Raw genomic sequence first — 72,089 nt, forward strand, 5'->3', positions numbered from 1 at the left:
CTTGATCTCATCTGATTATTAAAAGAGAACAGAAAAAGAAAAAGAAAAAGGAGAGAGAGAAAGAGAATGTAAACCCCACCACGTTTCGCTAACACTAAAAAGAGAAATGGAAAATAGGAAAACACCTGGCCTTGAGCTTGCTAGATGTTTGCTGTGGAAACACTCTGTTCGTATTTAACGAGAAATGACATCATAAAGCATTTGCTCCATCACTTTTGGCCGGTTGCTCTCAAGCGTCGTGCTTTCTCATCTGAATGAATAAAACTTTAGGATTCAAGAAGGAAAAATTTCTCTGCAAAGGACAATCGAACATATGGAAATAAAAATGGCCCTTGGGGTAGGGCTCATGGCGATCGTATCCAACCATCTCGTCACCGCGCCAAGCTTCCATCTTCACTAAACATGCCCTTCTTGCCAAAGGGCCAAGGTGCTGTAAAATACTTTAAAAACACTATATTTTAACAATGCCGAGCAGCAAAACGGTTTGCTTTTAATGGCCATCTGTACAAAGTCTCTTTTTATTTAGGAAAATCTATTTTAAATTAAATATCATAAGCCCACAAGCCATAGCAAACAATATTTTTGACCATATGCTCTGAATTAATATGCCAAACGTGGCAACCTCGATTTTCTTCGTAGAAAGCTGCCCCACCCTGGTGTGAGTATGGTGAGCCCGAGGGCAGGAGGGTGGGGACTTTCAGTAGGGCCACCAAGGATAGGATGGTGGCACGGAAACAAAGAGGGAAGTTTCTCTCGAGCTCTCTCTCTTCTGCATCATTTCAATGCAGATGCATTTCCCGTTTACGAAATTCCCTTTGATCTACTTTTCTTCCTTGCCTAGAAACTTCCTATGCAAGATTGCTGGCAATGCTGGCCACACTGTAGATGACTTTGGAAAGCTGCCGTAATTCCTTTCACCTGTTATTGGCCACATTCGTGGGCGCTACGGTTTGAAAACAAGTTCCTTTCATCAGTTGCTGGGTTGAAATGGAAACTTGGTGTTGATGGCCGAGTGTGGGCCACTCTGGTCCCTGCCCCTGGCTGGCATCCTTCCATTTTCCCGCCCAATTCCTTCTGCAGCTCCCTCTCTAATGAATGTCCCAGAGTTGGCATGGGTACCCTAGCAGACTGAGCCCCAAGGTGACCAAGAATTTCAGTGAGCTGAGTTCGGTGGCACCTGAGGAGGTTAGGGGACTGAGAAGATTCACTTAGGGGTGGTCTGGCTGCTGTTGCCTTTGCAAAGGGAGCAGGGGATGGTTTGGGAGCTGGTTTCATGGAAGTTTCAGATGTTCCTCACCTCTGAGCCCGAACATCTGATCATTTGCAAGATCACAGGACTCGACTTCACGTGGCTGGCACCTCTCGCGCAGGGGCGGTGGCAGCAGGAGCTGCTTCAGGCTGCAGAATAGCTCTCTGCAAGGAGACCTGAAAATCATTCAGCGTGAGACACGATTTTCTTTGTTCTTGCCTCTCCTGTAATTTCTTCTTTCTTTTGTTCTTTTCTCGCATTTTATCTTGTTTCCTGTCATTCTTTACTTGCTCTTTCCCCTTACATTTTGGAGTCTCTACGCAATCTTAGGTGTTACAACAATTATTTTTAATAGGCAGGATTATTTGTGATATTTTAATATCTACTACCTGCTATCCGGTTTACAATATCATCTTCTCTCTTTGAGGTTGTGTAATGTGACTTCCCAGAGTCACCCCTTCTAGCATCACACAGAAGGGGACAGGTCAGATCCAAACAGCCTGTGCCCATGCCCCTGCGTAACCCTCTGTTGAATGTCACTTCCTCCAGGAGCCTTCTCTGGAACCCAATGTCACTTTGGCGTCATGACTATTTTCCTTCACTATAATTTTTTTCCCACCATACCTACTTAAGTTTAAAATTGTTTTTATTTAATATCTCTCTCCCTGACCAGTCCAACATCTCCGTGGGCAGAGATCATGTTTCTTATTCTCTCTTACTGGATATTGTTTAGTTACCATTTCAAAATCCTCCCAGCCCTACTTGTGCTCTAGTTGGGGTGACTGGCTCCACACAGGCCTTGGAGGGCTCACAGCAGCAGCAGGTGGGCAGGTGGACATTGCCTGTCCCTGGGCCCTGAGAGAAGGGACCAGCTGTTTGCAGAGTAAGTTTTCCAGGCTCTCTTGACAACTGCTTTCTGCCTCTTCTTGCCAGTAGGAGACACTGGCGGGAGATTGAAGGGCAGGAAAAAGGAAACAGGCTTATTTCCTCCTTTTATCTCTCTGCCTCTGGTGGCAACGATGGCAGTGGCTGGGCAGAAGAATCTGTGGTTACAGCTGTCCCCCTGCTGTCCTTCCCTCCCAGGTCCCAGATGCCACTAGACAGAATCAGCCAACATGGTGGCCCAGCCTGGATGGCCTTAGCTTCTCACTGAGAACTTATCTGTTGTGGGTTGAATCAGAATGATATCTTCAAGTCCTAAGCCCTCCGTACCTGTGAATGTGACCTTATTTGGAAATAGGGTCTTTGTAGATGCAATTAGTTAAGATGACATCATAACGGGGCAGGGTGGCCCTGATCCATCATGACCAGAGTCACTAGAGGAGGAGAAGACAGAGACTCAGAAGGAGAAGGCCATGAGAAGACGAGGCAGAGACTGAAGTAATGCCAAGGATTTCTGGCCACATCCAGAACCAGGAGAGAGGCATGGACTTCCGAAGGCACCAGCCCTGCTGACACCTTGATTTTGGACTTCTAGCCTCCAGCACTGTGGAAGAATAAATTTCTGTTGCTTTAAACCACCAGTTTGTTGTCATTTGTTAAAGAAAACCCAAGGAAACTAATATAACCTCCTTTTACTCTGTCCTGAAGCTTCTTGCTAGTTGCTAATCTCTAGGCTGTTTCACTTTTCCCCTGTGCTTTTTTCCCAGACCTTACATTACCTGTAAAGCCAATCCCTTGTATTAAATTCCCACTGTTTGAAATAGCTGGAGCGGTTTCAGTTTTCTTGACAGGGCCCTGAGTGATACTATAATGTAATATCTAACATTTATAATGGGTTTATTATATGCTAGGCATGGTATTAAGTATTTTAACAGGATTGTTACATTTAATCCTCGTGTCAATCCTGTGACAGAAGCGCTGTGTTCACATGCACTGAACAGATGGAGAGAATGAGGACAAGTGTGGCCGTTTAATTAGCGACAAATGGGGGACTCACACCCAGGGCTGCTGACTGTACAACACACGCTCTTGAACCCTGTTCTGTTTTCCCTAAGCTGGCTCCAAAGTCAGCAGTTTGGGCATGTGGCATCCATGTGGCATCCTATGGCCCTGTCCCTGCCCTGCGCTCCCTGCAGCAGTGCCTCAGTCAGATCAGCACACGCCCTGCTTTGGTGGCCTCGCACGGGGGTTGGGTCTAATCTCGCACGCCTTAGAGTCCTTCTTTAACATCACCCAGGGAGTTTTGCTTCCAGCCTTCCAGCCATTTCTCACTGCAGTTCAAGAATGAAAAGTGATTCCTAATTCAAGAGTACATCTTAGGCCAGGTGTGGTGGCTCAGGGATGTAATCCTAGCACTTTGGGAGGCCCAGGTGAGAGGATTGCTTAAGTTCAGGAGTTTGAGACCAGCCTGAGCAAGAGCGAGACCCCATCTCTATAAAAAATAGAAAAATTTACCTGGAATGCTGGTGCACACCTGTAATGCCAGCTACTCAGAAGTCGAGGTAGGAAGATCATTTGAGCCCAGGAGTTTGAGGCTGCAGTGAGCTATGATGATGCCACTGAACTATAGCCTGGGCAACAGAGTGAGACTCTGTCTAAAAAAAAGAAGAAAAAAAAGAAAGTGCATCTTTGCTCCAAGTTGTCTTACAATAGAAATTATTTACCAAAAAAAAAAAAGAAAGAAAGAAAGAATCATATGGCAAACACCTATTTATCCACACACATTTTGGTCAAATTTAAACTACTTTTTTAAAATATTTGCTTCAGATATTTCTTTTGTAAGGAAATGAAATGTTACAGATCCTGAAACCCCCATGTATCCCTCCCAAGGCCACTCAGCTCTCCTTCTCTGGACCTCACCATCATGCTGAGTCTGTATGTATCATTTCCATGCGTGTTTTCATGTTTTTAGCATCTGTAAAGGATCCCATAAGCAGCATGAAATATAATTTTGCATTTTAAAAATCTTTATTGTAAATAGTATAATACTGTTTCCTTCTATAAGGATTTATCAATCTTGATACATGTAGCCCTAATTTGTTTAACTACCATATAATATCTCATTATATGAATACACAACAACATATTCATCCATTGTTCCATTAATTGACATTTAGGTTGTTTCCACAAACAATGCTGGAGCAAATACGCTTATCTCCTTGTGCATATAAATAGGGTATATATACATCCTCCAATTTCTAAATTTTGTCGATTTTCCCTCCAAAATGTTTACACAGATTGAGCATCCTAAATCTGAAAATCCAAAATACCAAATGCCTCAGAATCCAAAACTTTTGGAGCACCCACATGACAGTCAAAGGAAATGCTCATAGGAGCATTTCAGATTGTGGATTTTTGGGTTTGGGATGCCCAAAAGTTAAGTTTAATCTAAATATTCCAACATCCAAAATAATCGAATATCTGAAATACTTCTGGTCCCAAACATTTTGGATAAGGGTTACTCACCCTGTTTCAGTTTATATCTTGTGATATAATAAAAAAAGAAATACTTGGTCTTTGTCCCCCATTCCTGGCACACAGTTCTTAAAACTCTTGGAAGAGATACGAGTGTCTTGTGCTTTGTGTAACTCGTTTTAAGAAATTCGTCTTCTGAATCACTCTGTTTAAACACCTTCAGAGACTCCAACACTCAACCACTTTACTTCTTAACTAGGTTCTTTCCTGACCACATTCTGGAGAAATATCTAGGCTTCCAGGGGACCGTCTTATGCATGGCTGATACTATGTTCACTCCCTCTTTGGTGTCTAGAACTTTTGATCTTTTCTCAGATCTAACCTCAAAGTCTCACCTAGTATTTACAGAAGTGTATTTCTCAGGACTTAGATTCATAGACCATAGACTTAGATTCTCGCAAAAAAAGAGACCTGTGGTCAGTCAACTTTAGGGAAAATCGCATGCTATACAGCGAATATTTAGTATGTTAAAGACTCTGAAAGATCCTGCAGAAGAGAAACCAGTTTAACTTTTGTTTAATCCATTGTTTCTCGTTTCACCACAGCATACTCTTTGGGGAAACGTCTACCAGCATCTTGTAGAACTAATATATTTTTTTTTAATAAATGCTCCCTGGATTCTTGTAGGCCTTTGATTATTTTCCAGAGTTCTGAAGAAGTTGATTTTGACAGTTAGGCCAGTTATGGAGGAGCAGATTTTTGGATTTCCACCATTCTGGAAGTCTTGCTTCCTAGAAATAATTTCTTTTTTGTTTCCTCTTTTTGAGACAGGATCTCACTCTGTCACCCCAGCTAGAGTACAGTGGCATCATCACAGCTCACGGCAACCTCAAACTCCTGGGCTCAAGCAATCCTCCTGCCTCAGCCTCCCGAGTAGCTGGGACTACAGGCATATGCCACCACACCTAGCTAATTTTTCTATTTTTTATAGAGATGGGGTCTCACTCTTGCTGAGGTTGGTCTTGGACTCCTGGCCTCAAGCGATCCTCCTGCCTCAGCCTCCCAGAGTGCTAGGATTACAGGCATGAGCCACTGTGCCCAGCCTAGAAATAATATTTTAAGACACACTTTGACTAATGCTGTGAAAACATCCATCAAAGCTACATTTTTCACTTCTTCCTTCTTCAGATCTCTTTGTATTCAGGGTCTTTCTTGAATCATCTTGGACTCCCAAGAAACTCCCTGGTATCCACACATACAACAGTGCTGTGGAAAGGATTGACATGTTTTGTTCTTTTCTAATTATATCATACAGTTAACTCTTTTACTCTTTTTTTTTTTTTTTTTTTTTGGTATAAGCCAGCTTATTCCCTGGTTTTATGTTCCAAGAAGTGTTTGTGTTGTTAATAAGTGAATTATTGGACCTCAGGACACATTTTCCTGTGGAAACAATGTTCTGCAACAGAGCTTATCAATCTTTAATGGGCACACCAATCACCTGGAGGACCTTGTTAAAATGCAGATTCTGATCCGATAGGTCTGGGGCGGGGGCTGTGGTTCTGCTCGGCCAAGCTCCCGTGTCCCACTCGTGCTTAGGCTGCACAGCCCACGGTGTGGCCGTGAGGGCCCACAGGGCTCCACACCATGTAGAGTGCTGCCTTTATGGGAACATGCGTAGGTTTTAATCTGGGGACAACGTGGTCTTGAAACACCAGCTATAAGACAATACATGGTGAAAAGGCTTCGGATTTCCATTAAAACTGCAGGTCACCCCCAATACCAATTCAGAAAGCTTTCATGGGCTGCTGTGTGAGCCAACAGCCAGGTATTGTCATAAGCCAGGGACTGCCAGATGTGTAGCTGACATTCACATTCAGGTAAGCACTGCTTCCTTTGTGAGTCATGCCACCTAGCAAGACCCAGCTCCTCAACGAAATAGGTGTCACCTGTGTGCGTGAGCTATACTCAGTACTTTTGGTTCTCAGAGTACCTGGTGTAGGGCTAGGAGGGGCTAAATATGGGCTGCTTGTTTAATTTCTAGATTACAGCACCAGATAGCCTGACTGCCTAATAGCTTAATAGTACCCACACTGTTGGCTTAACAGTGTAGCGGGTTCTCCAGAGACCTTAGAATAAAATCCAAACCCTTTCTCATGGTCTGACCCCAGCTCATCTCTTTGAGCTTATCCTCTGCCACCTCATCCACTGCTCATGGCTCTTCAGCCACCTGGGCCTTCTTTCTTTCCCTCTAATATCCTAAACTGGTCACCCTGTGAAAAAACCTACCCACAGGTCATTTGCATCTCAGACGGATCTCAGTTCAGATGTCATCTCTTCAGAGAAGCATTTCATGATGTATCCACCTACTGTAGATGGCCCTCCTTTATTTTTTTCATGGCATTATTCCTAACTTAAAATACTATATGTGTTTATGCACACAGTAGAAGCTACGTGCCCTGACCCCCTTGCCTGGCCAATGTAAGTTTGAGGGATAAAGGATCACATCTGCACCCTTTGCCCAAGTATTACTCTTGGTCAGTAGGTGCCGCCTTAGCAAGGGATGCTTAGGAGACCATGTTGGTAGATAGCTCTCCCATGAGGCAGCTCGTGACCAATGACTGAGTGATTAGTGAGCACAAAAGTCCAGCCCTAGTGCAGTGTCCCAAGGTGGGTCGGTTCAGTAGGGCCATTCATATTCCAGAGCTCCCACTGGGACCGGACTGAGGCTAGATTCAGCTTCACTTGGCTTCTTCCCCTGTCTTGTTCTGCTGTCCACGTCAATATACAGGTCCCCTGTAAGACTCACTTATTGAATCTTCAGATCACCTGTACAAGGACCCTCATCTCAGACCCTGCTCTTAGAAAACCCAGCTTCAGCAATGTGCTAGTTTGCTTATTTAAGATCTGTCCTCCTGGCTAGAGTCTAAGCTCCATGGAAACAGAGATTTTGTTTACTTTTTTTCCACCACCATTTTCTCAGTACAGTACCTATTACATAGTAGATGCTCATTAAAGATGTATTGCATGAATGTTGAATGGATAAATCTGAGTTCATATAATCAGCTTCGGAGTAAAGGCAGCTCAGTACTATCAGAGTTGCAATCCACCGATCTACCCAACCCCCAAAATAGACATATCGTGCCGTGTTAGAAACAAGTGTAAATCCCTTTCCGTGCAGTGAACGGCAAGTTTGCCTCCCTGATTTTTATCCTTATGAAATGCAAAACCATAAAAAGCTGGGGGTGGGGTGGGATGTCAAATTCCACCCCACAATACGCCTCCTTCAAGTATCTGATTACACAGAGTCCTCAAAGAATATGATTAATGTAACTAAGCCATATTCACACTCTGACATTCTTCCCAGCCAAACACAGATTTTAGCCTCACCCAGTCCCTTTCAACAAATAAGCTGTTTTGAAAATGATTTCCAGGGCGATGTCTGTTGCCATAGGAATGACATTAAATGAAAAGGACAGAAAATATAGAGGGTGATAAACTGCATGCTTGGATGACACACTTGACTTGGAAGCCTGTGTTCAAATGAGGCATACATGCCAAGATTTTTATGAAAGACAAAATTAAAATGTATCACTATCAAGCTGTAACTGACAAGGTATTGTGTGGAGGCTGTTAACATACTGCTCCATATATTTATTGTTTGTCATTTTACTGGCCCTGACAAAGGTCTCTCAGTGCTGTAAATCACACCATTAAATCTGCCACGAGCAACAGAGGCTGTTGGAAGGAAGAGAAAGAAAGCGTGGTGTTGAATCTCAGTTTCTGATACATGCTGGGAGAGCTATCATGTCGTCCAAGGAGCCTTCCTGCTTTGGGCTGACACTTTTACAAGTGTCAGATTGTTGGCTTTTGACCCCTTGAAAAGAGAGGAAAAAAATAACAAAAGCATGCACCCTTCCCCCACCCTGTTTCCAATTGCTCCTGATTTTGCTATTGGGAAAGATGCCCAGAAATTGCCCCCAACCTCAGCCCTCGTTATATTCCTTTTGAGCATGAAACCTCAGATGCACTGTGGTGCCCTATGGATGAAGCCCTGCCTGAGGTGGCTTTTGTCATTTTCTTGAAGGTGTGCTTGGGTGACCACAAGCCTCTTTACTATGCCAGCCAAGACTTGTTTGTTCTTAAACTGGTAGATTTGGAAAGTGTTTACACCTGCAGCTGCAGACCAAAGTGGGGGTAAGACAACATCAAGCTGCCGGGAGCTGCCTCTCTGTCTAGCTAAGTCTCAGAAGACTTGACCTCTCAACCTCCTTCATCCCTTCTTTTCCAGATGGCGGTGTTATGAAGTCTCTGCCTTGAAGCTGGGCAGTTAGAGTGCTACTGTGGGAAGAATGAAAAAGCAAGTTAAGAGCTGAGTTGGAATCTTGGCTTCACTGCAATGAGCTATGTGATTTGGGCAAGTTTTTAAATCTCTGTGGACCATACTTTCCTCATCTGTTTGGACAAAAGGGGGGAAAGGGGCATTAGATCTCAATTCCTTCTGAGATTCTTCTAGCTCCAATTTTAAATAAAATTAAGGGACTATGAGTGGCTATCTAGGGCACTCTACTGCCTCTGGGAAGAACTTGCCTGTATTATCCAGAATACATCTCAATCAGAGGCGAGTCTCAATGAGCAGTAAGGTGAGGTGTTGTCCTTGCAGCAGAGAAAAAGAAAAAGTCAGAGAAAAAACACCACCTCCAGCATCTAAACTCGGGAGTGCGAAGACAAGAATTCAGCCACTGGTTTGGAGAGGGGACAGTGTTTTCGGGATTCACTGAATATGGGAGAGTTTGCTGCCAGTGCTCCTCTGTAATGTCTGCATTTATTTTTGTAATACAAATGGATGTTTTAGGCAACAGAGCTTAAAAGAGAAGACAGCTTTCATCCATGCACTTATGTGCAGTGCCTTTTTCCTGAAATCTCCTCTGCTAAGAACCACCTCTATCATGTTTGAAGATCTCCTTGTGCAAAAATTAAGGTTCTTAAACATTTTGAAGGCATATCTTTTTAATTTTTGGTCAGTTATTGTCAAAATTCTGTGTCTGCATGCTTCAAAATCAGCAACCTTTATGTTGAGGATATAATAATCCTATAATTACAGATTTGAGGGAATGTTAAAATTGCTTATAATTGAGAAAAGGCTGACCAGTGAACCATGCTATACTTTCATCCACTCTCTGTTATAAGCAAGCCCCGCCCAAGCCTTAGAACTGCTTGGAGAAACTCTTTTAAGATGCTCTTGTGATAAGACTAGGCAAAGAGTAAAGTTCCAAGTTTATATCTGGTGTTGGTCCCTAGGCCTTGGTTCTGGTTCTGCAGTTAATAATGACTTGCCACTTTTCCAGTAGGGTTAATCAATGCTGCTTAATTGATCAGGTTCAAGAATCTGCCAGAGTTGAAGTCAGGACTCCACCATCTACTTGCAGTGTGTCTCTGGAGGGGTCATTTCACCTCTCTGAGCTTCACTTTTCTCATCTGCAAAGTATGGTTGTTATAATTCAATGAGATAAGGCATAATCAACCTGCTTTATTGCATAATAGAGGCACAATGAATTTTAAATATTATTGTTATTATTCACCGTGATTCTAGAAAAGTCACACATCTCAAAACTTTGATCTTTTCTATTAAAAAAGTAATAGTATATGTGCTGCTATTATTATAAGACTGATATTAAATAAAATGTGATAATAGGACTAGAAGTAATTTGAGACTTATGAAGTTTAGATAAAGGTCAAGAAATGATTACTATTCTGATTTTTGTCCTGTCTTATGTTTCAGACCAGAAAATCTTTAAGTGAGATAGAATGACAGCTTTTCTTATCATTGGACTGATAACAAAAATTTTAAATATCATTTAAAAGTATGAAGAATGAAAAGTAAATTATATCTGATAGCCATAGCATGAGTCAATTAATGAAAGTGTGAACCTATGGTCTTTTTCCTTGACAATGGTGAACAGTTTTTTTAAATTTAAAAATATTTAATTGCCAAATAAAGACTGCATATATTCAAGGTATACAGCATGATGACTTGATATACATATACATTGTATAATAATTACCACCATCAAGTAAATTACCTCATCTATCACATCAAAATTTAAATGAGATCTTGTATGTTAAAGAGTAAAACTGCTACCTGAGCCCGGGTCCCCTACTTTGGAAGAATACCCAGACAATGACATTTCTAATCCCCATGCAAATTTCAACTACTAATATTACCCCAAGGTCGAAGAAAGCTCTATCGAGGAAGTGCTGTCTAAATTTATTTCAAAGGATTAACCTGCATATTATATTTAGAACTTTGAAAACCAATAAGAGATGAACATTTTAAAAGAAACAAGTGTGCAAAAGAAATGTATGCACAATAAGCCAAAGAAAATACATGCAACCTATACTCACAGCTAATCAAAGAAACAAAAATTAAAACAAGGCTGTGGTATTTTTCTCTGATCACCTTGGCAGAGTAAAGTGATTGAGGCTATATAGGGTCAATGAGGGTTGATGGAAGTGAGTTACCTCCTACTAACAGTGGAGTTGCCTCTGGGTAGTGAGATCACAGATAATCTTGATTTTCTTTTCTCTATCTTTGTGTGTTCTCCAGACATTTAAAAAAGATGCATTCCTTTTATGATAAGAAAAAAAATAAAATTGTTTTCATTTTGAAATAGCACATTAAAATTGTATTTGATAATATTGTGTAAGTAGAATACTGATTTCATAATTTTGTTTGCTAGTTTTCTTTCCCACCCTTTGTGTTGAGTCTTTAGTTGGACTAGAAATATTTGGATGAACATAGATTCATCACATCATTGCATCATTCACTGAAAGTGGCTCTTTAATGTCCTAAAATTATCCACCCCCAAACAGTTGATTTGATATTAGTTTACTTAGGATTTCTTTTTGGAGGAAGTTACTTTTATAAACAGAATTAATTAAATGCCAAGAACAATTGGCCCGGTTTACATTTTAAGAGAAAAAATAGAGTCAAAATTTAGAATATTCCTACAGGGAAAAAGTTGGATCAAATATTGAATTTCAGAATAAAAAAAGGCTTAGAGAAAAAGTTTGGGTGCACTTTAGAGGCCTATGCCATTATTATAACCTCACTGTTTTAGTGGTTTAACACAATCTAAGTTTGGTTTTTACTCATACAAATCCAGCTGGTGTAGGTGTGACAGCAGGAATAGGGGCTGCTCCACGTGGTCATTCAGGGGCCCAGGCTGATGAAAGCTCTGCAGTCTTTACCAAAGCATCCAAAGGAGTTGAATGTGCTGAGCAGCGGCCATTCTCTGCCACAATCTCTAACAGCTATTATGTTTCATTAATCTATTATTTTTAAGACATTTGTGACATTCAGAGTAGTATTCAAATTAGTTTTCCTCCTCCCGGGGCAGGGCGGGGGGGTGGTGGTATTCCAGATGTTTTCTTATAAAGTTTTTAATAAATTCCAACTCTCCTTCCTAATTTGGCACTGGTCCTGTGTCACTGTTCACATTTATGTTATTAATACCTTCCCAAAACCTTCTTTCCCACCCTGCTCCATCACTTTGAATACCTTCTAACTGATCATCGCAGTCCACAGTGAGAGCTACTCCTTGCAGAGTACCTTCAAGTGCTACATTTAGACACATTATATGCCATTTCTTCAGGAAATCAGGGCAAACCTATAAAGTAGGCTTTAACAACATGTTTTATGAATGAGGAGCTAGGCATAGACACAATACATCTAATGACCGGGGCTATGAAATTAATAATGGGCAGAAATGATAAATGAGCCCCCAACTTTCTGGTTCCAAAGAATTTCTCCTCTGCTCTGCTGCCGCCCAGCTTCTACTCTCATTTCTATTTCCTGCAGGTCACCTGGTCTCTCAGCACAGCCCTGACTTCTGTGTAGCTCCCTTTCACCTGCCTTTTGCGAAACAGCTACCTGTAACTTTTCGGTTGAAAAATCCCTGAAGGTAAAGTGTCCCTATGCTTCACAAGATGCATTGTCAATCATTTTCGCTAGCTCTGGCTTCTCTCCTCAGCCAACATAATGTGATTCGATTCTGCAAACGTTTGTAGTGCTCCCTCTGTAACAGTTAATAGCGTTCACTGAGTTCTTACCATGTGCCAGGCACTTTGTGAAATGTTTTCCATGAATTATCTGAATTTTTCCTTAAAACCACTCTGTGGGGGTAACCACTATTATCATCTGCACTTTATAGGGGGAAAAACTGAAGCTTAATTATCTTGCCCAAGGAGACTCAGCTTGTCAGTCACAGCTAATTTTGGAAGCCAAGCCTCCCATCTTCAAAGCTGTTTCTTCCCCTGGTTTTGATGTTCTGCTGGGGGCTAATGTGAGGGTAGAAGGATTATCCACACGGCGTGAGGCATGCCCACTGGTGCTCGCGGGTCTAAACCAAATGCAGTTTCTCTCCCTTGTTTTTCCCCTAAAGTATGTCAAATAAACCCTGATTAGGAGGGATTCAGATGTAGGACCACATGCCCTCTTGTTTTCATATGTGATCGGGTGCTCAAATTTGTTGAAAATTCTTTTTATGGAAAACCGTTTTTTTGAATAGTATAATTTCCGACAGTTTTCAATGAAGTGGGGAAATTGGATCAGCACATCACCTGTGTTTATTTTCTTTTCCCAGGCAATTATGAAAGGAGTGTAAAAGATCTTTTTTTTTTTCTTAATGTTAATCTTAAAAATTCTTCTGGGGCATATAATCCTGAAGTCAGCTTAACTGCAACCAATACTGAGTTTTCATTTTTTCACAAGCAAACAAAACAACCAGCAAAACGATAATTTACCAGTGTAAATCCCTTTCTGCTGATCTCTTTTATATGCAAAAAATTTTTTTTGGATGTGTTGCTTTAGTCATGTGAAAATTTGAGAGCAAAGTTTTGAAGGGATGTGGATTTTCTATACAACATAAGAAGATTATATAGAATGAAATTTGATAGTAGCACCCCATTTATATTATTAGGCTGTAGTGTTATTCTAAGATTGTTGAATTATTAGGGAGTGTGCTTAAATAAGGCATGCCAGCAGGCCACATTTGAAGATATATTTTAATATAAGAGCAAACCTAATTACTTAATTTCTTAAAAAAAAAGACTGAAGCTGTAAAATGAGTACATTAATAAAACAACTTCCAAATTATCACATTTTAAAGGTGCTTGAAAGCTTGACTAACCTCTAGTATAAATATTACATAGATATTTCTCATTAATTTAAATCAGCACATTTGATATGATGCACAATTCTATGAGCTTTAATTTTTGTCTTCTAGAGACTAACAGAGAGAAATTTAATTAGGAGGTCTGTAGTCACGAATCTCTATTACCTGCATTCTTTACAAAATTTGACTTAAAAAGCAAAGAAAAGGCTTGAAAATGTTTCTACTTAACAATTATCAATGGCTATTTTGTTTCAAGATTTAGCCAGAATTTTGACCAAACTATCAAGATTTTTGTTTCTTGTTTTTTTTTTTAATTTTTTAATTTATTAGGTTCTTCATTTGACTAGAATTAGTAAAAGGTAGATAGCTGTTATAAAACATACCAGAGAAAATGAGTGCTGGACAGGTATTTTTGTCAGAAAAATCTCGCAGGTCAAAAGGCAACTCTTGGTGGCACAATCTCTTCCCTGTGCTCACTAATTCTTACAGGAGAAAGCAATTGTCTTTCCCCAGGTAGTTCCTCTCTCAGTTTCCTATGAATTCCTTTCTGTGTTGGCCAGGAGCATTCACGACCATCTGGGAAATTTAGTGGCCAGATCTACAAAGAAAATTAAGAGCCTTGACCTAATAATGGAATGCTTCATGTTTCTGACCTGCTAGAAATTCTTTGGGACTTAAATATTTCATAGGTAACGTTTTAATGAACGGAACAAAACATGGCAGTGAAGCCAGAGGCCAGAAAGACCAAGATGGTATTGCAAATGAAAACACAAGTAAACAGACATCATTACTGCATAGTTGCTAATCCTACATGTTTACTGATTATCATTCTAGACTCTCAAAGTCTGTCTTGATCTAAATAAACGCCATTTTCATTTGTCGCTCTAAATATCATGCTTCTTTTAAACCCTAGATGTTGCCAAAGGATCTATTTTAACTCTGGGATCTTGCCAATGGAAGTCTCCATGGGATGAAATCTGCACTTTAGAGGTAACTAGATAGAAATGAGAATTGGGGAAAAAAGGTGAGATTGCATGATGGTCTGGCCACATGTTTCTGGGTGCCAATGTATCCTACACTAGTAATTTCAGAAGGTGAAAGGAATAGAGCTGAGCTCCGACCTGGAAGGCGGCGCCAGCGTTCTCACCGGGCAGCTCCGCGGGCTGGCGGCCGGTGCTGCGGGCGGAGAACGGCCGATCCCACGGGAAGGGCGTCGGAAATCTTGCCTCCTTTGTCTAATTGCCTGCATCAGAAAACTGCGGGTGCAGAGCTTTAGAGGTTACAGAACAGGAACAGGCTGCAGCTTTACAGAAAGGCAGGTGTGAGGCCATTAAACATTCCCCATATCCCAGCACTTTTAATCCCTCCAACCAATTACCTGGAATGTGACTCGGAGCAAGTAACAGCAAACGAGGTTCCTACTGAGTCCGTGCGCTATGTTTTAAATACATATGTGTAACATATACTATAGTTACATATGTGTAACATATACTATAATTGCCTGTGAAGAGTAGCTTATTTCTGTTCTTTTTCTCCTTTTTTTAAATCTTGTTTAAAAATTCAGAGATGACTATATTTAACATATTAGAAAACGCTTCTTTCAATAACTTAAGAAAGGGTAGTAAGAATTCAAAACTGCATGGAGATTTGTACCAGACAAGGTGTTTTCAAATCTAATGACTCAACGAGACTTTAAATCAAAGATTCACCTGATTATTTCATGAATTAATTGCTGCAAAAGGATCTGTTTTTTCCTTTCTCTCTTTATCTTTAATGCATCTATGAAAGTATACAGAATTTATAAAAGCGCTCATGATAGAAATCCAATTTAACAAGTATTCACTGGGCATCTGCTACATTTTTAGGATTGCTTAGAAAGGAAGAGTTATCATATGGAGAACAGAAGAGGTTTAAGACTTGGTTTCGGTTCTTGAGGCATCTAGACACTCATGTGAGAGACAAGTGTAAGACCACTGACTTGGAAAAGGACATTAGAAAGAAGAAAAAACATGTTGCTAATCACCAATGAGTGTAATAGATGATAAGAGCTCTGAGAAGGGAGAGAGCCATACAGACTAGATTGTTCCGGCAAGCTTTTTTTAGGGAAGGAGGGACTTAAAGGAAGCTGGAAGAGTGGTTTTAGATGGAAAGCATGAGATGAGCAGGAATAAGGACTTCCGTAAGGGGAAATAACTTGAGAAATGGAGCCCGAGCAATTTCCATTTTGTCAGCAAAGGGAGCAGGTTTCTTTTCAAAGGCAAATGTGAAAACAAGCAAGGCACTGTCGCTTTCTCATCGGGGAAAGCAACAAAAATAGAGGTTCATTTTGCTCATCAGCAGGTCTGCCTGGTGTTGTAAATCTTGGTAAAATTTTAGGGCCGGGAAATGTATGATATGGAGACCCGTGAATTTGCTATCAAACAACTCTTGAAAGGACAGAAAAGAGAAGCCCATAGAAACCCCGAGGTGGCTGGGGTTCCCTAGAGGATGTCATATTTGTCCCCTGTGCCCAAACTGGAAACTCAAATGAGTCTGGTTTAGTGTGCCCGGTGGAAATAAGTGGGACCCAGATAAAGCTATACTGCGGGGTACGGATAGGAATCCCACCGGGAGAACTGGGATCTCTGTAACTCGGTGCTCTCAAACAAAGCACCTCCCTTCCCCAGGAGACCACATGATTCATGTCAAAGAAGGGCCAAGAAGGGAGAAAGGACAGGTAGACACGTAGAATACTGTGAGCCTTCCTGGCTTCTCAAAGGAAACCACAGGGCTAGCGGGATTGTGGGAGCAAGCCTGAAAGCTATGGGGATGAGTATAGCAAATTCTATGAGGACTTTTCCTCTGAAAAAATAAATGCCCATCTACAAATACAGGTGTGGAGATGAGAGCTTCCATTCTGCCATGGGAGGACATCCAAGGTCTGGCCCTCTTTACAGCTCCTCCTTCCTGGAGTTCCAGTTTGCCTTGCTCATTAGAAGGGCAGCAGTAGGAGTGCGTCATCAATCACTGGGTCAGAAGGCATGGATTTTGGATTTTTTAAACATGGATCTGAATTGGAAGGGTTTATTGGATTTGGGGGTTTCGTTCGTTTGCTTGGTGTGTTTATTGAATCTGATATCAAAAGGGTAAGAGTAAGAGGCATCAAGTGTTTCTGAAGAAAATGACAAACAAGAATTGGAGTTAGCCAGTCAATGCTCTCCCTAAACTTTGCACAAAATAACCCAGAGCAAATTCAATTAAGATTTGAAATCCCCTACCTAAGGAGATTAGAATGCTCAGCCAGTTGCAGGATAATTCAGTGGTTCAACAATTGCCTAATAACTCCAACGAATTATTTTCAGTTAAAAATAAAGATCATAATTTAAGCATCACTTATCTGACTTCATGTGTACCTATAAAATGTTGTTGAGTTATAACTAATAAGCACCCCAGAGATGATCTAGGATTTAAGATGCGTTTAGAAACTAGAATCTTAACTAGAGATTTGGAGCCTGGGTTTTATTTCTAACTCAAACAAAGCCCAAGAATCAAAAGTTTAAAAAATACAGTCCCAATAAAACTTTGAAAGACATATTTTACACTTAGTTCTATAATTATAGTTTCCATTTCTTGAGTGCCAGGTAGGTACCACTGTAGGAACTGGACTCGAGCAATACATCATTTTCTACTCACAGAAACACCTTAAGGGAGAAACTATAATTATCCCCATTTTAAAGATCAAGATGCTGAGGAAAAGTAGGTGAAGTGAGGTTGTCAGGTCATACCAAATAACCACAGAGGAAAAGGACAACGTAGGTCTGCTCAGCTCTTGGTTTGATGACTCTGTGATATCTGCCCAGCTTCTTGATTCCGGTTTAAGATTGAAAAAATAGCCATTCTAAGGTCAAGCAACAAGGAAGAGTGATTAAAATTCCAGAGGATATGCAGAGGGATAAGGCAGTTGATGCTGAAACAAAGCAAAAACAGGCACAGCAATAATAAACAACAAACACAGCAAAATGAAAACTTAACTCTGGAGAAAAGTTTGATTTTTCCAAATGGTAGTGAAATGCTGATAACACCATGATGTGATTATATAAATAGGCACTTGGATGAGTCCATTTGTGTCAGTTCCATTGCAGATTTGTTTGAAAGGAAATGTGTCTACAATCAATGATAATGACTCCCCCTTGGTTTGGGAATGAGCTGTTGTAGGAAAATGAATTTTCTATATGGTTCATATTGACCCATTTAAATACCAAACCTAATCACTCATGATAGAAATATTTCTAAACTGTACATTATATTATTCGTGCCTTCTACAGAAAGATTACACTGAGTATTATTTATTTTTTCTGGTGATTTGTCATCAGCTCCTGTCCTGGCTATAACATGACCGAGATCCTCTCCGTCAGACCTAAGCTACCCTTACTCTGAAATGGTCTGATGGGTCTATATTGCTATGGTTTTTATTTCTTATGTTTGCTTTTTGGTAGTTTTCTTCTGTTTCCCTTTCCTCCTTTCCCCTGTCTTTCATCATCCTTCTCTTCTCCTGCCTTTTCTATGTCTCCTCTTTTCTCCTCCCTCCCATTCTTTATCATCCAAAAGCATGTGCCGGGAGCCCCCGTGGGCCACAAAGAGCTCAGCAGTGGGCAAGACGCAGCGTTTGCTGTGTTAAGATTTCAGGTGTCACTTGTTCTGGTTTCCCCGTGTGCCTCTAGAGTTGGCACCTCAAGTTCTGGTTCACTGGGTTCGCTGCCCTCCACAGACTTCTAACTCGGATGAGAGTAAGCAGCCTCTCTGGGAAAGCTTGAGAGACTGACGAGGATTTGCTCAGAATTGGTGACTGAAGATGATTTTTAGCATCTGTCACAATTTAATACCGGAACCGTGTCAGATGGTAAAAAGAATGCAGACCTTACTCTGCCGTTTGCTAGCTGCATGACCGTCGCAAAGTCACTTCCCTTTTTCAATCCTCGATATTGTCATCTGCCAGCTGGGAATCTGGAGGGGACTCAATGGTAAAACACACGTTGATTCCCTAACCCAGCACCTGGCATACGAATATTAATAATTTTTACTACTTTTAGAGGGGAAGCATGTTTATTCTTCTTTTTGTAAATGAGATATTTAAATAAATTTTTCTTCTCTTTTTATCTTTTGACTGATGACCTAAGCATGACATGGCTCATTGTGGAAAATTTGGAAACCACAGACTGAAAAAAATGAGTGAAATATTTTCTTTTGACATTTTTCTGTACATATCTGTATTTTTTCACATAGATGAAATGTACTATCTCAACTATGTACTATCTGTACTATGAAATGTCAACTTCATTTTCTAGAGTTTTCATAAGCAAATTTTAAATATATATGCAGGCAAACACATAAATCTTTTCCACTGTCAATGGTGTATTGGTAAACGTCCTCAAAAAAAAAAAAGCCCTGATTTCTAGCATTTGCCAATTAAAGTGGTGTAAATACTCCTTTTCTGGCTAATTTCAAGTTACCAATAGTTCAATAACCCAATATGAAAATTTCTGAATATTTGTGAAAATCATTTTAAGCATAATATCACTGATTGTGAGTACTCTCCTCTCTATATACTAAGTGTGAGATGAGGTCTTAATTTAATTTTTTTTCCTAGTACCTAACTTATTATTTTAGTCCCATGTATGGAAAAATTAATTTTTTTGGTTTGCTTTTGATATGAGATGCTGCTTTAATATACATTGCATGCCATTTAAAGGATCTGTTTCTAGACTCTTCTATTTTTTCATATCTCCCTCTGTTCTTCTGCCAATACCAGACTATCTAAATTACCTTGACCTTATCATCTACTAAGCTTTTTGAGGACTTTGAGGATAGTGATTATAATTATGTGTTTTTTATCAATGCATCCCCTGGGACAACAGAGGTGCCTTATATGTGGTAGGTTCTCAGAAAATATGTGTTCTTGTTGGTATGTTTTACTTCATGGCAAGACAAGTTCTTCAGGAGACCTTGATATTTTAAGAGATGTACCAAGTACTTATTGGACCCAAACATTTAGTAAAAGATCCTCTAGAATTTTGACCCTATAAGAAAGCACTGGGCATCTGTATCAGTTATCTATGGCTGTGTAACAAGCCACCCTAAAACTTAGCAGCTTGAAATAGCAAAGATATATTGTTCCCCGTGATTCTCTGGGTTGCTTGGTTGGGTGTTCTGCTCATTTACCTGGGCTCACTCACACAGCTGCATTAAGCTAGAGGATCAGCTGTCATGGTTGGGCTTCTCTCTCCATGTGATCCTTCATCTTCAGTGAGGCTACACCTGACTGTCTTGTATGGTGACAGCAACATTTGAATAGGGCAACACTTAGTAGTTGCTTACCAAGCCTCTGCTTGCAGCATATTTGCTGGTGTCCCATTGGCTAAGGCATATCATGTGGCCAGGCCCAGAGTTCATGTCAGAGGGGAGGACACAAGGTCGTGGATACCTGGAGATGTGATTCATTGGAGGAAGGAGACATTAGCACATCAATCTACAGCAGTATTTCTCCTTTCCTGATCTCATGTGGTCACGTGGTTTGCCTCCATGTAAATGAAATAATAAATAATGGCTTATCTAGAGCATCCAAAGAAAGAAATAAATGTTGCCTTTTTTTTTTAAGGCAGATCAACACTTCTTATATTTTTGGCATACATGGTTCTGCATACATGTGTTATTTATACACCAATCCAAGAGAACTGGAAGCTGCCCACAATGAAAAGCAGATACACAATTAAGCACTAGAAATACTCAAAAGCCTTGAAGGTTAACTTTGTTGTTTTAATTGAATATTAAATTTAACATCGAGCTTCCTAGGAATCAAGGCAAAGAGGGAGAAACATGATAGGTCACGTGCTGTTTATTACTTACTAAGAGAAAACACGCCGTGTTTAGGAGCGATCATCTTTTTCTTTTTTCACAGGGCATCATAGGGAGCTGTATATTCCACAGAGCCTTACTCAGAGTGGACAGCATTCTTCATGCATCCTGTAATAAAAACCAAAGGCATAGCATTAAAAGGAGACTCACTGGAGTTGTTTTTGCCACCAGATAAGCTATGTGATGAAGGGATGCAGATTTCCGGCACATCAACAGCACAGACAGAGAACTTCGAATGCCTAAAGTTATCAGTGCAAACTCAGACCACAGGGACACCATCAGAGATACTTGGGGCCACTTGTTCTTCAAACGCACCACACACACCCCACCGCAGAGCTCTCGTCCTCACTGTCCCCTGGCTCTAGAATTCTCCCATCCTCATTTGCATGGATTTCCTCTTTCTTACCTCATTCGGGTCTGCACTCAAATGCCCCCCCATCAGAATCCTCCCCTGACCCCACTCAGTCAAAATCAGTGTCTCTCCCAATGCCCCTCCCCATCCGTATCACTCTCTCTTCACTTGTCCTGGTTTTTTGCCTAATGGGAATTTTCACCATTCAGCAACTGCCAGTGCAACGGACTCTTGCCCTACCGCAGACAGCGCAGCAGCGTCGTTCCACGGTGACTGTCCTCTGATTGGAGACTTAACATCGATTTTGTTGGTGCTCCAGTTGATCGCTTTTATGAAGACATTCAAAAATGTAAACCAAAGGTGAAAGTGAGCCTACACTCCTTTTCCGTGCAGTAGCCTCTGCCTGCGTAGACTGAGTCTGCTTTGAGACTAAGTCTATGCAATGAGGCAGGTAGGAGAGGAGCTGCGTTTGTGTTTCAATGACACTTTCATTCCAGTCCCAGCTCTGCTGCTCATGAGCTGTGTGACTTTTGGCAGCTTCCAGCCTCAGTATTCTCAGAAGTGAAATGGGCATCATGATCGTGCCCATGCATAAGACAGTTGTGAAGATTCATTAACATAACACGTAGAAAGTGCACGTTGCGAATTTTCTCTTCCTTGCCGTGTATCTGAAAAAGGCAGGAGTTGACAAAAGAAATCTAGCTGTTTTGTTCTGAAGGAAATTTATTGGGCTACCACAGGGATGTTTATTTTCTTAACCAGAGGTCATGAGACACGAAGACCACTAATGAGTGAAATTGGTGGCTGGGGGAGTTCAGGGCTTTCCTTGCTTCTTCCAAGTTCTTCTCAGACTGAAAAAAAAAAAAAATGGTCCCCTGTAAATTTTATGACTGCAGTGTCAAAAGTCTTCTATCCAAATCGCAGTAAATATTCTAATGAAGTCTGGAAAGAAAGCCATTTGTAATGGCTCGGGGCAGAGTATTAAGATAGCCTGTTTCTAGTTAGTCAGTCATTAGAGAGAGCTAACATGCATGGGAAATGGTTTCCTGTTCTAAGTGCTTTAAAACCAAGTTTTAGGAAACCCCGTTTCCTGCCGGCTCATTTGGGGACAACAATGTGCCAACTGGTCAGAGTTTTCAGATGGTCAAATGGACACCTCGGCTGCAATTTAGTTCAGCTGCAGCAACCTCTACCAGGGAGCGTGGGCTTAGCATCTCAGCGGTCCTGGCAGGGAGTAGACAGCTCCGCAGTGGAAGGACATCTGGACGCACGGGGGCCTGTCCTTTGCCTCTGTTTTAAGTGCGCTGGGATTGAGTGATTCATGATACGAATCAGAACCAGCAGGAGCATCTTCCAGCCCGGAGCCCGGACCCATCGGCCTAGGCTCAGACTGATGGGGCTGGTGACAAAATGGTGGCTAAACTCCCTGGTTTGGGAGGGGTAGGGCAGCTGATGGGAGAGGAAATTCTTTTGACTACCTGATGTGTTGTGCATTAAAATGGGATTTTCCAAAACAAGGAAGTCCCAGAGACTTCAATTAGGATGTAGATGAAAGTATTTGCTAATCAGATCCATTTGTTTCTTTTGGTGTGTGCGATGAGGGTCAATACTGTACTTGGAAGCAGGAAATTGATGGATCCAGGATCACCACACATTTTCTCACCTGCAGAAGACACCCCATTTAAGAGCTGCCCAAATCAAAGAGGGAAATCCCCAGCCCCAAAAGTATCGTTGCTGCCTCAACCAGTAGAGAGGACCAAAGTACGCCCAACTCCAGGCACCCTGAGAGGGCATCATAAGCACTTTCCATATGGTTTTTAAACTAATTGTTAGAGCAAGGCAATGAGATAGCACTTTTATTGTTCTTTACAGTAAATTGCATTTTGGGGCCCAATTCTTCACTCCTCTCTTCATGCACATTTTTGCCATAGCCTCATTTTGGGCAGAGCTTCCTTCCTTATCCCTTGACTTTGGGTTTGGCTGTGTCTTTGTGTTGGCCAATGAGGTATATATAATAGCTGCAAGGGCACAGTGACAGCTCTGAGCCTGTGCCTTCAAAGGCCACATGTGTTTCCTCTTGCCTTCTTGCATCTCTGCCTTCATCTTGGGAGAAACCAGCTAGTCTGCTGGTCCTGGGAGGATGATGAGAGGCACATATAGCAGTCACCCTGCTAACCCACACACTGCAGTGAGAAGTCATGGCTCCACCTCCAACCCTCAGGTACGTGAGAATGAAAAACTGTCATTTTAAGCACCCTGAGTTTTGGGGCAGTTTGTTACAGCACAACAGCTAGCTGATACCTCCCCATTTTATAAATAAAGTATGACTCAAAGATCTTAGCAACGATTTTCCCAAAGCACAGAACTCACAGCTGATTGAATTGAGATTCCAACTTAGAGACATTCAATTCTTAGCTATTTGGCTAAACTGCCCTTACTAGGGACCCTCCTACGGGTGGGTTAGCAATTTCCAGGAAGTTTTTCAGGGTTTGATTTTTCTATTCTTTTAAGACAGACTCCATTATCATCTTTTGGCTTGGGACAATCATGGGGTGGAATTGATTTTCCAGCCAGGTTGTTCCTGCTCACAGGTCAGAGGAGGCAGAGAGAGGAAGCAAGACCTGGAGTGCCCACCTCATCCCCTGGCTTCAGACAGAACTCAAGATCTTGTCACTACACCCCTTATCATCTTATTTCTGCCAAGCTTTGGCCTTACTTCCTACCCCTCTTTCCACCTAAGTTGATTTCTAGTGATGGGAATTTTCATTTTAACAAGGAAAATCATAGTCCAAAGTAACCAATCTTTAATGGTAGAATTTCAGATAAGTTGCCAGGCGGTGGGGGTGAAAGAGTTGGTCTGCCTCGAACACCTCCAACCACAATCCCTGGCTACTTGCTAGGGAGGCCCTTGTGGAATGACAGCTTAAAGGCAGCATCACAGACCAGGAGAGTTTGGGCTGGGGGTCAGGAGACCCACATATAGGCCCATGTGTGCCACTAACTCACTGTGTCAACTCGAAAGGCTCCTTGTCACTCTGTGGATCTTGATTTCACCAGCTGTCAGAGGAGGGGTTGTCAGGAAGGCATAATCTTTGTGGTCTCTTCCCGCTCTGATCCTCCAGAACTAACCACCGGCCCCAGAAGACCCAGCAGCACCACGAATACCGAGTGTGAGTCAAACTCCCTCCTTTCAGTTCATCAGGTCTGAACCTGTTATTTTCATGATGTGCTCTGAGCAACCCGAGATTTCATGTCACTGGGTGTAGCATAGATATAATTTGGAAAAGAAGAGGTTTCTAGGAAGTACAATAACAGTCCCCATTATTTATTTTTAAAATCTTATTTAAATAAAGATTGTGCATTTAAAGTTGTATTTGATTGAACAACTGTCCTTTTTTTCTAATTTTCCCTGACAAAAGCTATGAATTATTAATTTCTGTCATTGTATTCACCGAACAAATGTAATTGCAAGTAAATGTCTAAAGTTAATGAAAAAATTAAGAAAGAGGGATTTCTTTATAAGAATTAATGAAACATTTCCACAACCCTCTTTGAAATCGTGATTATGAAGGCTTGCAATCCTCCTCTGCAGCCGCATATGCAGAGCAAAGGGGCCTGAGCTCTCCTCTTTCTGTGACACGAAGGATGAAAACATTTTATTAGGGATTGCGCAGCGGTGAAAATCAACACATACGAGGATTCTAACCTTAACCTTCCCAGACATTCCAGTCTTATTGTAGCTGCTTTTCATTCCTTCTGAGCCACCTTTCATTTAGGGGAGGTCACAAGCGCTTCCCATCTTGCTATCCTGGCTGCTGTCATAAGCATTTTCTGTTTTTATATTCACGTCACCCAACAAAAAGTTACGCTGTCATTTCTTAAAGAGAAAAAGAAAAGACAAAGGTGCAAAAGCAATCAGGGATCGGATCCCTGAATGAAGCTGGCAGTTGGCCTCAAAGCAGAGAAGTGAAATAATCTCATGCCCCATCCCTCAGCCCAGCAACCCCTGTAATTTTAGCACAGTAATAACAACTCCAAGTCCAGCCCTGGGATACTTAGGATCCGATTCAAGTTCTGTCAATTATTAGTTTTGTAATCAGGGGCACAGATGAGTCTCTGTTCCACTCAGAGCCCCATTTAAAAGTAGGGAAAACAATAAGATACAAATGTCAGAAAGCTACTTTCATTTTTGTTATTTCAATGCCTTTTGTCTCTGAGGAAACCCCAGCAGTAGTCAACAGGATAGTACTGTGGGTTTTGTGTCACAATGGAAGCTGGGAGCCAGTTGTGCTTTCTGGGATCACAGCTACGCTCCACTTCCCAGCATCCTTTGTGGCTAAATGGAGCCATGTGACTGAGTCTGGCCAGTGCACCATTAAACCTTCCACGTAGTTCTCCTGTCTTCTCTCTCTCATCCTCACTTCCGAGGTGGATGCAGAGTATGGAGTAGAGTCCTCCAAGTCTTTGCAGATGGCAAAGTCACCAGTTGGACAAACACTGGGTATTTGGATCACTATGTATAAGCTGCCTCTCTGAACATCCAATAGGACTACAACAGAAGCAACAAATAAACTCACTGCATTAAGTCATGAGATTTGGGGCCATTTGTTACCTCAGCTACCATAGCTTCGTATTGACCAGGGTGAGTTGACTGAGGTTGAGTGCGTATCTACCCACAATGTGTGTCGAAACTAAGTGAGTCACTTTTTTCTGGGACTATTTCAAAATCATTTTTTTTTCTGAGCTAATTGGCCCCCAGCTTGTACAACATGAGGAGAGGTTTATGTTTGGAAAGTTCTGTCCCTGTGGGGTAACTGCTGTAATGGAGCAGATTTAACAGGAATTTCTTGATAGGAAACTACCAGGGGTGCCATGCCCTTGATCACCCCCCGTAGCAGACACAGTCATATTGCCACTGAGACAGGCTCGGGCATGGAGAAGGCCTGTGTGTGGTTTATGACACTGAGGTTTACAACGCACAATCTTTTATTTTCTCTCTAGTATTGCCACAGAAACATCGATGGCCAAATAGGGACAAAAGGGAATCATATTTTGAATGTTCTCTCATTCCCTCTCTCTCTCTCCCCTCTCAGGCACCCGCCTCCCAGATCTAAAGAGTTTTGGAACATAAAAAGAGATTAAGTGAAAAGGCATATTCCTATAATTTACCCAAATGTGCACATTTCAATCTATGAATAACAGAGGCTCCAAATTACCCCCAGACCAGCACACTATCCTTATTTAAGGGATCCTCTCAACTCTTACCCTGAAGTCTCCATAAATCTGCCTGATATATGGATGTCAGGCATTTTCTGGCAGTTGAAACATGAAACATGACATCAGCTGGGGATTAAGTTACAACTCATAAAGACCATGTTTATTTGCTGGTTCTGTTTAAAAATTTTTTCCACTATCATTTTACTCAAATGGCCTCCTATTTTACGAGAAATAAAGTTAGAACTAATGAAGGAAGCCCTTTTTGAGCTCAGCTAGACATGCAGGCTTGTGGCCATCTCCACTGTAACCAAATATTTAAATTATTTAGAGCCAATTGTGAACTATTATCGTTCAATGTGTTGACATAATGGCACCATGAGCTGATACAGAGACTTCAAATGCAAAAATGGGAGGAGGAATCTGAGACTTAAAGAGAGAGAGAGAGATGTTAAGAATTAGAGGAAGAAGCCAAAATGCAGGGAGGCAGCCAGGCTGGGGACTTGCAGCACTCTTGCCATCAGCAGCCCGTGCCTCTCAGAGGACACTGGAGCCATTGGAAGGAGAGCTCCAGGCACACGGACAGAGGCAGGACTACCCAATGCACCCATGTGTCACTGCCCAGCCCCAGCAGGGGATCGCAGAGCTACGGAACAGAGACCCCACTTCTAACAGGCAGCAGCTGATAGGAGAGAAAATCCTCTTGCTTAAGAGTTCTGGGGACAGGAACAGCCATGATAGGAACTAAGTTCTCATAATTATAAAATCTAGTATTTACACATTGCTATCAACCTTCTCCCAACATTCACCCCTCAGAAATAAAACAAAGAAAACCCCTCAGAATATGGATTTCTCAAGAACTTTGTGTCTTCAATGCTTAACTCAAAGTAGATGCTCAGTAAAATTTGTCAAATTAAATTCTATGCATCCAAGAAATCTGGGCACATAGGCAATGAGGTAGCTGTCTGAATCATATTATCTAAGTAGTGTTGGGAAGACCCTCCCCTCTCCCCACCAGTTCATTCCAGAAAGTCTGCCATTACTGTTTTTTTTTTTTTAAATTATGCTTAGCATTTTGTTTTAGCAGCAATGAAAATTCCCCATCCCCAAAATACACTTTTCATAAATTCCACCGTGATTGTTGTTGTCTTTTTTTGTTTGTTTGTTTATGCACTTCACTTTATTTGAAGTGTCCATTTCAGTAAAATAATCCTGTAAGAGATGTTAAAAGGCATTCTTAACATCCTGTAGTGAATCAAATGGATTTTCTCTCTGCCTGGATCGATGGGGCATTGTGCTGGCCCTGGGGGCCTGATTGGGTCACAGGGCCAAGTCTCAGGAAGGGGAAGTGAGCACCAGCTCCAGGTTTGACTCAATAACAGGATGCCCCATGCTGGCTGAGCTACCGACTAACAAGCTTTCCAAGGATGACATTTCCCACCCACAGCGAAACACTATCTCTAATATTGGGAGAAATTCCGCATGTTATCAGTGAGATATTGTCTCCTCCTTGCTTTGAGGTTCTAGCTCAGGGGTCAGTAAACTGTGACTTAGAGACCAAATCTGGCCTGCTGTCTGTTTTTATAAGATTCATGATCTAAGAAGAGTTTTGACATTTGTGATACGTGAGCGTTATGAGAAATTCAAAGTCAGTGTGGATGGATAAAGGTTTTCTGAAAAATCAGCCATGCTCATTTATTCACATATTTTCTATGCTTCCTTTCAAAACTCAAGGGCAGACTTGAGTAGTTGCAACAGAGACCATGCGGTCTATAAAGCCTGGCATACTTACTATCTGGTTCTTTTACAGAAAAACTTGCCAGCCCTTGTTCTAACTGGACATTTCATGGCTTAGAGCACACAGCAGCTGTGGGGCTCTTGTACTGCTGACCTTTATTTACTGGTGTCATCTCCTTAAGCAATTCTCCTTCTCCCGGCTTGGCATTTTTGTGTCTCTGCGTGGTGAAATATACATGGCATAAAATTTACTATGGTGAACATTTTTAAATGTGCAATTCAGTGGTAATAAGTAGATTTACAAAGTTGTACAACCATCACCACTATGCGTTTCCAGAACATTTTACCACCCCAAACAGAAACTCTGTACCCATTAAGCCACAGCTCCCCATTCCCACCTCTCCTCAGCCCCTGATAGCTGCCATACTACATTTTTTTTTTATTACAGCGTATCACAGGGGTGCAAATCTTTAGGTTACATATATGGCCTTTGCCCCACCTGAGTCATAGCTACAAGTGTGTCCATCCCCCAGACAGGGCACACCGCAACCAATAGGTGTGAACATACCCATCTCCTCCTCCCCCTCCAACCTGCCTGACACCCGATGAATGTTATTACTATATGTGCACTTAAGTGTTGATCAGTTAATACCAATTTGATGGCGAGTACATGTGGAGCTTGTTTGTCCATTCTTGTGATATTTCACTTAGTAGAATGGGCTCCAGCTCTATCCATGATAATACAAGAGGTGCTAGATCACCATTGTTTTTTGTGGCTGCGTAGAACTCCATGGTGTGTATATATATATATACATATACATACATATATATATATATATATATGTATATATATATATATATATACACCACATTTTATTAATCCACTCATGTATTGATGGGCACTTGGGTTGTTTCCACATCTTTTCAATTGTGAATTGTGCTGCTATAAATATTCTAATTTTTATCTCTACAATTTTCCATATTCTAGCTACATTATATCAGTGGGATCCTACGTGTGACATTTTGTGTCTGGCTCCTTTCACTTAGTGTCATGTGTTCAAGATTCATTCATTCGCATTGTAGCTGGATCCAAGTTTCATTCCTTTTTAAGGCTGAATTTATGTATAAATATGGTATATATACTGGGCATTCTTTTTCCACCTGTGCTCAGAGGGAAGCTGAGGGTGCGGAGGAAGGCCTTTGTTCCTGGACATAGGCACCTCCATCCGCATCTGGTTAAGATCAAGCGGTTCAGGGATTCCTTGGCCCAAGTGCTCACTTGTGCGTATGTTTGCAATACCTTAGGCAGTGAGCAGCTGAGGGAGCTATCTAGGCATTGTCCTGGAGATACGACCTTTCTTCACAGAGACGTATCTGTGAAATGTATCAAATAGAGGTGACTCTTCACCAATTTTCTCTACCTGAGCTCCACTGAGTGTGTGAGTGTGAGAAAACACGTCCTGACGTGTTGGCAGTGACCGTATATGTACACTGGGTTTATGTTATCAAATTATAGTACTTTGAATTAAAATGATCTAAACAAGCAAAGTGTTAACAAAAAGCACCATTCTTTAAACTATGTCTATTAAGTATGTTAGTCACTGTGCTGGGCACAGAAAATACAGAGACAGACAACATATATTTCATGGCATCAAGAAACTTAAGTCTTATGCCTTGATTCCCAAACTGTGCACCAAGGCACTCAAGACACTGCAGTGAATTCACATGGGCATTGTTTGATATTTTAAATTTTTGAGGAAAACACAGTAACATTTGTCAGACACTGTGCAAACTACTAGCCCGAGGTAGCTCATAGTTTTAACATTAGATCACACTGCATTTCTTTCAATGACATCCTATTTTCAGCACTGGCTGTGTTAAAAAGCAAGAACCATGTGAAAATCAATGTGGAATAGAAAATGAAGGTGGTGGGGTCTGATCTGATTTCAAGACTTGAGAAGTTGTGCAGAGCCTAACAGGCATAGATATCTCATTAGTAAGTAATTGTAGGTTTTAGAGAGTAAAATAAACATATTTTTAAAAAAATTTTTGTGTAATTTTTTAAAATACCCACTATGTTGTTAGGACATAAATGCTTATTAAGTTATTTGGACCTGACTGCTTAATAAATGGAAATGAGAGGTAATTTGTTTGACCTAGGAGCACTGTGCAAAAATTACTGAGATGCTAAGGACACTATGAATTGAGAAAGCTGGTGAACTTCTGATCCTGTCAATCAAATATGCTACTCAAGATGAATATGAACACTTTTTAAATTAAACAACAGCAAAGACAACGGCTATATGGCATGTAAACAATTCAGCAACAAGCAGTGTCGCTGCTGCTATAATTCAAGGGTGATCAATGAGATGCCATCGGCATTAATAACAGGGAGTCAATATGCACAAACTTTTAATATAAGCCTAATTATGAGTGTCTCTTTGCATGAAACTGAAAATATTGAAAATGTTGACATTGGGGAGGTGCCCTTGGATCAAAACTCCTGAAGAAGTCAATAATCTATTATGATTTTCATTTTGCAGAAGTAGTGCTATTATTTCAAAAGGTCTCAAAAATCAATTTGGCATTCAGTATATCTGTGTAATAATGACATCCTAATTAAAAATCCCAATCTGAGTAGTACAAAGGATGATGTTTAATCTCTAATCAATGAGCACCAAGTCCAGAAGTTATAGATGCAATAACCCTTTTTAATGAACTTTACTACTTTTCTCAGATTTGCTCTGTTTTCCTGCTTGCTGTTTGGAAACCTTTTCTGTCTGGAAACATATCGGAGGAAGCAGAGACAATTCGGTGCAACAAGCACATAAATTAAAGCAAGAAACATCAAAGAAAAATACCATCAGAATTGTGTGGGTTTCTTTTTAATTGGAATTTATAATTGCTCCTAATTATAGGACATATTTTAAATGTTACTTTGAGAGGCTGAGGGAGGGGGGTGGAGCCCTGTCCACTCCAGCCACATGAGCTATAACCTTGACGTTTTAATTAGATATTATTTTGAAATATGTAAAAGGGATTTACATACTCAGCGAAACATATCATTGATTGTGCAATTTGCCCAAGAAGACAAAATGATACACAATTTAAAAAATAACTTCTCAAAGGAACTGCAGAAATTCTCAAAACATGTCACCACCGTGAACACATTCAGGTTTTCCAATGTTTTCTCTAGGCAAAGTCTCTTCTTCTTCGTAGCAATCGGTTTCAGTGGCAGCGTAAGAATAGACAGAAGGCTGAGGGCTCAGTTGATTTATGGCCCTCACACACCCATCCTGCAGATAAAAAGGAAGGTCAGAGGAGGGTCAAGCATCTTCTCTTTGAAAGAGATTTCTGGTGCCATATTACCTGGCTGCAGGAGGATGATTAAAACAACCCCTTAAGTCTCATTCTCGTGAGATGCCTGGCTCTTTTATGCTTCAATAAATTAACAATTTGGGACAAAAGTCCTAAGAGAGTTGGGATAAGCCCCTCTTCCAAACTTTGCCATCATAGATGAGCTGGGGGTCTGAGGAGACAACATTTACTGCCAATACCCAGCAGTTGGGAAAACATTCTTATAGCACTGATGGAAATCTTCAGGGAGGGAAGAGACAGGACTGAGAACCCCATCATTCTCCACCAAAATTTAAAGTTATTGTAATCTTTTGGAATATTGGGCCCTACCCACAACCCAATGATAGCAAGGAAGAATGAGGCTCTTACGTTGTGGGGTTCTCCAGAGCCCCAAGGGGTGCCCCTTGGTTATGTTACAGCCTAGGGATGGTCAGGGCTGGGGACTCTTGGGCTGTCATGGCGGGGGTGTTGCCAAGGAAGAGTAAGAGGGAAATTGCATGGAGCTACTTAAAGAAAATGTGAACACATTCTCTTGGCTCCACATGGTAAAATGGATCCATCACATTAATATAAAATCCCAAACCTGAACCTCTGAGTCGCTGGGGTGCTGGCGGAGTGAGAGCAGTGAAGATGCCTTGTAGGCACCAGCCTATTCTCTGCGCCCGCTTGCCCTTCCTGGCCCTTGGATGGGGAGGCGTTGCCTGAGTTAGAGGAAGACTCTCCAGGGCTCTTGGCAGCCAACCCTTCCTGTGACAGTAACAAGAATTCTTTCCCACTTTCTGCTTTCAGCTCCTCACCACATGTCACCGCATGTCACCCCACGCCCTGCCGCAGGACATTCACTGATCACTGTCAAGAGCTGCCCTCTGGGACTGCTCCCTGCCCTGCAGTGCTGGGTGCCCATTCTTCGCCACACACTGCTCCCTCGGCTTGCGGTGCAAAGCGTGGAGAATGTCCCCCAGGAAGGGGAGAAAAAGCACACAGTGACTGTTGCAAGGGTGTGCAGAGGAAACCTCCTGTCGTCCCCTCCATCCTTGTCTGTGTGGGCTGCATCCACACCTCACATAAAGGACGTCGTCTCCGTGGAGGACAGAGGCCCTGGGAAAAACCCCCAGGGAGACGGCAGAGTGGGGGCACATCCCGTAAAAGCCCACCCTGCGTCTAGCCTGCCACTGTGTTACCTTCATGCACCCCAACCTAATTTCCTGTGGATTTCAGATCATCTTTTAGTTCCAATTATGCTGCTGTTCACATTATCGATTTGGAGGATACAAATGTTGAATGACAAGAGAGCGAGAAGAAGGGGGGGAGGAGGAGAATTCCATTTTGCCTGAAGGATAAGATACTCAAAATGCCACCCCGCGCAGCGTCTCCGAAGCGTTCATCAACGTGGCAGAGGCTGGCTCAATTATCTTTGTGTCAGATGATTATCTGAGAGCTTAATTTAATCTCCATTATCCTCCCCCGTCATATTTCAATTAAATCTGCTATCAGAGTGTTAACACATCTTTGAACCTGCTATTTCTTCAGTTAATTTTCCACTAAGAGGTGCTGGAGAGTAACAGATGTCATAATTATGCAGTTATTAAGTGTATTTGACACTCGTTCTCTCAGGATTTTGTGGTTGGGGTAGGAGCGTTGGAAAATTAATCTGATGACAATATGCTTCCGTTGTGATCCGTAACACCACTGCAGGCTGGGGCACTGTCCTCCCGCTGCTTCCGAGGCTGCCGCCGAGAAAGATGAAGGATTAACTGATTGTGCGTCAGATCTGTTTCACTTTTGTACATCTGGTTAATCGGATGAGTTCATTACGCAGAGCAGAGGTTCAGAGGCAATTTTTTTTTTAACCTTCCTCAAGACCTCAGGAAGTACAGCAAGTACATCTCAGGGTATTACGTGAAGTTAACAATTGGAGTGTTAAAGACAGTTAATGTGGACTTTAAAATGTTGGGTTTCAGGCGGGGATTGGAAATCAGCTAACTCTATGACCTTGGTTATTGCATACCCTCTCTCTGAGCTTTGGTTCCAAGAGGAATGAGTGGGCTTGACTGCATAATTTTGACCACATAATCTGCTACCTCTCTCAGCTCTATCAGCCCCCTAAATTATTAGAAGCTGTCTATTCTCTTTCTCTGTGTGTGAGAAAGAAGATATCTCCCTATCATCTATGCCTATAGCTATTTAAATCCTCAAACTTGTTAAATTAGAGAACTGAAAAGATACCTCTGTTATCTTTGGGCCTGTAATAAATACTCACTAAGATCAAAAGCTAACCAAGACTTCAAATCCTGGTTCTAAAGTATTTACTAGCTGTGTGACTTTAGGCAAATTGCTTACCCTCTCTGAGCTTCAATTTCCCCCTCTATAAAATGAGGATGTTATGGTGAAATCTATTTCATAAGATTGTTGAGATGATTAAATAAAACATGGTATCTGTCATAGTCTATCTGTGTATCTGGCTGAAGTCTAGAAAGGAGCTGGAAATACACAAAGGAAGTTGGAGTGAGGAATGGATATGCAGACTGGATGGGTGGGGGTATCTTTGGAAATTTCTTTCTGACATGGCATGAGGTTTTCCATAGTACTAAAGAGCATTGGTGTGTCCATGAAGACTCGAGAGATCCTCCAAGTGGAGCTCTTGTCCTTCAAGAACAAGGTACCAGAACACAGAGGGGACCTACTCAAGCACGTTATCTGCTGGTGGCACAATGGGGCCAAAACCCCAACTCTCTCTTCTCCCAGACCAGGGTCTTTCCTCTGTGCACTTGGAGACCTAATGCATGTGGATCGGTTTTACAGGACCTGCTAGTCACCAGTCTGCCAAATCATTCTCTGGTCTTCTCCTGCTCTTCATCAAATCCAGAACCTTTCTGCCCTATTACTCCTACCCATGTGGGACAACAGGTACACAACAGGTACCTACACCCCAAGGGGTGTTGCTTGGAACTCTTCATTTAAAGGAAATGTGATTGGAAGCCAAAGAAATGAAAGTAGGACAAAATAATAATGCTCTGATGAAATCAAGATGATATTAGTAGCTCAGTTATGCTCACGCACACCCCTCTGTCCCTGAGGGCTTCTAAGGAAACCTTGAAGACTTGTAGAAGACATTTGGAAAACAATAATTTCATGTCATCATTTTGCCTGCATAAAATTTTATTGTACGGACATAGAAAATCCATTTGCCCTTTTGTTGGGTGCCTGGGGTGTTTCTTACTTTTCATAAAAAGTGTTGCAAGAAACTGAGTATTTGTTTTATGAAAAGCAAGAGGGATCTCCTGTCTGAAAGAATTCACTTGCTTTTCCTCAGGCAAGACATCAAGATTGGCCAGAAAGACCTTGTTGTGGATCCCTATGAAATAAGTAAAATATATTCCCATTTTTCTGGCATTGAGGTGTTTGGAGACAGTAGCTCAAGTCAAAGAGGGAATGTACTGGATCAACAATGGTGAATCCCAAGGAAGGAGGGTGCAGGTATTGCTGGATCAAGGGGTTAATGGCATCATCAGGTTTATCATCAGTTCTCTCTCTCTCTCTCAACATCCTACCCGCTGTGTGCCGGCCTCCTGTTCACATACTGCAGAGAGCAGCCCGGTTTCTTATGTGCAGCCTGGGAAGGCAGCTGCCAGCAGTCAGGTTTGGGAGCTCTTACAAAAAGAGAATCTTATTTTGTTTCTGAGCAAATACCTTTCTATCAATCTATTCTTATACCACCCGCCTGCTGCATACTTCTTGTTTGCTTCTACAGACTCCTTTTCTGCTCTTCCCACCCTTCTGTGGACTGCTTCGACCCAGCTCCCTTCTCCCACGGCTTCTGATTGGATTTGGCCAAGGGGAGGCTGTACCCATTCTCCAGGGCTTCTGTGACACAGTACCACAAACCGAGTAAATAAAAACAACAGAAATTCATTGTCTCACAGTCCTGGAAGCCAGAAGTCCAAAGTCAAGGTGTCAGCAGGGGTCTCCCTTCCTCGCCTCTTCCAGCTTTCGGTGTTTGCCAGCAATCCTTGGCTTGCGGACCCATCGCCCCAATCTCTGCTGCTATCATCACAGGGCTGTCTTCTCCCTGCATGTGTCTGTCTCTGTGTCTTTCTGCCTTTTCTAAGGACATCCATCACACTGGATTAGGGGTCCACCCTACTCCGGTATGACTTATTCTAATTCCATCTGCAACGACCCTGTTTCCAAGTAAGGTCTCATTCTCAGGTCCTGAGTGTTAGGATTTCAGTATAAGGAACACGTTCCAACCCGTACAGGGATACAAGCAGCAGGTAGAGGGGAAAGAAGAGAGTGGTTGGCGTATCTATTTTCCTTGGGCTGAAAATGGGTACATGTCCCAGTTTTCCCACTGAAGCTCACAGTCCTGTTAGAGGGCTCTCTCTTCCAGCTTCTGGAGTCTGGTGACTTCTTCTCCTTGCTCCTTCAGGCCTAGGGGTGGTGACAACTTCCTGACTCACTAGTCCTGTTGCTTCTTCTTATGGATTTCCTGTTGTTCAACTTTCTGGTCTATCCCTGCTTGGGTATAGCACCTGGCACGTCAGAAGGCAGAGCGGAATGCAGGTGCACGGGATGTGGGAGCTTCCCGGAGCAGCACATGTCCAACTTTACTGTGGGTAATGACCCCTCGAGGATGCTGTTAGCGTGTGGAATCTAAGGAGATAGTTCAGGGCCGGGCAGGGCCTGAGATGCTGTGTGTCTGACAAGCTCACAGGCGGGGATGCCCAGGCCGCAGGATGGGGGAGGAAGTGGCCTCAGGCACTAGCAAGAGAGAGAGAGAAGTCACAGCATATGCCACGGGCTGGAGATGAGCAGGGGTGTGGTTAAGTCAAAAAAAATTAAGTCTTTTATAATGTCTAGAGCCGGAGGCCTCACCAGATCTTGACTTTAGAAATTGCGTACCGTTTTGAGGGGTGGGGACTGGAAAATATGAACTTAAAAAAAAAATCATACTTCTTTGCTTCCTTTAATATCTTTTCACTGTAGTCTTAAGCATATATTATTATCTTTTAAAAAGACTTTAAAAAGAGTGCTTAGTCCTCTTCAGCTACCTGGGCCATGTCTGGGGCCTGGTGTCCCCACAAGGCTCAGAGATAGCGGCGGGGGCCAGGAGCCAGTGCAGTTTGCAGGCTAAGTGCATGCTCCGCAAATTCGGGGAACTGGAAAGGTTCGTCTTCAGGGGCCCCAGCGGCTCCTTTGGTTGATGTGACGGTTCCATCTACCCCCCGTGTCAGTGCCAGTCTCTGGGCGACCTCTCTTGGAAGGGGACATGTTAACTGCATCTCCTCTCCCTGTGTCTAGAGCAGGGGGACTCTAGGTGGGGGCCAAGGATCAGTGCTTACCTCACTCTTACCTGCCCAGGATGCAGCAAGCTAGAAACTACGAGGCATCTCGCAATCGAACTGTACTGCAACATCCAAGTGCTGTGATACGAATGTATATATCGGTCTGCAACAGATTAAAAACAAAAGACAAAAGCCTGGTCCTTCACAGAGCATTTGAGAAGCATGTTCTAGAAGGCTTATCCCAAGGAAGGGAATGCCAGGAAGTCCCTGGGTCAGAGGAAGCTGTAAGGGGCTGCCTCTGACATTGGGCTGTGTGGGTGACGGCCACTCTGCTTGGCCTTCCTGTGGGACACGCTGAGTTGGGGGAGGTGGGGACTGGGGGGTATCACCCACACTTCAGCCCTCGAATTCCGCAGCGGGAGGCAGAAGGCCTGTGTTAGACGCGGCGAGCATGGACAGCGACCGCACTGCGCAGACAGGTGGCACCAAGCACTGCAGTCTCGTCCCTCGTCCTTGCACATGTGGCGCCCCAGTGGCCCATCTCCCGCTCCATCGCCTGCTCCCTTTCCTCTTTCCTAGCTTTATTTCTCTCTTTCCCTCGCCTTTTATTTTTTGCAAAGCAATCTAGTGAAAGACCGCCCCATGGAAGGTTTCATATACAAGAAATTACTATTTTTATGCCCTCTCCCTTAGGGTATGCTCCAGCACAATCCATACTTTTGTGGGCATTTTTTTTTTCCTGCAATATGTTTGTAGCCAGACTGTGGAATCAGCTTCGAGAAAATTAAACAGAACAAGAGAAACCATGTGCCCCACAATTAAAGGAAACACTCCAAGTAGCAATAGGAACCAATAGGACAGCGCGCCGTGCCAAGCGAAAAATGTGCAGCCGGAAAACCTGCCAAGTGTCCCTGATTTGTAAAGATTTTTTTCCATATTTAGGTAAATTAATGTAATTATTTAATGCCTCCTGCAACGGTAATAGGATTGCGCTTGGGCCCTTTCAACATATGGTGCTGGCACCAGAATCCTCTTTGAGGGAGGAAAAAGGTGGGGGCATATTAAGACCCAGATCACATTTGCTGGTTTAATGTTGGAGGACGGCCTGGCCCTCGGCCAGCCTGGGGCACCAGAGAACTGGGTCAACTGACTAAGGTCCTGTCACAAGTTGGAGGGTACAGCAGGCAGAGATGCCACACCTGCCACCATCCATCCATGTTCCCTCCCCAACAAACCTACAAACTCTTTGGGAAGTTCGGCCTTTGGATTTGGACCCCACCTGTGTGTAGCCTCTCCCTTGGGCCTTCCAAAATTTACTGAGAGAAAAGGAGACTGAGTCCCTTCGCCTTCTCTTAGGCCACCTCATTGTCAAAGATGTCACCATTTTTAGTTCCTTGACCTATGTGCAGAGCCACGTTGGAAGGCTGTACAGATTGTTGATACCCAAAAAGTCTTCCAAACACAGAAGTTTTGTCTATTTAAAGCTATATAGCAGATGGCAAACTCACTCAAATCCAAAATGTGGACTACCTATTTAGAATATTATGTTAGGCCAAAGGCCTCATTCTTCGCCTGCAAAACAGCAGCAACATTTAATTTTTTTAAAAAATTGAGTGCTTAGGTTACGCACCCAGAGAGTCCGAGGTATATTGCCTATTTTTGTACAAGGTTTATAATCTCAGAGAGGAGATGAGATGAACACACATCAAATAATGAGAAACAAAGGGAGACGGGATGGATGGTGTGGTGTGGAGCTCTTTCTCCAGGCCACAGAAACTTTGGAAGCTGCATCTCTCAAATTGTAAATCTGAAGCCTGGGCTAAGACACCAAAGGAACGCTTCCAGGCCCTTGGGGATCCATCAAAGACCATCCAGTTCTTGAATTTGGATCGTCTATCACTTCCAGCCAAATTCCAAACTGTGCGTATTTCCATGAGTGGGTCCGATGCTTTCTGACCATATGACACTCCTCCTACAACTTTATCCAAAACAGTCTGACAGAGTGTGGAAGGAAAAGGACTATACTTTACAAAATACCAGATGGGGGAGTATTTTATAAAATATGCATCCACACCGTGGAAGCACAACATGACAACGTGTTAAGTAAGGTTCAAGGACTAAAAGGTGATTGACAAATAAATATTCAATGAATATTAGCTGAATGAAAGAATGAAATTGTAAGAGTCCTAGGTTCTTGACCTGAGCTTGTCTTTAACACTCTGTGAGTTTGTCAAGTCACGTCTCCTCTAGGATTCTCTTTGTCTGTTAAATGGGTATATTTCCTTTTGATTTCTTTACTTAAATGATAAAATAATGAAATGAGATTATGGATGCAGGAGTCCAGCTGCTGGAGTTGGTGCTACTCAAAGGAAAGGGGTGGCCGTCACCACTGCTGTCTACATGTACTTCTGGAGGGTCCAGTTGGACAATTCTACCGGCTACGACACTCAAGACATCATCCAAACAATGGTGAGAATTTCCCCCCTACCTCTTTGGACGCTGGGTCTCGAAGCACATCTGAGCAGTTTGGATTGCTTCTTCTGTGGGAACAAGGGGAAGTAGAGTGGTAAGAGATCGTTAGTGAATACAGACCTACCGTGCTGGGGTGGCTTCCTCAAGTTCATCAAGAGTCTTAATAGCTGAGTTGAATTAATCTGGTAATTATCTCTACAGCTCCCATTTTTTTAGTAACTCTCTGGCCTATGGAAGGTTGTAAATATATCAGAATATCTTTGTAGGTCATCTGTCCTTTCATTTAATTATTTATTTTTTCATTCATTCAATAATATTTTTTGAGCGGTGGCTTTGTCTTGGCAATGTGCTAAGTGACAGATCTTGAAACCTTTGTCTCAGGAAGCTTATAGCCATGTTAGTCATGTGGGCACAGCAAACAGATGTTATTCTTAGTGCCATCTTCAATAAGTTGGTAAGAATTGCCATGTTAAGAAGATTTTCGAGGACACATAAAGAATGATGAAAATGTTCTAATCAATTAGCAACATTTCCAATGGGCATAGTAGGGGAGGGCAGTAACATGTTTGCTGCATGTGTAAAAGGAAGGTAATGTTCCCCAGTCCTAGGGCTTGATGTCACTGTATTGGTGTAATATTAATACCAGCTGGTCTAAAAAGATCCCCCCAATACAATTTCATAAACATAATAGAAGTTTGTTTCCTGCTCACATAAAGTCCAAAATGGATCTTCCCAACTGCCGGTTAGTTCACCTCCATGTGGTAATTCAAGGACTCGGGTTCCGTCCACGATGTGGCTCTGTGATCTTCAGCACACGATTTCCAGGTGACTGTGCTCTTCTGCAGGAACCTGGCAGCAGGGAAAGGGGTGGTGCAGGCACCTCTGCTTCCCAGTTCCTTGGTCTGGAAGAGTCACCCAAGACTTCTGTTCATATTTCATTAGTGACATCCATGGCCCCACCTAGACGCTAGGGAGACGGGAAACGTAGTCCTTGCTGGGCAGCAGGTCTGAGCAGCAGTGCGACACTACCTTTGGTGGACGGGGCGCCATCTCTCCACAGGGCCCAAACTCCTTCCAATCACACTTGCCTGAGCTTATTTTTGTCTTCCCTGCAAGGAGACTGGCCCCTTTATCCAGAGCGTATCCCCCATATATAGGAACGATCCTCATCTAGCTGTTAAGTAAAGGCAGCCATTGCCAATTCCCTTCTGACCCGCTGGGGAGCGAAAGCCCAGAGACAGATCACACCTATTCCCGTTTAGGGCTCTGCTGGTGTCTTGGAAGGGGCTGTTTAAGGAAAAACACCCAATGGGGTACACAACCATAAAGCTCCCTGAGACTTTGCCCCGGGGACAATGCGGGGGACCAGGGCGTCTCTTCCCCAAGCCACTCAGGGAGACTCGGCCTTTGCAACTCAGTGTTTGAAGCTCTGCGACTGCTTATTTAGCAGTGCCTGGCAGCCCAATATAAAATTAATTTTACTGTATCTTGCAGGCCATTTAGTGCCTTTATTGTAGAGGGTAGCATTAGATCTTTTCATAAATACTAGCAGATAATGTTATCTAATTTCATTGACTGGTTAAATGGTGTTTTCTTCCTTCTTCTTTATTTAACCCTTTGGTTGCTAATTATGAGGCCCCTCCCAACCCTCCAGCACTCTGTCTCATGAAGCACAGAGGAGGGGACTACTGATTTCTCTGGAGTTCTCTCTCTCTCTCTCTCTCTCTCTCTCTCTCTCTCTGGCAGTTGACTCTAGATTCCCCCAGAGCAGGAACAAGAATGAACCCAATGTCTGGACCCATCCTGCGTGGATGGCCTGCCCGGCACAGCCAGGACAGCCTTCTGTTGGATGTGTGCCTGTCTCTACTGCCTTCCTACAGCCATCCCCGCTCCAGAGGAGCAGGTAGAATGACTCGCTGGAAAGAGGAAGGCAGGGCTAAGTTTATATCCAAGCTTCCCTTTCACGTGCTGTGTGACTTTGGCCGAGTGACAACCTCTCTAATCTCAGTTTACTCACTTGTAAAAGGGGGATAACAAGTCCATCTTTTAGGGTTACTGTGAGGTTAACATCGGATAAGCTAGCAAGTACCTCTGGTATCCACTGGGGCACAGTGATGTCACTTCCTGTAACGAGACTCCTAATCTCAGGGCCTTAAGACGATCTAAGTTTGTTTCCCACTTACTCAAAGTCCAGTGCGGGTGTTTCTGGTGGGGCAGCTCTTCAGAATGACTTCAGTACCCAGGCTTCTTCCACCCTGTGACCCTTCCCGGGCATAGACCCTTCCCTATAGTCCTGGGGGACTTGGCTCTAGTCCCATAGCCCTGGGAGACCAAAGGTGGGTGGCAGTGACCACAGGGGTATCCCGGCCAGCCCTGGGCGTGGAGCATGCATCGGTTCTGCTGTGTGTCCCACTGGCCAGAATGTGTCACAGGCCCCCACATAGATGTAAGAGGTGGCTGAGGGGCTGTGGGAAATGCAGTTTAGTTATGCAAGGAAAGGAGAACTGGGTAACCTGGCAGCCTCTGCTACAGAATCACCTTCCCTCTCTGAAATCTGTTCTCCCTGAGTTGGGACACGGAATATCCCCTCAGATGCCCTCATCTGCATCCTGCTTGCTCATTCTGGTCTGCACCCTACTGTGCTGGGTCCCCTCCTCTTTCAGACTATCACATCCTGGGGACAGGACTAGCTCTCCAAGTGGCCACCAAGGGGCCAGCCCTGAGACTTCACCAGGGGGAAGGGGAGAAAGCTGGGCAGGTACGTCCCCCTTCCCTCTCTCCCGGGGACTGCTCCAGCCACAGCCCTTCCCTGCAGCCCGGGGCAGCCTGCCATGTCACACTCTGGCGCATCACAAAGTGGCTGTCAGTTCATTGACGCGCCCACTGCATTGCCCCCAACCTCCCCTGCATCTCACGCTCACCATCCTAGCCCTGCACGTCCCACAGGAACTGTGGCATCTCAGTCTTCACCGTGACTCTGCTTGCCACACGACCGGGACTAAGGATGCTGACCGTCTATTATTATTATTATTTATTTATTTATTTATTTTTTTGAGACAGAGTCTCAGTTTGTTGCCCGGGCTAGAGTGAGTGCCGTGGCGTCAGCCTAGCTCACAGCAACCTCAAACTCCTGGGCTCAAGCGATCCTCCTGCCTCAGCCTCCCGAGTAGTTAGGACTACAGGCATGCACTACCATGCCCGGCTAAGTTTTTATATATATATTTTTAGTTGTCCAGATAATTTTTATTTCTATTTTTAGTAGAGACAGGGTCTCACTCAGGCTGGTCTCGAACTCCTGACCTCGAATGATCCACCCGCCTCGGCCTCCCAGAGTGCTAGGATTACAGGCGTGAGCCCCGTGCCCAGCCTGACCATCTATTATTAATTGTCTCTTCTGTTATTGACACTGCCTTCCACCCCCCAGTTTCTGAGTCCTGACCACACTGTCCCACTTTTGGAGCCTCTCATGAAGCATTCCTTGCCCCTGTCATCTCTGGGCCTTCGTCTTCTGCCGAGGGCCTCTTCCCTCTCCAATTCGGTTCTACTTCGCTTCATTAGTTCATCCTCAGATCTCATATCCCTTCCTCAGGGAAGGCTTACCCATCCCCCTTCCCAGACTCAATCAGAGCCTCTGGTGGTACCTTTTTTTTTTCTTTTGAGACAGGGTGTCTCTCTGTTGCTCAGGCTAGACTACGGTGGCGTCATCATAGCTCACTGCAGCCTCAGACTCCTGGGCTTAAGCGATCCTCCTGTCTCAGCATTCGAGTAGCTGGGACTACAAGTGCAAACCATCCCATCTGGCTAATTTTTTCTATTGTTGGTAAAGACTGGATCTCACTCTTGCTCAGGCTGGTCTCGAACTCCTGGCATCAAGTGATCCTCCTGCCTTGGCCTCCCAGATTGCTAGGGTGACAGCCGTGAGCCACTGGGTCTGGCCTCTGGTTGTATTAATACTTTTGTGACATGCTGTACTTAACCTCCACAGCACTCCCTGCATTCTTCCACTATTTGTGCGAATATTTGAATGATATCCTGGTTCTCTACTGGACTCGAAGCTTTATGATGCATAAAATGACATTATTCTGTTTTGCTCTCCACTCTATGACTATTTCTTATAAATTCCACAGAGCAGTTCTCATGCTGGGGAACTAGATAATACCTGAAGTACCTGGGTCCTAAGGCGAGGAGGATAATTAATGGTGGCTAACACAGTTCATTTGGATTCCGAAGACATTCACGGGGAATAGTTCAGTCCCTCCCTATAGCGCCACAGTGCTGGAGGCGAGTTAGCAATTATTACCCTCATGCTGTAGATAAAAGAGGACAAGAAAGGAGAAGGAAATGTTGAAACCAGGTCTGGCTCCCAGGCCTGTGCTCTTCCTGTTGCGTGGTCATGTGGTGCTGGGACCCGAGAGGGTCCCACGCAGAAACGGGGAGCTGGGAGCCGGGCTGTGCGCGGAGGCTCAGCGCCTTCCAACAGTGTTTTGCCAAAGCTGCCAACCAACTCTTAGCAGCTTGGCTGCTTTTGCAGCTCCCGTGGGTGCAGGACGTCCGTCCTGTGTGATTTTCTAGTAGAACAAGGTGTCTCTTGTTCATAGCTGGATGCTTAGCAGCCAACACAGTACCTGGAACTTAGTAGGTGACTTAAAGTATTTTTTGCATATATATGAATGATGCTGCTATTGTCTCTTCTCACCTCCTTCCTTAGGAGACCTCCTGTACGTGAGCTGTCTCTACACGTGAGCTGATACTTAGATCTATCACAGTAATAATAGTAATAATAATAAATCACACTTGCTGAGCACTTGCTGAATGCCAACACTTCTGCCAGATATTTCATAGCTATTTACTGGCATCTGTATTCTTCCCATTTGCCCTGCAAGGTGGGTAAGTACCAAGATCTGCTCAAGGGCAAGGCCGGAATTTGAACCCAGTGTAGTCTGACTCCCAAGCACATTCTGCTACTTTTTGCTCCAAAATGCTGTCTCCATCCCGAATGCCCCACAGCAGCATAATCATTGTGGAATCGTATGCAATGGTCAAGGAAAGTCATGGCCGGTCCGCCTGTGTTTTCTTGGGTGGTGTCTGTCTGGCGGATGCCCTGCTTCCTCCCGGAGCCGGGCTAACTTTCCCGTCACTGGCTGTGTGGATCAGGATGCAAGATGGACTCCCCCCGCCCTCCAAATCAGCCTGTTCCTCCTGGGGCCATTCAGCTGACAGCTGCGGAAAGGACAGCGCCTGCTGAAAAAGGGTCCATAATTTCCCTCTGGCAAGAGATGGCAGTCCAACTTTGGAGGGGACAATTAGCGTGCTCTCAGCTGGAACAATGGGGACCAGCAACAGATGCTTCTCGTCCCAGGGACGCTCCGAGCCGCAGCCTCCTGCTAATGGAAGGCTTTCTTCTTCCCTGCCCGGGAAACCTGGCAGCCTCGCCAGCAGCCGGGCGGGGCGGGGTGGGTTGCCTGCAGGGCTGGTAGGAGAGCGGCAGCGTCAGACCAACCCCAAGGAGCGAGGGCTGGTAGGATCCGCGCTTCACCCACCTCCCTCCTGGACGAGCACGTGGCCAGAGCCACGTCTGCCCCAAACCAGAAATCCAGAGCAGACCAAGGCGGGTTTGGGTCCCAGCGTTGCCATTTACTAGCTGTTCCCCTGGGAAAGGTCTTTAACTTCTCTAGGCCTCAGTTTCCCCACTTATAAAATGAGGAAATAATAACATGTACATCACGAGTTTGTTTGGGGAGATGAAACATGCTGATCTATGAGAACAGTTACTTGATGGTGAAAGTGTTGAAAAATAGCCTTAGAGTTCAGCTCCATACAAAAAGGACGGTTTGTGTCATGGTCACCTTTATCTCTGGGGACAAGCACACAGTGTGTGTGCTCATTAAATAAATAATTAGACTTAGATCCATTGAGAGGGACTTTTACAAATCCTCTAGCTGAGTCACATCCAGGCTGTTTACTTGGGGTGTTTCAGGGGATATGAAAACATTCTTTTTGATATTTGTGAACCACACTGTGGGGATTAAGGAGAAAACCCAGCTGCTCATGGGTTAATAAAACACATTCTAGCCTACTGGTGGCCCCGGACATGTTAAATTGTATTGCCAGGTTAACTCACTTCTCTGAAGATTTGGAATAAGGCTTAATTTGCCATCTTAGTTAAACTGAAGATTCTGAGATTCTAAAATGAGCATTTACTATTTGAAAGTGCCTGTCTGTGAAAATCTCCTTGTTTTGCAATAGAAACAAAAATCAAAAATGAATTACATAATTAGAGTAGATATGAAGTTGCCTCTTTCTTCCATTAGCCCAGATTTCAATATTTTGTTTACACCAAGGCATATTACTCTTCTTATTTATACTAGTAAATGCTGAATATACTGTAATATACGTTGATACTAATTAAGTCTTACTTCTGATTTTTTTAAATATATTGGGGTTCCTTGTAGGATTCCAATGCTTAAAAATCAAGGGGATGATTTTCCCCATCCTCCTAATTCTGAAAATGTGCTTCCAGGCCCAGACAGGAAAGCAGTTTGCCCAGGAGCCATGGGTGCAGAGCTGAGACCCGTAACAAGGACACTTCCTCACTTCGCTCTCTCTGGGCACCCCCTTCTCTTCTCCATTCAGGATCAGCGTCACCAACTCATCTCTCACTTCCAGGAGGGAAACCAAAAGACCACAACACCACCCCCAGAGTCACTGTAAAATCTACTGACATAGCTTGTCACTATGTCATAGCTTTTGGTGACTCTGGCCATAATGTGGCCCCATGGGACCATTTTAATCCAGTAATAGAGGGGAAAAGCCCTAAATGTAGAGACCAAAGCCAGCCTGCTACTCAGCCCCTCTGGGCTCCAGAGCCCTATTTCAGGGGTTCCTAACTCGCCTCTAAGGTTCAGGGAATGATGATGGATTCCTTCCTGCACTCCTGTTTTCCCTCCTGCCTTCCTTTTTCTCTCCCCTCTCCTTCCTCCCTCTCTCTCTCTCTCTCTCTCTCTCTCTCTCTCTCTCTCTCTCTCTCTGTCCCTGCCTTTCTTTCTCCCTTCCTCTCCCCCGAAGGAAAAATACCAAATTCCCAGCACACAAAGAGCAACTCTGTGCTAGCTGGGAGTGCTCAACAAAAGTGTTACAAAATGGATTAAACAAATACCAACGATGACCATAAGGCACAAGAGATAGGCCTCAGCACTTCCTTGAGGCAACCAGCTTAAGCCAGCCCTGACTGCTTTAACAGTAGTGCCCTTTGGCTAATTGTAACACTAAAGTCGCCATCAATAGACAGTGATGATGTGATTCACATAACACGGGTTGTATGAAGGCACACGATGGTTGTACAGCATGTGCTTAGTCTGTTTTACATGTGCACGCAGATGACACAATAGCAGAGCTCCGCATCACTCACTGGAAAGGGATTTAGGATGACACATGGGGTCCTACTCCCTGGAGAACTGTGCCACTGCGGAGGAAGCACCCTGTGGAGGTAACCCCTCGCAAACTCGGCTAGCTCGGCCGCTGGACCCCTCTGAGTCATTCTTCGGAGTCTCAGAGCCATCTCAGTTGGGAGGCTGGTTTTTCGGTACTGTCCGGGGTTTTCCCTGAACACACCCTCCCTCCCTTCCCTCCTCAAATAGCAGTTGAGCACTTGCTATGGCCAAGCACTGTTCTGGCCGTGATAGAATGTTCCACAAGGTTCCTGTCCTCAAGGTGCTCACGTTCTAATGGGGGAGCTGTATAATAAATAAACACGCACACAAATAAGTCATCATAATACTCATACAGATGCGTTACAAATGCTGAAGATGCCCATGCCTGCCCCAGTGGGGCGTATCCTTCTCTTGAATCCCCTCACGCTGGGAGAGGGTCCCTCAAAGGGACTCAGTGGTGCCACTTGCCACTGTGAAGGGCAGGGGGGACCTGTTATTCCTCAATCCCTTGCTTGGAAAGAGCAGCCGGCCTTGGCTTCATCTAAGGAGCAGCTGTAGATGCCGTAATTCCCTGCGTGGTGTGGACCTGGGTCTGAGCCCTGTAGCCTGCAAAGCCTCTCATGAGAGTTGAGGACTCGGCAGCTGAGGACAGAGTGGCATCTGAACTCGATCCCACTGAAGGTAGAAAGGGGCACGAAGCAGCTGGCAGGGCTGCTGGCAGTTACCGGGAGACCACTGGCACCAAGTGTCAGCTTCTTGTGAGTTAGGGGTAAGTGGGCCACTGCTCTGGAACCCTCCAGTAGATGCCACCTTATGGCCACCTGGAGATGTCACCTTGACCTGTCTGAACCACCTGGAAGGACATGACTGCCTGGTCACTCACTCACTGATGCAACGAGGGCCTGGGGACACGATGGTGAATGGGACAAATACCACCTTTCTCCTCATGGCACTTACTTTCCAACTGGGGAAGAAAAATGTACAGGAAACCGGTTGTGATGGTCAGTGTTACGGGTCAGCCTGGCGAGCCTTGGTACCCGGCGATCTAGGCGCTGCTGTGAAGGTGCTTTGTGGACACAGCTGACAGCGCCACGAGCCAACTTGACGTGAAGGAGATGATCCTCAACAGTCGGGATGCGCCTCCTCCAGGCAGCCGACGGACTTCAGCAGCAGCACCGAGGGCTCCCCGAGGAAGAAGAAAGTCTGTCTGGGGGCAGCAGTGTCAGCTCCTGCTCAAGGATTTCCTGCTTGGTGGCCCAGCCTACAGCTTTTGGACTTGCCAGCCTTGACAATGACGTAAGCTAATTCCTTGAAATGAAATCCTTAAATATATGTACATATATGTCTCCCTATGTATATTCACACACACACATATAACAACATATATATGGATATGGTTTTGTATCTCTGGTGGAACCCTAAAGGATAATCCTTTCAACAATAACCACAGCAGCAAGAAGGTGATGTGATCGGATGGGGAGAGCCACAGAGCTGTAAAGGAAATAAACAGGGTGATGTGATATAAGATGCTGGGAGGAGACTGCTTTGAGCAGGGCTGCTGGGAAGCTTCTTTGAGAAAAGAATATTTGATTTGAGACCAGAAGAGCCGGCCAGTGATGATCAGGAGACAAGAGCACCAGGACAATGGATCAGCTCGTGCTGGAGCTGAGCAGGAATAAGCAAGCAAGGGCTGCTCTTCCCCGGGGCTGGAGGAAGAGGAGCGGTGCATTGGGGTGGGGGGGGTAAGGCAGACAGAGGCTAGATCAGGAGAAGCCCAGGAGGCTGGGACAGGTATGTAGGTGCCATTCTAATGTCGATGGTAACCATGGGAGAGTTTTAAGCAGGGACTTTGGGAGACCCACTAGCCCTCGGTTTCTTTATTTCTAAAAGGGAGATTTTCCTTCCCTACCAGGCTCCTGTATAGACTGGCGGTGAGGATCGCATGCAATATGGCACATGGAAATGTTTTCAAAATTAGAGTGTGTCTGCCCAAGGCTGAGAGAAGACTTTCGGTAAGTCCCTGCTTACTGAAGCCAAAGTGGAGCTGAAGTTGAGGAGGTGGGAACACCATCCTCTTGGATTAAACGTAAACCTACGACAAGCCCATATGCATGGGCTTCCTGGGATCTGCCTGGGTTTGCACCTCCTCGTGCCGTCGCTTTTCCAACTGCACCGGGGCGCTCCCCAGCTTTACTGAGAGCCTTCTCTGAGCAGCACCTCTGACCCTGACAACAGCCTCTCCCCTCAATGAGTCCCTCTGCTTCCGACCCCTAGAGATCCAAAACTTGGTTTATGGCAGTCACCAGATCAAGACAAGGCCAGTGACAGTGGCTCTCGCTTTCCATTCCCCCTGTCTTCAGCCTTTAGAGAGCTGTGGTCTGGCCTCCGTGGGATGGAAGCATCAGAAAGGACATATTTGGGGGCAAAGGAATAAGTTTCACAGCGATGTTATTGGCACACATAATGAAAAGTCTGTGGGAAGTTCTGCATTCCAGTGTTATCAAGGATGTTTTCTCCTCACCACGTCTCCTCTTTCTGTTGCATTTGGCTCCATTTGCAGACGTCCCTTCCCTGCAGTAGCAACGTGGCCACCAGCAGGTTCGGCAACTCGAAGGAAAGAAAGCTCCCCTGTCTCCTGTAACTCCTGACGATCTCGTATGTTACCTGGGTCTCTTGCCAGTATGTTTGTAACCAATTGGCAAGATTTTCCATAGAGGGACTGGAAGGTCCCGAGTCCAATTTATGGACCCTGAGTCCATCTAATGTTCCTTGAGGCTTTCTGTTGGTGGGGCTTGTGCATCATCCCCGTCCTGTCTCGATGCATCGAAGGATATTTTGAGAGTCTGTTGCTGATGTAGGGACCCAGGGAGGGTGACGAGGGTTGTGGGATGTAACACAGAGTCGGCTCCAACCCGAGAGATGCTGCAGAAGCAGCACTCAATGAGCCACTGTGATTTCTGCCAAGTAGTTTGATTTTGCCCCTAGTCAAGAAGGAAGAGGGCACAGGGAAGAGGCTTTCGTCCTATCACCCTCTTTCCTTTTTCTGAGAGTCCTAATGCCCAGAATCATGATATCAACTCAAGGAAGTGGAGCCTCAAAGGACTTTGAGCAAACCCTTCCTATGTATGGAATAGGTTCAGATGGAAACCACACAGACTTGCATTGCTTTCCATTTGTTAATCTATTTTAATTTTATAAATCAAGTGTGCAATGTATATAAAAATAAAGTTTTTATATATATAAATGAAAACATTACAAATAAATGCATAGTATCTCTTAAAATCCCTTCTTTTCGATCCTGCTCTCCTGTCACCTCCCCAGAGGTCAGTCACCGTTAACCAATTTGGGATGTAAACTTCCAAGTCTTTTTCTATGATTTGCATATAGAGAAATTATGCTTTCTTGCAAAATAAACAGTATTTTTTGTGAGCCATTGATCTACCATATAGCGTTCAGCTGTATATATTACTCTGAAATTTTCTTTTTTTCCTCACTCAGCCACATATCTTAAAGAATACCCCATGATGACAAACGCAGCTTCACTTCATTCTGTTTAACAGCTATGCACGTATTAGGGTTTATTTAACCATTCTCCTGTTGATGGACACGTTATTCATTTTTTGTCTAGTACAAGCTATGCTACAATGAACATCTTGTATATGCTTTTGTGCACACATATTTCTCTAGGATAGATACTGAGAAGTGAACTCTGGAATATAGGGTAAGCCCACTTTTCATTTTCGTAGATCCGTTCAAATTAATCACCCTTTGACATGACTGTACTAGTTGCCACTCCTGCTGGTTTATCAATTCTTAAAAGAATGGCTTTCTCTCTATCTTGGCCTGTGTGGGTTTTCAGACTGTTTTCCTTATTTTTTCTTTTGTTCAGTTGCTTCCAGTCTTGGTGTCCTTGTTGACAGCGCTGAAAGTAGACGTTGGCTTTGCTGAGCACACAAAGGTAATTGTTAGAGACGTAGCCAGCAGCTGGGCTTCCACTGCACAGAACTTCAGGAGAAGGCTTTGCCTACTGTCTGCTTCCTGAAGCAGTGAAGTCAAAGTCAAAGTCAAGTAGCTATTGACTGGGGCTTGGAAATATCTTTGTCTTAAAGATATTTGTTGTAAAATAAATTTCTGCCTATACATTAGGTGGACATTCATCCCATGTATATCTTCCCATATATTTATTTTTCTATTCTATCCTAGCTTTAAAAGAATAAAAATATATCAATATTCTAACAAATTAGAAGAGACTCAAACATGCTGCAATTAGCATGGATGAAATAGATATATAGGTATTGATTTTCACAACCAGCCATGGCATGGGCCAGCTCTGCAGGTATTTCTTTCTCACACAAACACTCGCCTTTCCTCCATGTTTGGCTGCAAAGAAACCACTAATAATCTGGCTCAACAAGCAGGCACACTGAAGGACTGATCTAAGAGAATCTTACATCTGATTTCTGGTACACATTTTCCTGTTAACTTTTAACATATGTAGCCCGCAGGCATGCTTCACACAAATCTCCAGCATCCTAAGGAACCAATGATCACTCAGAGAAATGTGTAAAGATTTGAGAACACGCGCAATTTTCACTTTATATGCTGTCGGTGAGTAGCTATTGCAAAGGTACTTTTCTCACCACTTGACTGCAAAAACATCTTTAATGCGGTGGCGCTCTGACAGAGTTACACATTTAATGAACACACCACCCTAAGGAATATTTCTTCAAATTTGATAACTGCTTCACTGGCATTCAAAGACATGCTAACTAGAGATTTAGAGTTGGAAATAGTTGAGTAGTTTATCTAATTACAGATAGAAAAATCTCCAACAGTCTGTTCTTCCTAAGTTCAACATGCATTTTAGTCTAGGCATGGGCCAGGTATGGCCTTGATGTGCAGGGAAAACATCTGGTACCCAATAAATGTGAACAAGCACCCATTGAGGATGTTCACACAACTCTGCTTGTTCTTTTTTCTGATCCTCTACCTATTCGACTGCACATCTTCCTCATTTGGACAGATCATTCTTTTGCCTGTTATTGCTGTAAGTCTTGTCTCCTGAGTTAGATTTCTTAAGGGGAAAGATTTTGTCTTTACTTTCTTTAATGGCCCCCATGGTCCTTATTGTGGGGTTTGGGATTTAGCAGGAACTGAACAAATGGTGGCTAGAATGTAGGACACTTCAGAAATTCTCATTTACCAATCAAAGGAAATATACTAACTGGAAAATATATTTCTATCAATTCAAAAGCATCTGAGAATTATTTTTAGAGCTAATTTTGAGTTATTTCCTATGCTTGAAAGTAGCAGCACGAATTATCCTAAAAGTAATGACATAATGAGAGTGATTTAAAGTTAAGAAGGTAATTCAAGTTCACATTGCAGAATATATCAGTAACAGTTGTATCGGTTAGGATAATTAGCAATTTCCTTCTACCTGGTAACAGAAGTAACGAAGGAGGGTGACTGCTGGTTTGACTAATTCAGTGACTGAAAAACGTCATCAGGTCTGAATTCTTTTTACTTTTCAGCTCTGCTGTGCTTGGTGTGTTGGCTTTTTCTTTAGGTTGACTCCCTCATGGTCACAAAATAGCTGCTTGTATACCTCACATCTAATTTCATCAACATTCTATGTAGAAAATAAGACTGCTTTTTCTTCTTATGTTTCTTTTTAAGAGAGAAAAACCTTTCCCAAAAACCTTCCCCAGATTTTCCTCCCATCTCATTGGCTAGAATAGGTCACACGATCAAATTTAAATCCATGGCTGCCCCTGCCCACATGTGAAGCTGGGACTAGATTTCCCTGGAGAACCTGACCCTGAAAAGGAGGGTGAATCTATCGCTGGGGATCTGTTATAAAGCAGGAAGAACATTACGAAGGCAACGGGTTATTATCTGCTACAGTATGTGCAATTAAAGTACAAAAATGGAAAAGACATAGCTATTCCCCCAAACAAGATCCTCATGTTCATAAACTAGAAACAGAGCAGAAGTGCAGAGACACGATAGGGCTGCTCTTGCTGGTCTGCTTGGTGTTAATTTCGACTTCTGTGAAGTTTCTCATGTAAAGCTGAGAACCAAATTTGTTTTACTTTTCGAAATTAGGAATTTGGATAGGATGCTCCTTCTTGTAAAAGGAGGCTGAGAAAGAAATGTACTGTCTGCTCCTGGGGCTGTGGTGTTCAAAACCTAATTACCCAGAAAGGGGACAGGAACACATTCAGTCTCCCAGGCCGGGACCTGCTGAATCCATGAATGTGTCTGTAAAATCCCAACATCCTTTGGCCAAGATCCCCAGCTCGTAGTTCAGTGCGGTGCCCGACAGATACCAGCCTGCAGACTGTTTATTAAGGACACACGCCTATATAAATACAAAAATTAAGAATAAGCATTTATAGCTTTTATAATGATGTATATGCCCAAAATATACAAACAGGTGGTCATTTTTCTTGGTAGTTTATTTGTACTAAATTTTACAAAAGCGTCAGTCCCCCAAGGGCAGGGAAACAAATTGCTCTATTAACGCATATTATTTGAGAAGCATTGCCCTAAACCACCAGCGTCAGACCCGGGCTGAAGGCCTAAGGGTTCTGGCGACCTAGATAGAGATAAAAACAAAATATCTAGACAGGGAGAGAGACTCACAGACAGAGGTAAACACAAAAATTAAAATAAGAGTTTGCCACTCAAAATGAGCCTGCAGACTGACTGTTGTCCCAGCTACTAGGGAAGCTGAGGTGGGAGGATCCCTTGAGGCCAAGAGTTCAAAGTTACAGCAAGCTACGATCATGCCTGGGAATAGCCACTGCACTCCAGGCTGGGCAACACAGTGAGAACTTTTCTCTAAAATACATGTATATATATGTATGTATGAATATATGTATATATACAATCATGAAATAAAATAGGCAGAAATAAAATAGGAAAGGAGGATATGTGAAGAAAACAATTAGAAATTCTGAAAATAAATCAAATTTCCATAGGTAGGGTAATCTTTAACTGGAAACAATCATTAAAAAAAAAAATCAATGGCATAGAATTGAGAAATTCACCATGTATATGGCAAGGAATAAAGAGATAAAAAGCATAAAATAGCAGTTAAATAACATGATACATTGAGAAGCTCCAGAAGACTTAGAAAAAAAGAGTTTCAAAAGGAAAAAAACGTGGGCAGAGAGTGAAGGTGCAATATTTGAAAAGATTCTGACTAAGAATTTTCTTAATTTGAAGAAAGCCCTTAGTACTAAGAGAATGGTCTCCCTAAAGTGCTAAGGGGACTAATAAAAAGCCTTTTAAACTGGAATTAAAATTCTAGACAAGGGTGAAAAGGAAGCTGGGGAGGAAAATACACGGATAGTTAATGAAGGGTCTTGGTTTCAATGGGAGGAAAATAGAGCCACAGAATAACTTTCAGATTTGTTGGAGAACGTGAGAGTTCCATGCGGATGTCAGCCTTAGAAGGGAAGCCACCACAAAGGTAAGAAGCAACTGATAAATCCCTAACTAGCTGAGGAAATTTTTTAAGAAAGAGAGAATAAACATTCAAAATACAACAAAACCCAGGAAAGTCGGAAGTGGAAGAAGAAAAGAAAATGCACTGTAAACATAAAACAAAACTAAGTTGGTGGAAATTATTTCAAATGCATTGCTAATCATACTACATTAAACTCATCTACTAAAGGGCAACAACTATCAAATTGGATTAAAAAACAACTTCAAATTTCAAAAAGCATAGAAACTTAAATATCAAGCAGTGGAGAAACACTAGGCAAATAGTAACTGTAGGGAAGCTGGTGCAGCAATAGTCCTACTGGACAATATAGAATTGGAGACTGAAAAAAGCCTTAATAAGGGTAAAGAAGAAGAGAGCAATCCAATAATGTGGTACAATGTCACGCACACGTGCATATTTGACAACGTTATTTAATTATAACAAATTGGAAAAATGTGGAAAATAATGGACTGAAAGAATGTTATTGCCCAGACATAATAACTGTAAACATTTGAAAATATGTAACTATAGTTTTTTGTATGCACATTTATATAATAGATGTGATATATATTTATATATTATATATTTATGCATGACATATATTTATATATAATATATGCACATTTATATTATAACTAACACATATTATATATATGCTTTGTTATTAAGTATCTTTCCATATCAAATCATCTATATATACTCATGATTGATTAAATGTTTATGACGTATACTACTGAATGGATATATCGTAACTCATTTAGCCAATCTCTCTTATTATATATTTAGATTTCTTCAAAAGTCTTCTCTATTATAAACAACTCAAAGAATATCCATGGGCAGACAACACTTTTTCTACCATAAATACCTAAAAAGGCGTACATATGACAATGCCTTTGCGACACGTCACTGTGTCATCAACGGAAACTTTCCCTAGTGTTCTTGTCAGGGTATGTATCTTGTCACCCAATAACATTGGGCATTATTTTTCTTTCTTCTTTTTTAATAAACATGAAAATAATTTTATTTTCTTCAGCCTCTAGAAACAAAACAATATGTGATTACTACAAAGACTTGCATACAGTTTAGGGAGATGGAAAAAGAAAGTAAAGAACACACATAACCTACCAAACAATATATGAACTATTAAAATCCCGGCATATGAGTTCCTAGAATGATTTCTGTTTTACAAAATCTAGATTGCACTAGTTTTTCTGTTCTAAAATTAAAACAAAATTCATCTGCAGAAAAATTCGTTGTTTTTAGTGTCACCTTCTCTACATTTTCACAAATGTATTTAATATATCGTTGGCAAATCACCACCACGATCAAGATACAGAGCAGTCCCCTCACCCAGAACATTCTCCCGTGCTTTCCTGCAGGCAGCTCCTCTCCCTACCCTGAGCCCTGTTTTCTGTCTTCAGAGTTTTGCTTTTTGTAGAATGTCACATAAATAAAAAGCCTTTTGAGCCTGGCTTCTTCACTTTGCATAACACATTTAAATTCATCTGTATTGTATCAGTAGTTTGTTCCTTTTTATTATTGTATGATATACGTATATTTAAATCTTTGCTAATTTATTGATTTAAAAATGATATTTTCTTCTTTTAAAAATTTATATTCATTTGATTACTAGCGAAATGAAATAGTTTTATATATTTATTGGGCATTAGAATTATTTCTAGAGGGAATCTTGCTGTCTCTCTTTAAAATATATCATGAGTTAGGTTTTTTTTTTTTTTTTCACCTTCCTCATCACTGCGCATCAGTGATGTGATTTTAACGTCTAGTATTTGGAGGTTTAATTGACCAAGGAATCTGTAGTGGCACCATCTGTGTGATGGAGAGTTGAAAACCAACCCTCTGAGAGACGAGCATCAAGCCTGGACGTTAAATATCAAGTTGGCAGAGGCAGGAAGAAGATGGTTCCAGGCCTTTCCACCTGGGATGTAAGGAGAAGGGGGAGCTGGAAACCCGCAGACTCACTTCTAAGGCCTCACTTCTACCTTTTCCACCTTGTTCTCATGGTGAGAACCGTTTCTCCCTAGTCAGCCCAGAACCAATACAGTGAAAAGTAATGAGCTTGTATCAATAAACATTTACAAGGCCAGTTTCAAGCTAACAAACTAGGCCCCCCAGGAAAAGTGCATCCACCTGCCAGGCTGCAGAAAAGGATCAGTCTTCCAGAAGTTTCCACCATCTTTCTCTAGCGAGACTGTACATTCTGGTGGTGACAGGTAAGATCTTCAAAATCAGCGGGCCCCAAGTTCAAATCCTGGCTCTGACCGTAGCCTGAGAGACCTGGTACAAATTGATTAACTTCTGGAAGCTGTTTCTCAGCTATCAAAGAGAATAAATAAAGACAGTTCTCACTTCCTTTAGAAGTTGGTGAGATTGGGTGTGTAACACGCCTAGGGCAGTACCTGGCACATGCTGAGGACTGTTATCTCCAATAAATGGGAGCTATTGTCACCATCACTTGAAGTAAGAGTGACCATCCTGGAGGGGGATCCAGGGCTCTGGAGTTTTGTTTGCTCTCTTTCTTCCCAGCCAGAGCCAAGAGGGAGAGGGCAAGAGGAACTAGATAAGCTCTCATCAGAATTGGAAAGTTCAATGCTGTCTCTCAAATAATTTCATGTCTATACACTTCCTTCTGCTAGAATCGGAGAAGGCTCCATGGGCACCAAGCCTTGATCTCAGCTGGCCATCGGCACATCTCTGTAAAAGTGTTATACTGACATTGCTACCATTGCACTTCCCTATGAGATGTCCTCTCTAAGGACCTGCAGACTGGAGCAGAGGGTACAGTGTACTAAATCTGAAGCACAGTAGGTTCCTTGACATGCATCTATGCCTTTACCTTCTAAGGGGGAGCGTGTGCTCTAGCTGAACGAGCATGGGATTTGGGGTCTGAAGGACCAAGGTTACTTTCTGTCCCTCAACCTCAATTTCCTCATCTCACCCTCTGAGGGTTGTGATGAGATTTAAATGGGGGAAAAGTCACTGCAAACATTTGCTTCCCTTCTTTCTGTCTTCTCTATTGTAATTTGTCATTTTGCCTTTGGTTTACATCATGGATCTTGGAATGCAGTCTCTCTCTTTTCCTTCTCTCCTCTTGCTCTTGCCCTGCTCTGTGATGAGGGTTGCTAGCTGGATGGAGACTCTTGAGGGTCTGGGCCCTGGAGGGTCTGCAGCAAACATGCAATTGTCTCTTCATCCTTAATTGTACAACCAAGTGCCATCTTGCTGCGGACTTGTGCTGATTGGTCATCCAGGTGATGGCTTTCACTGGAGAGGGCAACCTGCAAGGGACCTTCCCAAGCGTTGCTGTCCACCCCTAAGTAGCCTTCTGTCATGGGCTGCCCCAGCCCTCACTATGAGCTCTGCTACACAGAGCTGGGCAAGTGAATTTTCACCAACCCATGCAGCACAGGGCTCAAATGCCAGAGGCATCTTTTATTCTCACGAAGATAGTGCCCTTTCTTTGGGAAAGGCAGGCCTTGGTGGTGCCAGTCTATTTTTCCTGGCTCTCTTGTTGACACTCGAGGCGCCATCTTCAAAAGCAGTGTGTGCTTTTGTGTGGTAGAGAACCAGGAGGGGTCCAATTTTGCTATCAATCATATTTAATAGCATATGCTATTAATGTAATTTTGTTATTGAAGATTCCTAAATCTATTCAGTGGCTTGCACAAGACAATTATGGTTTTTCAAAAGTACATGCATGCAATCAGATATCACCTTTAATTAGAGCTGTAGCAATTAAATATGGTCATTATAAATGTAATATTATAAAATATTCACTAAATAACAGTTGATGTGGCATTTCTTTGATTTCGAGAAAAATGACATTGGAATCAAACAATGAGAATTCTTATTAATTATTTGGTGTCTTATAAAAGATTGTCTGCTAGGAGGATGATGTGAAAAGGTGTGGGGAAAGAAGCTTTTGACATTTTGAACAGCTTTCCTTTGCCTCGAGCCAAGCAGGCTGGCGGTTTTAGGATCTACTCCTTGCCCAGAGCAAGGCTGTCTGAGTTCAGGTTTTGGACCTGATTAACCACAAGGCCTCCAGCTCCTCACACCCTCCCTGCAAAGTCAAGGCAGGATCCTGACACAGGGTCACACCGAGTTCCCATTGTGAAATCCATGTCTCGCTCATGGAGTGCTTTGCTTTCAGATTGTGAAAACAATTAACGCGACTCAATGCTAAAAATGCTTGCTGGGAGAAAGTTTGTGGACAATGAGGACATGTAGGGAGAGAAACATGTCAAGTTCAACAACAGCTTAATCATATTTAGATATTTGCAGGCAAATTTACTGAACTCTCATCAAGAATCAGGGTGGGCCGGGCGCGGTGGCTCACGCCTGTAATCCTAGCACTCTGGGAGGCCGAGGCGGGTGGATCGCTCGAGGTCAGGAGTTCGAGACCAGCCTGAGCAAGAGTGAGACCCCGTCTCTACCAAAAATAGAAAGAAATGATTTGGACAGCTAAAAATCTATATAGAAAAAATTAGCTGGGCATGGTGGCGCATGCCTGTAGTCCCAGCTACTTGGGAGGCTGAGGCAGGAGGATCGCTTCAGCCCAGGAGTTTGAGGTTGCTGTGAGCTAGGCTGATGCCACAGCACTCACTCTAGCCCGGGCAACAAAGCGAGACTCTGTCTCAAAAAAAAAAAAAAAAAAAGAATCAGGGTGGCTTGATTAATTTGTTCTTAGTAATAAAAAATTAAGACAAATACATACAATTGACTAAATAAGTAAAATAGTATTTTCTTCTTCCACCAAATCTGCCTTCGTGCTGTTTTGTGTTTTGATGTAACCAAAAAGTAGAGAGATTTTTTTTTTTCCTTCCTTGGAAAAACTAATGGTCTCAGTTTATGTTCCTTTATTGTATGTTCTCTGGTCATTTTGTGACTTGTCATTTAAGAGCCGGGGAAAGAGGCTGCTTTGTATCAGGAGGAGGTTTCCACCGGTCCCCAGCCTCATTGCAGCAAACATATTGGCTCAGGAGGGACACAGAAAGGAACGACAGAAGGTGAATAACGACTCCTCCAACAATTTAGAATGTTTGAAGTTAATTATCCTACTCTGATGACTGGTTGTCTAGACATTTTAAGTATTTATTTTGTGGTGTCCCCTACAGTTCATAATTAAAGACCTAAAGGAAGGCTCCCGGAGGTTTTTACTGGCCAGACCAGAAATTACCCACACAACATACTGTGCATTGGCAAAACACAGGAAGAAGTTGCATTCCTTTTTTTTTTTTTCATGCAGTCTGATCGGAGGCAGCAGCTAGAGTATTGACCGTCTTTGAACCACAATGGCATTAATGAACCCGGCCCAGATCCATAAGACTCAGCGAAGGATCCCAGTCTGGGACCCAGCTTGTCAATGGTTCCTAAGAGACAGGCTGGGAGTGGGATAGATCTGCTGGAGTCATGAGTTTCCTCATCTTCAGTCCCCCAGCTGTTCCCATGCGACAGAGTCAGGGGCACAACAGGGGACACTGAACTGACATAGGTCTGGTAAAATTGTTCACTTATTAAATAATTGTGCATTCAGTTGTTCATTGTATTCACTCATTCATTCTAAGAGTGTTTGCTCAGTGCTCCTAGATCCAAAGTGTTGGGCTAATATTTTTTGAAAGAGCACAGTCATCTGAGTTTGCATCTTAACTTTGCTGCTGATGAGACATATGACCTCAGGCAAGTTGTTTAACCTCTCTGATAGCCAGTTTGTTCATCTGCCCAGTGAGAATAATTAACTATTCTTGTAGGATTATTAGACAGATGAAACAAGATAAGATATAAAATTCACTGAACATAGATAGTGCCTAGCACGTAGTCCATGATTAAGCATTATGGATTATTAATGCTTGTAAATATTTAATAATGATGTAATTAATGCAAAAGTGGTATGAACGTTGTGGAGTTCTATCTACTGGAGATGGTGTCTTAGGTTCCGTGATTCTTGGATAAACCCGAGGGCTCCAAAATGAGTTGTGAGAAGTTTCAGCGAGGCCTTCTGTGTTAGTCCTTCCCTTTCATCTGGAAGCCACACAAATCGCCCAAATGGAGTAATATAACACTGAAGAGAAGCCAAACAAGATGTTAAATCATCCAAGCAGCAAGATGCCAAGGAGCAGGAAGGACCCAGTTAGGCTTCAAGGAGAAGGCGACATTTGCAAAACAGGCATTCTGTTATCACTCTGAGGCTGCACTCCCCTGTGTTTGCCCTCAGGCTTGGGTTCTTGGCTTCTTCTCCTGGAACCTCCCAATTTTCAGATGAATACACACAGACACACACACACTCTCATACACACACTCACTCAAACACAGACGGAGCTTAAGTGGAGCCTGGGGTGAGCGTGCAGTGCATCTAAATTCCAAAGTGTGTGTGTGAGTCTGTGCAAATTCTTGTTGTTTTGGGGTTTTTATTTATTTATTTTTTTTAATTTAGTCACCAGAAACTGCCATTTTGTCCCCAACTCTTCTTTGGGGATTTTCCAGCTTCATGCATGGTGGTGCAGGGACGCAGTTCCACTGCCATATGTGACATTCTGGGGCCACGCTCTCCCCGGTGGCTTCTCTGCACTCCAGAGGATCCCAAATGCTGTAAGTGGTGCAGTTCAGTGTAGACTTAACTCTTCTGATTTTTCTCCCTTTCTTAGAGCCAATGCCTGCGTTCCAGGCCTCCCTGCATCTGGCTGGAAAACTAAGCCATTTTGAGAAATTTCCAGAGAAGTAAAAAATGACTTCATCACTCTTAATCGCATCTGTTATGCCACGAGGATGGAGAATCGGTGTTTGCAAAGGCTACATTTGCGCAGGCTGTGTTCTCAGAGCATCAGTGAGAAAGGAGCTTTGGTTAAAGGCAAAGGCTGTCTCTGGTTCCCAAAACGCAGCACGTGGCTACAGAGTGGACTAGAGACATACAAGTGGACAGGAAGACAATTGAGTGGATGAGCGAACAAGCAGAAGGTTAAAGTTCTCCTCCATGCAAAAGAGATTCATCCAGGCACCTTTGTTGGAATTCTGGGAAAAGAGAAGCCATTGCCACAGGGATTTCTAGTTATAAAGAGGATGTAAATCCAGAGTTAATGGGGCCACCACATGGGAGAGCTTGCCTGAGCCAAAGAAACGGAGAGAGAGGAGGAAGGAGGGATAAAAAGAGATAGAGGGAGGGAGAAGAGGAGCAAGGTCCTGATGACAGTGTCTGACCACCTGCCCCCAACTCTGAGCCCACTGCACCTCTGGACTTTTCTGCCATAGGGAACCAATAAATTCCCTTTTCCCCTTAAGGCTTTATGGTCATTTGTAAGCAATAGTCCTGATTAATACAATGGTGGTGGGAGGCGGTTAATTTTATTCCTGATTTTCTTTAGAAAATATAGCAGAAGATGACTAAGAGAAAAGGCAGGGAAACATGTTTTTATGGTAAGTTCTGCAGCAATTTATATTCCACAGTAATTTTTAAGGGGTTGGAGCGCTAATCAGGCACACAATAGTCCTGCCTTAAATTAAGATGAGCTGCTCTAAATGAGGTGGTCACCCCTGGCTTGGCTGAAGGTTAGCACAGTGGGGGAGGGGGAGTTATCTGGGAAGGGGCCGAATAAGTAGGATTCTGATTCTTTTTTGTCAGGAGAGGAAGGAGGCTGTGTTTTAATCTCTGTTTGAGCAAATAGTTCAATTGGTACCTTTCTTTTTTCTGAATGGCCTCTCTGAAATTAATATCCATCTCCCACTCTGATTTAGACATTGGGCAAATGCTCTCCTGGCTAAAAGTTGACTGAGATTGACTATTCGAATATCCTCCCCAAATTATGTCCGAAATATTTCTCTAGGTAGGAAAAAGTGAATTTTAAACAGCTCTGATATTTTCCCCTTTGTTTTATCAATACTGCCTCATCTCAACATGGGGAGGCCAAATGGCTCTCGCTTCATCCCATGAATTAATGATTCTTCAAATCAATTTAATCTGGAGCCTAATAAATTTTCTTAATGACAAATCAATGTCAAAAATAATGAAAGAAGGAGTGATTCAGTGTGTCTGCCCCCCAATTTCTACTTCCCTAAGCAGAGATGTATTATCTGAAGGGCAGATTTAGCATTTTCTCTTTCTACAATGCGTGACACTTTTTCCTACACAGGGTGAATCGTCAAAGACAAGAATACAGATTTCTTGCACCTCCTGCAATCAGACGTTCATATCTACAACATTTCCTTTCTCGTGCTTTTCAAAGCCTGGGCACAGAGTGAGCATCGGGGAACCGAGTTCTTTGGCATTCCCTGCTCAGGAAAACAAACACTAACAAAGGATGGTGAGTGTGTGTAGTACGTGTGTTACTGAAAAAATTTTAAACAATGTTGATAGGTTGATGTGTGAAGGTATGTAATATATTCATGTAATAGAGTATGTAATGGAGAAGACGGCTGGGAAGTGAACAAGATGGCCCCTTGGTTTGTGCCTCCTACCCTGAGTTCTATTGCTATAGACAAATAAATAATGATTCTATTACACTAACACTTTTTCCATCTCCAGATGCTTGGTTGATAACCCCTCCAAAATTTGCCAGCACTGAGTAGGCGCCTACTCACTGTGCATCCATGCCATGACTGAGCTTACGTCTCACCTCAGGGAACTTGCAACCAAGCCCAGGGATCCACATCTAACACATGCAGGACAATTGGAAGAAAAGATATGTGCTGATAATGATGCCACACTTTGAAATTCAGAGTAGTGTGAGAGGCCAGTTGTGAAGCAAAGTAGAAGAAGGAAAGGAGGTTGGGATGAAAGACTTAGGAAATCGGCATTCCAAGTGGAGTCGAGTGTGAGCTAAGTGAAGACACGACCCCGATAGACAAGAAAGTGAGCTCCTTATCGGTTCTACTCTGTTCTGGTTGGGAAGAGCACCCATCCTACACAATGATTTACTTAACTCCATGCTGACTCTTGGAGGTGTGCTGGGCTGGTGGATATATTTTTGACTGCGTTGGGTCTTGCTTCCAAGTATTCCATTTGTAAAGGACAGTGGAAATACATTCTCTATGCATTTATCTTAATTCTCTGAACTATCTTCAAGTTGCACCAAAAGATATGGGAATAGAAAGTACTAGACCAGATAATCTCAGGAAAATTTCCAGAGAAATATCTCCTAGGAGGCTTAGAATCAGACCTTCTCTTCCAGGGTCATGAAACACACCTCATGTGTCCACCATAAAGGTTGTGTTTAATAATACTCATTCTCTTTCTGAGAGCAAGGTTCAAAAGAGCTCAACCTTTCCCTTCTCAGAGATGAACGTGATCAAATATTTAAGGCTAAAACTCACCTTTACCGTTGGTCATTGTTTAGGATGGTGGGGCAGGGCAGGGGGAGAAATCTCAGTCCCAACCTTGGCCACTTTGAGATGCTAATTTTTCTCTTAGGCATTTAAGTAGAAACCAGGTGGATTTATGACAAATTATATCAAGCACCCAGGGCATGGGAACTAGAGTTGGCAGCCAAACCTATGAGCATCACTTTTTGGGCAAGAAGAACCTGTTTGCATGGTATCATTGATGGTTGACTCGCTCTTGGATCAAGATGATCCAATAATGTTACTGACAACTCTGTTGACTATTTCCAGTGAGAATAGTGGGTTTGTACAGGCTGGAGGCAGAGTTAGGACAGAAATGACAAATGAAAACCAGGGAAGGCCCACTCAGAAGATTTCCCCCACACCACCAAGTCTTAGAGGGCCATTGTTAGCATTCTTTTTGCTTACCAGGTGAATACTCAAAATCATGATTTGGAAAAACAGGCATCCAAACTGATGTCTGCTTTCTGCAAAGCATGTGTGTTTTCTATTCTACCATGCCAGGAAGCATCTGGGCAAGATATATAAAGTCATTCCAAAGCCAGAAGCATGACGGCCACCTGACCCTAAGCTCTTCTCCACGTCCCACTCTCTCTGAACACCTGGCATAGATGTCTCTGCCCCAGGCTTAGTCTTAGCTCCCTGTGCTCACATCTGTAATCTAAACTGTGGATGTGTGCACCAGTCCAATGGGGTGTGTATATTTTTCTTACTTTACATTCTTATTATTTTGCAAGTCTTGTTTAATCAACAAGGTGGACCCTCAGAGCAGGTCAGGGCTACACTGAAGCTGGGATGTACCTGTTTCAATAGGCATTTCTCCAAAGATACAATATAAAAAGTCAATATGCACAAGAAAAGATATTCAACATCATTATTATCTGAAACCATATCACTTTTTAAGAGTCAAAAGTGGGGGGCTATTAACAATTAATCCAGAAAAATCTGAAACGATGCTGTCATGCCAGGACAGACACAATGGAGCTACTTTAGCCAACGACAGTGAGGTGTGCAAGAGATTCAGGGAATAAAACATGATTCTAGGCCTTGGAGAGAAATCTCCTAACACTTGAAGATTCATGGACTAGGAAGGATGGACTGAGCCTTGGTGAGGCAGGAAGGAGGAAGATTCCAAGGACATCCCAGTTTTTAGTCTCTCCTAGTCTTGTCCGTGTTGTTGGTACATGGGGGCTCCCTCAAGTACTCTTGAATCATGGTCCTCCCTGGCACAATAGCCCACAGCTGCCCATTGCCTAAGAGGCACACTGCACCTTTGCCTAACTTTCGAGGACTCCCAGAGCACAGCAGCCTGTCCCCTCTGCCCCTGTCTGCCTGCCATTTCCCTATCCCAGTTGGTCTTCTCACCAGCCCAGCTTCATCTCTGGCTCAAGTTCGCCTAACTATGCCACTGTGTGTACTGTTTTCTGAAACACTCTGCTGGGGCTACTCTGCCTTTTTAACTCCTACCCATGCTTCAAAACCCAGATTCAGTCTTACTTCCTCTCCAAAGTGTTCCCTAACAATTGTCAACCCGACTGATTCTGAGTCTGACTGCGAGAGGAACTCTGCCCTGAATTACCACTTGATGATCCCTTGGGAGCACATGTCATCACAATAGGCAGATTTTAAAATTTCTGGATTGCTATTACTTATCTTTGAGATCCTGTGCCACCACCTTTCCCCCTTCGCTGGTGGTTAGCAGTGTTTGAGGCTCAAACCAGCCGTCTAATCCTGTTCAATTCTTACTCATTTCACGGTGCTCTCCAGATACCCCCGCAGGTGAACACATTTCTTTAAATGGATGTAGAATAAAACGTGGTTTCTTGAGCAATTTTCAAATTCTGGCTATTACTACCTTTTTTTTTTTTTTTTGAGTGCTTACTAAGCAGCAGCTATTTATACTAGGTACTTTATGTCAATGATCTCATTTAATCCTCCCAACAATCCCATGAGACCAGGGAATTGAGTGAGGCTCAGAGAGATTAAGCAACTTGTCGAAGGTCACACTGGAAATAATAAAGACGAGATTCAAATCCAGCGAAGACCATTTCCCCAGCCCCTTAGTGGCAGCTTCCGCTCCAGGTAGGAAATTATTCTTTTGCTGTTCCAGCCTCCCGCTGTTACAGCCGAAATCTAATTCTTCCTTGTTACTCTCGGAGCTGGAAAATGGACCCTGCCCGCTCTGTGCCAGCCACTCTGGGGCAGAGGAGCCAGGTTACAAAGCACCCTCGGAAGAGCAGCTTCCATCCATGCTGCACGGGGTGGCCTGGACCTCTGGGGCTCTGCATCTTCCTTCTGCATCCTCCGTGTCCCTGTGCCCCTCCTCCACCGCAGCCCCGGCCCTGCCATTAATGAGAGTCAGAAGTGGGGAGAAGGAGGACTTGAAAGAGCAATTCCTTTCTTATTTATAGGTCTCCACCAGAGGACCAGAGGCGAGGAGTGTGGTCTCTACCCCGAAGCGAGGAGCAAAGCTCTCGCAGGGGGCTGGGTCCTGGCTGGGCTCGGCCTGTGACCCCTTGTGCCTTAATCTCCCCAGCTGTACAATTAGGTAAAAGTTGGGCTACAATGAAAACCAGATGTTCCATCAGGAGCGAAGTCTCCTGGGCCAACAAATTAAATAATAAATAAATGCTTTCGGTTTTACTAGCAACTGGCCATTCTGCACCTCCTCCCAGGCTCCAATTAGAGGACTCCTGTTGTCTTGTGGAGTTTTAAAACCCAAGCAGAAATAAGAAAGGGTCCTGCAAAACCAGAAATGCTTGCTAGTTTTGATTTTTATTTTTGTCGATTGTTGGCTTCAGTTTGGTTTTAGGCAATGTTGCAAGCCTGTTTTTGCAAAGCATCGTGAGTTTAATTTTACACTCTGGTTTAAAGAAGGGGGCGGTTAACCAGGCTGTAACCCTTTTTTAGTAATTTGAGGGACACTGATTCTGGGACTTTTTTTTTTTTTTTTTTTTGAGACAGGGTCTTGTTCTATCGCCCACGCTGCAGTGCAGTGGCCCAATCATGCATAGCCTGCTACAGCCTCCAACTCCTGGGCTCAAGCGATCCTCCTGCCTCAGCCTCTCAAATAGCTGGAACAATAGGCACCCACCACCACGCCTGGCTAGTTTTTGAATTTTTTGTAGAGACAGGGTCTCACAACATTGCCCAGACTGAACTCCTGGCCTCAAGCCATCCTCTCACCTTGGCCTCCTAATGTGCTGGGATTATAGGCGTGAGCCACCACTCCCGGCCGATTCTGGGACGTCTAATGTGTAGTGTACTCTAGGGATTACAGACACATAGGCTGCATTTCTCTCGCTGTCTGAAACCCAAACCAAACCCAAACCAGAAGGACTCAGCTCTAGGAGAAACAGTACTGTGCTTGGATTCCTAACTGCAGGCATTCACTTGAGAATCTCTCTGAAATGTTTACATCTGCTTTGCTGCTTTAGCTTGCTGTTTATAGGTAATCATATTTAGCTGAATGCAGAACTTGAAAAACCTCAGACATGTTACTGTCATTCATCGCTTCATAAGCGAGCTCATTCATTCGTTCGGCGTGTATTTACCGAGCACCTGTCGTGTGCCCCGCACTGTGCCTGGCACTGCGGGAGCAGCCGCAACTCAGCAAACCCAAGTTTCCGCCCCCAACAAAAGAAGACTGAAAAAACAAAATTCCAATTTTAAAACTTGTTTTAGCAGGAGTGCCCCAACACTACCATTAATATTTGACCCTTTTAAAAAATTCAGGAAAACACATACTGCCTGACAAAAAGCTATGCAGTTAGTGACTATCGCACTAATAGTCAACAGTGGCCACAGGGAGCTAAGCTGTCTGACGACACAGTCTCGGCTCCCACTTAGTGCCAGTGGCTCTCACTGGGCGCCAGGCATGGGGATAAGCATTCCACATGTCACCTCATGTTACCGTCACTGCTTTGGGATCAGGGAAACTGAGTCTCCAATGCCCTACGTCGTGAAAGCTCTCCTGTTCCTGACAGCCACCGGGAAACAGGTGGGAACGTCTAGAAGTCGTACTAATATCTGCGCATATTCAGAGCCTTCTGTCTGGTGGACACTGAGCCGGTGACTGTCTGTGTCGCCTCGTTCCACCCCCACTGCGTCGCTGTGAGGCCGATAGTGCAACCTCCCTCTTACAGCAGGGGAAACAAAGCCATCGGTGGTGTGAAGTGACTTGCCCCACGTCACACGTCACACAGCGAGTTAAGAATCCGAGCCAGAATTCCCACCCAGGTCTCTCTGACGCCTACGCCAGCATTCCATCAACTCCCTCTAAGTTTCACGTTTTATAAGCAAAAGAGTGAAGGTTGGAACTAAGAAAACTAGTAAATGAGTCTCGATGGCGTTAGGCAGCCGCCTTCACTTGGCGAGGGCCTCAACTTCAAGACAGGATCTGGGGGTCCCGCATGTGTCCCTGGAGGGTGATGACTTTCTCAATGAGCCAAAAAGGATGCTGAAGTCTAGGATTCTTGTGCTCTTTTCCTACGGCCTCGTGGCAAATTCAAAGACAGAGGAATTTCTTGGCTCTGCCGATGGTTGGTTTCTGTCTGAGTCACTGAGTAGAAACACGTGCTGGTCCAGCATCCTCCAGGGGGTGCAGGGCACAGCCGATGAGGGGGTCACCTGTGCACTCTTCCCCCTGGGTCCTTCAGCACAGCTCCAAACCCAGAGCCAAGACTGGGTCCTAGAAGGATGTCTTGTTTTGATTTTGTATCAAAGGAACACCTCCTAACAAACATCAGAGATTTCTGACAAATGTATGCTCATGTGACCACCACCCCAATCAAGACACAGAATATTTCCATCTACCCAGAAAGTTCCCTTGTGCCTCTTTGCGGTCACACGGCACCCCCACCTGTCCCAGGTGACGGCCCATGTCATGTCTATAGTGCCTCCCCCCTCTCTCTTCTGCTCCCTCTTTTTTATTTCCTTCTCTTTGGATGGTAATGCGTTTTCCTCGTATGAAAACGGGTGATCACAGATTGCGCATTCTCTTGGGTGGTTGTCTTTTTTTCCTTCAACCTCCTTACTTGGCAAAATAAAAAGTTCACAACCCTAGGTCTGCAAATTTTACTGGTCTATGAAATCTAAAGATCTAATTTCTATAAGAGCAGAAAGGGTTTGCTTGATTGGGAGCATGAGAGAAAGTATTATGGAAAAGAGAAGGTACTGGGGATAAGGGCTCAACGTTCCGTTTATAGGACGACAGATGCTGAGCTAACAAAGTTGACCCAAGGAAGGGTCTGTACCCCTGTCAGCTATGCCCAAGGACAGTGTCAGAAGCTCATCCTGAAATCCATCCCCAGTCCCCCTCTGAGTCCCCAGGTGACCCTAGACAGTGGCTGCTCCTCTCTGAACTCCCTGTACTCACCTGTGAAGTAGACCGGGTTGGTTAAATGATTTCTGTGGCTTGATTTCTCCTCTGGCCAGATTTGGATTAATTGGCTCTGATTTCCCTAGAGCTGTTCGAGGTCTGAACTGCAGGCTAGCATTTCCAGCCCAAAGTAAACACAGTTCTAAACATCAGGCTTCCAACAAGTTCTGTCTAAAGTTTCCTTCCACCTCTTTCTGGGAAGCAATCAAGAGGTCTCTTTTCTAGGAGACTGTAATTTGTTGAAAAGCATTTGATTGTTGTATTGAAAGGTTGCACTGTATGTGTAAAAAGGTGTTTATGAGGCTTCGTACAGTATAGTTAATAACCAACCAAGACCAGAGCCTTTATAACAGGGACCCTGGCTGCGAGCATCTATACTGTGCCTAACTGAGGCCCACGAAAGTATAATTACAGTGGCTGGTGGTCTGGAATATAAACCTAGAATGCCTGCTGCAGGCCTGCAGCGCAGCCTGGTCCTCTGTCACCGGTAGCACTCTGTGCACCTTTCTCGGGTTGGCCAGAATGATGCCTCCGTACTCCTTCAATCCCGTGCATTGGACACCTGCAAATTCTAAACACCAAGGCTGCAAGGTCGGCCAAGCAAGGTGCATTTTCAGATGCACTGGGAGCCAACAGCCAGGCAGCAATCATAGCAAAACCAGTTTGGGTGTTTGTTTACTCATATAGCAAAACTTATGGCTAAAGCACTGACTAGCTCAATCTATGGCCATTTCTTGCCAGGGTAACAGCCTCTTAGGAGGTTTCCCAATGCCTACTCTGCCTCCCCTCCCCAGTCCATGCCCCAGACTGCAGGTGGCGCACTCTTCTAAATACGCAGCACCCTCCTTAAAAACCCACTGTTCTCGAGAACAAAGCCCACCCTCCCAGGATTGGACTTCAGGGCCTGCAATGCTCTTGCCTATGCTGACTTTCCCGCTGCTCTGATCGCCACACTGCCCCTTGCTCCCTGGCCTCAATTCTCGCTGACCTTCTTTTAAGTGTCTTCTGCCTCTGACTCCCCATGTGAATTTGGGCATATGCTATTCCTTCAGCACAAAAGATCCTTCTTCTCTCCCATCCTCCCCCAGTACCCCATCCCCTTCTGGGCCTGGCGAACTCCTGTTCATCCTTCAAATCCCAGATCAAATGGCACTTCTTCTGGGAAGCCTTCCCTGATCTCCTGGGTCAGGTCAAGCTCCCCTGTTTGATTCATTTATTCTTTATTCCAAAATCATACTTCTACAGTACCTACTATGCATCTGAAATTGAGCTATGCAGTTTACATGAAATAACTACTTATGAAGTCTGTACTAAGAATATCCTCATGTTAAAAACGAGGAACCCGAAGCTCAGAGGGAGAAAGTACCCAGCCCAGGATGTGGGGAGTTGGTCAGTGATGGAACCAGAATCCACTGACTCCAAACGCAAGTCTTCATCATGACATCTCACTCTTGAGTGGAGGAAAAATGGTCTCAATGGCAGGTTTAACACTCAAATATGTGAAATATATCCCCCCGAAATGTTAGAAAAAAAGTGTAGGAAGACTCCAGTGAAAGACACAGCCTGTTAACAGTGCTTGTCACCTGGTGGTGGCCTGGGAGGGAATCGCTTTTTCCTTTCAGTTTTTCTGTAGTTTCCTAATTTTCTATCCTGATTCCCCGTTTAGAGAAAGAGGTTCAGCTTCAAAAGATATTTAAGGGAGCAAAATGTATATTGCCTAAAACATTGTCACAGTCCTAGAATTTAAAAAAAAAAAATCACCCATAATATCACCACCCTAAACAAACCTACTGTTTTCAGTTTTGTCTTTGCCTTCCAGGGCTCAGATCTTAAAAATATTTCATTTCTGTGTAATTGTAATCATGATGTCCACTGTTTTGGAATTCTGTCCTTTTCACTAATATTTCATCCTGGTGATCATGTAAACAACAGTGCATTATTCCAGTGATGTGAACCTCATTTTGGAGTCATCAGTGGAATTCCGGCGTTAACAACGCCTCCGAGACCAGCGCTGTGACTTGTGTTAACAGTCTGCCAACGTTCCTTCTTCCCGCCAGTGACTTAGTTACTCATTTCACAGATACGTTTGAATGCTTACCGTGCACCAAGCACATGTTAGATACGCTTTATCTTGCCTATGCTACGTGACAGCCAGCTCCAGCAGGAAGCAAAACAACTTGTTACTCAAGAAATTTGTCATAGACAGTAAGAAACTTCCGGAATTAAAGGAGATATCCTAGAAGAAGCAAGGATTTGGGCCCTGAAGATTTTTCCCTCTCCTTTGGTACATTTTAAATGACAGAATTCTATAGAACTTTAAAGTTCTATAGAATTCTGCTTCCTCCATTATCACTTTTAATTTGCCAGAATCTGGAATGTAGGAGGAGGAATTATCTCCAAACGGGCAGACTGAGGTCGCAGGAGGTTATTTGATTTGCTCAGTCTCTTCATCTATGAAAAATGGGACCATAGCACACACAATACATTGTGCTTTTACTTGATTTTCTCACATATTGATATGTCTTGGGGATATTTCTGCACCAGGGTGTATCTTGGTTTTTTAAAGAGTTGCAAATTATTCTACAGTATGGATGAACCATAATTTATCTAACCTGTTTCTTATTGATGGACATTTACATTGTCTCTACATTGTCATCATTCTAATTCTGCAGTAACATATCCTCAAGTGGGGCATGGTGGTCCCGTCCTGCAATCTCAGCACTTTGGGAGGCTGAGGTGGGTGGATTGTTTAATATCAGGAGTTCAAGACGAGCCTGGGCAACATATTGAGACCCTGTCTCTACAAAAACATAAAACATTAGCTGGGTGTGGTGGTGCATGCCTGTAGTCCCAGCTACTCAGAAAGCTGAGGTGGGAGGATCAGTTGAGCCCAGAAGTTTGACCTATGATTACAGTGAGCTATGATTGGGATGCTGCACTCCAGCCTGGCTGACAGAGCAAGACTCTGTCTATTAAAAAAAAAAAAAAAAAATCCTCATGATACTTCTTTGAGCAAACTTGAGTGTATTTCTGCAAAAAGGTTCTTGGAAATGTACATGGGTCATTGGGTATGCACATTATAAATTTTGACAGATAGTGCAATAAAGGCCTCCTGCCCCAGTAATATTTTATTGGCCAACAACTGTGTCAGCTCTTAAAACTATCCATCTTTTAAATTTTTCCCAATATTATGAGACCCACATGCTGTCTCATAGTGATTTTCAATCCACATTTTCCTGATCTCCACGAGTTTGAGCATTTTTTCGTATGCATTACAGCCCTTTCCTGTTTCATCTAGGAAGGGCTTCCTGAGGTCTCCAGGAAAGCTCTGTGTGGAGAGTGTCCC

The sequence above is a fragment of the Lemur catta genome, chromosome 20 (assembly GCF_020740605.2).
Source record: "Lemur catta isolate mLemCat1 chromosome 20, mLemCat1.pri, whole genome shotgun sequence".
Classification (NCBI taxonomy): Eukaryota; Metazoa; Chordata; class Mammalia; order Primates; family Lemuridae; genus Lemur; species Lemur catta.